At 37.6% G+C, this 72089-nt stretch overlaps 3 protein-coding genes across 3 annotated transcripts; all 3 read left to right on the top strand.

The window, feature by feature from the left end:
• Window positions 1–13523: 13523 nt before the first annotated feature.
• mmp2 (matrix metallopeptidase 2) lies at window positions 13524–26625 on the top strand. Its single transcript, NM_001104879.1, is given in 13 exon segments — window positions 13524–13775; window positions 13908–14134; window positions 15222–15370; window positions 15819–15947; window positions 16117–16290; window positions 16895–17068; window positions 17769–17942; window positions 18105–18260; window positions 18374–18500; window positions 21977–22113; window positions 22398–22557; window positions 23222–23331; window positions 25584–26625. Coding segments are annotated over 13 exon segments (1974 nt in total). The 5' UTR covers window positions 13524–13622; the 3' UTR covers window positions 25688–26625.
• Window positions 26626–28693: 2068 nt separating this feature from the next.
• On the top strand, window positions 28694–38911 carry lpcat2 (lysophosphatidylcholine acyltransferase 2). The gene is made up of 14 exons (XM_023953637.2): window positions 28694–28997; window positions 29284–29426; window positions 30918–31135; window positions 31654–31766; window positions 32021–32081; window positions 34059–34117; window positions 34272–34306; window positions 34601–34655; window positions 35169–35251; window positions 35504–35629; window positions 35707–35860; window positions 35995–36093; window positions 37273–37414; window positions 37555–38911. The coding sequence occupies exons 1-14, from the start codon at window positions 28887–28889 to the stop codon at window positions 37734–37736; spliced, it is 1581 nt and encodes a 526-aa protein (XP_023809405.1). The 5' UTR covers window positions 28694–28886; the 3' UTR covers window positions 37737–38911.
• A 7202-nt stretch (window positions 38912–46113) lies between these two features.
• On the top strand, window positions 46114–71350 carry slc6a2 (solute carrier family 6 member 2). Its single transcript, XM_004067311.5, has 15 exons — window positions 46114–46262; window positions 46643–47119; window positions 49098–49229; window positions 50572–50809; window positions 58067–58205; window positions 58476–58610; window positions 60107–60210; window positions 62089–62213; window positions 62287–62399; window positions 64977–65105; window positions 65702–65801; window positions 66705–66805; window positions 68491–68658; window positions 69430–69501; window positions 69734–71350. Exons 2-15 carry the CDS (start codon window positions 46822–46824, stop codon window positions 69755–69757), a joined length of 1878 nt encoding a protein of 625 aa, XP_004067359.1. The 5' UTR covers window positions 46114–46262; window positions 46643–46821; the 3' UTR covers window positions 69758–71350.
• Window positions 71351–72089: the final 739 nt, after the last annotated feature.

Here is a 72089-nt window from a genome sequence, read left to right as displayed (position 1 = left end):
ATAACAAAGCCTGTATGCACATCTTGCAAATTTTTTGTTCTTGGGGTTTATTAAAGTAAAGGAGCACTTTACACCATAGAAGAATTACAAAAAAGACATCACTACAGACCATCGAGACTTTGAGTGCAAACTAATATAGTTTTCCTCAATTAAGTACGGTAGTCATGAATACAGTCTGCAAACATGTTACCATGGAACTAATTGATGGCATTGCATGAATTACATTAAAATTCAATCACAAAACATTGAAGTAATATGAATAAAATATGTTAACTGATCATAAACTACCATACCTGTCAATTTAGCTTTGTATAACAATGCTGTACTTTACCTTTTTGTACTTTGCAAAAAAACTCAACTTTTATTTAAGAAAGGAAAACCAACATGTAGGAATTTAAATCATTTTATATTTGTTTATTTGTTGTAAGATAGGACAGCACTGCAGAACTCTGATCTACTGCAACACCTTTAATCTTGGCAGTAGTCACAGTTTAAATCCAATTTTTGTCTCTCTGATGTGCAAGAATATTATTAGTTTAGTGAGTTAAGGCAAGCTGTCTACAAGCCAAAGGGTAACAGGACGTAGCTCTCAAAGGACGGCATTAGAGATCCCTCAGGGCTCAGTGTCCGGCCTACTGTAGATATCGGTTTCCAGTGAGGGATGAGATTTTACAGGGTTCAAGCCCTGCTTAATCTAAGCTCCATTTTCTTCCTCTTCCCATCCGGGCGGACGCTAGGCCACGCGTGCAAAGCAAGCCGAGGAAATCGCTTTTAGGACTTGTCTTACGACCATAGAACCAGCAATTTCCTCACCACCTTTTGCAAGAGGCAAATGCTCTCTGTGTTGGCCATGTGCAACCAATAAGATAGTATAATGAAGGAGTGGGCCTTGCAGCTAAAAGGGAAGGTTGAAGAGGGCCTCTCGTGTCTGAAATTATCCTGGGGAAAGTGGTTTGCTGCTAAAATTTAGGGGTGAAAGAAAAGAAACAACAGAGCTCCCATTCACAGTTAAAATGGAATCACAGAGCACCTGAGATTGTGCACATTTGTGAGGGAAAACAGCAGGATATTTCCTTTCTTTAAACTTCAATGTTGACTTTGTATATTCCACAAGCTCTCAGGGATTGAAGAGAGGAAGGAAGGTGAGGGGCACTGTGGTAAGCTGACATGCAGAGCCTGAGTTTGTCAGCAGCTCATAAGCTTGAAGTTCAAAGAGTAATCTGATAGAAAAATCTGTTTTGGCAGCAGTTTCCTCCCGTGTGTTTACCAGCGCTGCTTCCGTAGGACTGCACCCAGTGTTTATCAATTAGAAAACTGAAGGGTGCCATCCACACGCCGCTGAAGTATGACACTATTCAGATGTTCGCTGGAGAGACAAGAGTACTGTTGATGTAAACTCTATCCAAAAAACAAGGATGTTTATCAGGCAAAAGAGAAGAACAGTAATGCAACTGATACGACAGCAGAAGACAGGATTTAGTGTTTCATTGTGAATTATCGTATAGCAGCAAAACACTAAAAAGCCTACTAATCTGATCAATGCAGGGTTTTAGCTGCTCAACAGACTCTGCTCTATGCTGGATTGGTGCAGTTTTTTATGAACTACAACCTAAACCTAAAATTTCATCTCGGTAATGTTGTAACTCAGAATTTTCATTTTTCCTTCATTAATCTACAGATTTCCTAATGTTGTAAATTCTGAAAGAGTAAAATTGCAAATGCACACACAGAAAGTGTTGTCAATATCGTACTGAATTTTTTTACCTTGTTTGTTATTTTTTAAGCCTTTGTCTAAGTTTTTTAAAAACAATAAAGTTCTGTTGTAACTGTGAAAATCTGTTTATTTTTAAATGTATTGCATAAACCTCATAGTCCCACTCCAACCATCTTTTCATTTCTTGTGAAAAGGTTCTCAGTTGTCTAGAAATTATTGTATTAAATAAAGAATAACCCCATGTTTTGTTTAATTCAGTCCAACAATAACTCAAATTGTGAAGCAATTACTTATTTGTTAACAAATCAACACAATTTGTGGAAATTATTTAGTAGAATTTTGATTAAATATAAAACTCTGTTGTTTTTTCTCTCACAACGACAGACTTTCAATGTTTGTAACTGTCACTGTAACAAAAACAGAACATGGATATTTTGAAGAAAAAAGGAAGTGGGTTAGAAACCATTGCCCTAAATCATGTTATACACCAACCTCAGGTATTTGTTTAACTAAACTGGGGACATAACACAGCACAAAGGACAAATCCTACCTATGAAATTCACATACCTTAGTCTCTATCTTCCCAAGTCCCTACATGTGTGTTTTAACACAAGAGTTAATTATGACCTTAAGCATCCTCATGAGTCATAACAAGTCTGAGTGGCAAAACCTTCATCATTGGGGAGAGCGTGAGTACTCACAGGACCAAAACAAAACATGTTTCTTTCTGCACCGTACCGTACATGCAACGAGACCTTACAAAAAAATCTCAGGTGAGCTGGAGGCTGGAGTGAATGTTTTGTCTGTCAAACTGAAGGTTTATTTTGGAAAATGTTTGAAGAAGACTCTGGTAGTGCCTCAGTCAAGGGCATTTTCACCCAACCCTGCAACTGTTCTCAGCTCTGAAGTGTTTAGTTTCATATGAAATATTTTGCTTTACATTTCCACAATTTTCACAGAAAAAAAAAAAAAAAAAAATCTGAATGTGTTTCAAAGCAACTATGGTAAAACATGTAAGCAACAGAAACATTTGTAACCATTCGGCAAACATGATTTATAATTCTGTTATGATGTGCATATGTTCCCCTTTGGGGAAAGACATAGAACTTAAAATAAGGTTGGTTCATTAAAAAGCCAAAGACATGATTCCTAACGACTGACAGTGTGCTGCATACCAACAAGCATCTCTATGCAACAATACTGACTTATAAAATCTAAATTTAACCTTTCATCTAACCTTGAGTCTGCTGCCACTAAGTGGTCAGAAAGAAAATATAAACAGCAAAAAAATAAGATTATGATTTATAAACATTTACAAATGTAGTAAGAAAAAAAGACGAAAAAACACCTCAAAATCAAATGAACAGAGCACCTTTGAATTGTTTTTTTATTTCAAAAGCATAAGCCTGGCGCCATTTAGCATGTTTCTTTCTTTGAGCTTTTCAACCACAGTCTGGATTTGGGGGTTGCAATTACACCATGAGAGGAATCAAAGAAAATCCATTCACCTTTTAACCTTTTCTCTGAATATAATTTGAAATCGGCATCCCTATTCATAATTTGAGAAATACATCATTATTTGGATAGCGTGTTGGATGAATTACTTTGACGTCTAGGGGGTGACCTGTGACAATCCCATACAACACCTCTACAGTGCTGAAGGAATTCATTTTCATTTCCCACACTGCCTGTCTTAATCACCATGTCTCAGTAGCACAAAGAAGTTCAGCCTGGTTGTTCACATGACATAAATAGTACTAAAAATTGATTTTACAGCCATCCAGGAGTGTTTGATTTTAAAAAAGGACAAAGTATTTTGACCACGTCTGTCTTGATGTGAACTGTACCGCTCCCAATCATACTTTCTGTCTGCTAAAAGTGTTCTTTCAAAGAGGAAATTGAACATTTCACAGAGAATTGGGAGAAAGTTAGCTCACTATGTGACACTAAAGTGTCTCAGAACTGTATCTTTCTGACAGATTAAAGGACATATAATAGAAAAACCATCTGTTCCATCTCAGTATCCTCTTTAATCCCCCGTTCTTAAATTGACACATTTCAAATCAGCAATAGGATTGACGGATTTAGGGGGTGGTATCCGATTTTGCAAGATCTAACATATTACTGAGATTTCAGCTCATGATACCTACAGAATGAAGTTAAAAAAGCAATATATGCTTGTGTCTGTTTTGCCAACTCTAAATCTGAAAGACAGTCTTTGCTGTTTAGGTTGTTTCAATGACAATTGCTCTGGATTTAAGAGGTGGATGAAAGTGAGAGTAGCCGTAAAAGTAGTATTATAAGCGTGAGAGCAGTGATGCTGTGGAAATCAATACAGCCTTGCATTTGCACTGCTTTGATCATGTGCGGCATGACCGGGAGATTAAGTAATACAGATTCTGCCTGACAGGCCGATGATTAACTCTAGTTTGCAATCTGTCTGTGCAGCCTTTCGTTCTGTCGAACACCTTGGGAAAGACAAGTGTTCTACACAAGTGAATGTAGGGGGCATGAGTATCACAGTGGCTACAACAGGCCTAACAGCGTGCAGAGTGTGGTTTGTGTGTGTGTGCATCACTATCTAACTGCAATGTCAATTTTACCACAGATCCCAAGGAGATACTGCAGACATTTTGTGGTATTTAGGATTTTTTCTGTCTGTCCTATTTCATTTCTTTTTTTCCCTTTTATCACATCAATGTTTAAAATGGCTTCACAAAGCAAGCAGAAGCAAGTTCTGCATTGAAGGCAGCTGAAAATGTCAATGTTGTGCACATTTATCTAAACATGACTGTTAATTATTTTTTCAGAAAATCTAATTTGTAAAATTGCAGTATATTTGGATTGTTTTTATCTTTGAAAAATCTCAAAACAATTGCCAAGTTTTTCAGATTTCATGTTTTGGTGTTGAAATTTTGTGATGTTTCTATTACAAGTTGTTTTAAGGATTTTAACATTTTAAATGACTTATTTAATTTTTACTTTGAAAAAAATAATTGCAGGTATATAATCATGCTGCACAATCAAAACATTTGTAATAATATTAAATGTATGAATTTCATGCTGGAGCAACAAAGCAGATCAAGTTGAAGATCTACGGAGGCGCGCCCCCCCCCCCCCCCCCCCCCCCCGGTGTAAAATTTGGTGTTGGTTCAACACTGCAGGAAAAAATAATGGATCAACACTAAGCATTGTCCCCATGACAATATAGTAATGCTAAGCAATTATTTTCAGGAAAAAAAAAATCAAATACATACATAATTAATAAAATCACTGATTATTATCATATATATATATATATATATATATATATATATATATATATATATATATATATATATATATATATATATATACACAAGTTTTAATGCTTGTGACGTTTATTGACTATGACCAAAATTTTATTTAGGATCCTTAAGACGCTGTGATGACATAATTTCCACTGGGATCTCTAAAGCAGAGTCTGACCTTTATAAAGCTAATTTATTTTTATTTCATAATGCATAAAAAAGAAAAAAATCCATGTAATTAAATCAATGAAAGAAATTGGAATTAAATGAAGAAAACAAACAACTATAAAAACTGTAGGTAAAATTCCAAAACCTGACCTTTAGCCATCATCTCACTGATCACTCAGGTCTTGGCACCTCCTAAGCATCATCTCACCTTCTCATCTCCTTCCAGCTCTAGCAAATATTGTTCTGCTGAACTGATTTTCCATCATGAGACACACAGTACGATTTCATATGCTATTCATTTTCTAAATGCGCTACATATGACTTTTCTGGCTTCAGCTTGTGCCCATATGCCACGTTTCGACACAAATGAAATACCAGATGAAATCCGGTCTCAGTGTGGCCCAGTTATGGAAATCACTGCCCCTGATACATTACAAAGATCTTAAATATAATATAGTGGATTACGTTCTGATATCAGCTCTCACTTATAATTGTGTGTTCAGAGAGAAAAAAGCCCACCTGCCCTCTATTCCGGTAGGATCAGCAGATTAATCTTGGTAAGACGCAGCACACACAGATGGTCAGACAGGAAAAATTAGAAAAATATGCAATATGAATACATTTGTCTTGAGTAATATCAAATATGATTCATCTATCACCCAGATAATGGCTTGATGCATTGGTGTACTTAGCAAAGAGACAAATTTAATTCCTTTATAGGCCAAATATTACCACCAAAATACCGCCGTAATAAAAATTCTTCTTCTGGGAGTATTATATAAATTAAATATAAGCCGTCTATCTGGTTTGCATAGTAATAGCAATGGCACACAGTTGTGCAATGATTCATTACTGGTTACATTGTGTCTAAAAAAGGACAAATCTACAGATGTATGAGCCTGTTGTGTGTATTTTTTTTTTCTTCTGTTTGTTTTTGCAACAAACATAAGAAACATTTGGATACTAACTGATCATTCCTATTTTATTCAGCTTTCTGTGTAAAGGCCGTCTATGGTGTGTCTGTCACATTACACTATGGACTTTGTTGTTGATTAGGATGTGGACAGAAATGTGATATGGTCATTTGGAAGAGAATAAACACAACTCCCATATGAGGAGCGGGCCCCAACCTCCTGCCAGAGGTCTTTTTCAATATCCTGAAAACACGGACAACAGTGTCCCGCGTGCTATCCGGTACTTAAAGCACAGGGGGCTTTTTGGCTGCAGAAGGAGCCTGACGACAAGCCTCAGATCACAGGTAGCAGCAATAGGAGGAGGCAGCGCTTCCGTGAGCAAAACACTGGGTCACACATTGATACGGCGCTGCTGTCACACCACTGAAGGAAGCTGTTTTCACACAGTGCAATTCAGAAAATTCAGGCTTCTGAAAGTTTTGGGTTTTTTTTTTTTCGTCCTGACTGAAGAATTGAGCAGCTGTCTGAAAAAGTTGCATTCTAGTTTGGTGTTGAGAGGCTCATACTGGATCTGCAGTTAGGAGGCCTGCGGGGCACTCTCCGGGATAAAGGTAATTCAACCCTCTGCTGCTAACAAGGTGACATGGGGTCAAACCGAAAAATGAAGAAAACAGAATTAATTGAATCACGGTCCGTCTCGCTCAAAGGTGACATCAAGCTTGTTGTTGGGAGGGAGGCAGGAAATTCACTTTTGTCTGGAATTTGTGACTGCGGATCCAAACGATAATAAAATATGACCTGTTGAGCTTTAAAGGCTTTTCATTTTATCTTCAGAAAGCTGGTTTGGGAAGGTGACAGCAGGGATTTGTTTGATCCAATTGAAATTTGACTGATGTTCAGATTTCATGGGGGCAGGGGGTTGGGTGCAAAAAGAAAGAAGTTAAATCAAGGCCAGTTGTTGAGGAATGTTGTGAGATACGTGTCAAATTAAATTTAGGCTGCTACTCTGTTCTCTGCTCCCACCAGATTTACATCGTGTTCCAGGGTACATTGCACCTCTGGATAAAGGCTGGCCACCTCTGGCAGCTCTGTGGATAATACTGCAACATTTCCTCTCAATGAGTGATGATTTTATTCACTGGATTTTAAAGCAAGTGAGGTTTGCTGAGTTATAGTTTGGCCTGGCAGAAGAAATGAGGGAAGGAACCTGTTTTCGTGCCTGTTACTGTTCCTTTTTTTTTAAAAAAAATGAAGGAACTTTGAAAAAAAAAGCATGAGCCTCCAAAAACAGTCCCTGTTGCTTTTGAAACCTCATTTACACTCTGATGATATGATAATTGCTTAACTTGATAATATTCCTTCAATCTTAACAGGACTCCAAGGATTTAAAAACTATAGAGAGCACCATTTAATTTCAACAACAAAACAAATATTAGGTCAGCTGTGCAATTGATGTGCTGCAGATATGTTGTTGCAGTGCAGGATGTTTTCATGTGAAAAAACAAAAATTCCCCCTGAGTTTAAAACAACTCCCAGAGTTACCGTTAGCAAGACTGCACATCTTTTAGTGGTAAAAAACACCAGACAAATGGCAGCGTTCCAATACTTACACTCACTGGCATTGTGCACTTTCCTCTAACAAATGCAGGTAGAGATGTTTCTAGCTTATCAAATCTATCCATTTACTGTGACGGGCAAATCCGATCCACGCTGAAAAATTCATCCCAGAGTGTCAGCCTGCAAGCAACAAGCACGAAGCATGGCGCTAGAAAATACCACAGTAAATATTTCACAATTACTAAAAGCAATCCAAGGTAGATATGTATATTTTATAGGCATGTCCTCTCACCTCGAGATATCTCATCGAGAAATTTGTAATTGATGTGAGGTACGCATCAATATTTGAATTTCTTAAAAGAACCAGGATGCACAACATTGACAAAAGAGCTGTTCAGCTGGTGGGAGTGCAAAAACTTGCAGCTCAGATGTTTCTGATTTTTATTATCAGCAATCTTTCATTTGAAACACAGCACGGACCCCCAAAAACAAACTCAATATGTAGATGAACCCTAAAATCGACGTCTCTAAGAAACAGAAGCAAAGCACAGATTTAAATCTCAGAGAAGAGATGCCAACAGAGGCGAGGAGAAAAGAAAGATGAACATTCTGCAGGAAAAGCAAACACACTGTGATCTGCTGTAGAAGGGGTCATCCTTCCTCTCTTGCTTATTTCCATCTGGTGCTGCCAGCCTCTGCCACAGAGTGGTGCCAACTCTGCTGTGTTGGAGTGAGGCTGGGCCAGCCCCGTGTCCTATAAACTCACACAAATCATTTACATGCTGTACTCATCAAAGGCAAGTCTTCTTCATCCCCGAAGAGACTTGCTGCTGATCTTAGCTTCCAATATTGCATCTCAGAGCATCCTGGCTAACCTTTGCAACTGCCAAGAATGTGATTAATTTTTTAAATACAGCTGTTGACCTATTATTGAGATGGAGCTGAGCCACACGAGATGCTCATCCCCTCTCCCCTGTTTAATGGAATGCATTATTGCATCAGTGTTTACAAGGCACGCTAAAAGAGAAACAGAACGAAGGAGAAAGTGTTAAATAAAGTAATTCGTCTGGTGTTGCTGTGGGCTTTGTGCATACACAAAATGTCAATCAAAACTTGCCTTTCTTTGATTCATGGCAGTTTGTTCTGGCAGTTGCATCTGAGAGTTGAGTGGTGACACAGTGTGGAACAATAATTACCCTGCAGTGTTAAAGTCCTCCAGTGTCTTGGTGGATTCATAAATAAAATATGTTCAAGATAATGGATTTATGTTTAATAATTCATCATCAGAATGTTTCAATCTGAGTGATATAATATGTGTCACAGCATTCTGAAACACAGTGCTTAGCCAAATTAAGTTATCTTGAAACAGATTTATTGACAGGGCTGTTGCTGCATTCATTTACTCTGCAACCATTGCTTAATTACTCCTGCAAAGCAATAAAACAAACAGTGCCAATAGACTGATTCCAAACCACTCAGTGTCAGTGTTAACTGCACACCCAGGCTAACAACAGTGCCGAACCAAACAGCGCTTAGCATCGCACGTGTCCTGTCAAACACACCTAACGTTGGACCGTGAGGAGGGCAGGGGGACTGTGATATTTGTCATTTATGACCTCGGTGCTCGCCAGCCACAGAGAGTCTGGTTTGATGACCCATCTGAGAATCTGTCAGGGTCCCCTGCAAGAGCCAAAGGAGCGCTATGAGAGGAGAGGGTGGCATGCAGGCCTGCTGTCTGTTCAGCTGGACGGGGGTCAATCAGTTGGCTTGAAGACTGAGAGCCAGCTGGAGAATCATAATACGGCTGGCCGTCGTGTCCAGAATGTCCCATTCCCGGTCACAAGAGGAGGCCCTGCTGCCATGCTGGAGAAGCCACTTGTCCTCATAATTAATGACATGAGTGTGTGTGATGTAGGACCAGAGAAAGCATATTGCAGCTTTGCAGTGACTTAAGAAGAATAAAGTAATATTCCAAACATGCAGAAGGTAACTATCAAAATAATTTGCCATCAATAAGAACAACACGTGTGATTTACTTACTGCAATGTAAACATAGAACATACAAATCAGCTGCATGCATGTAAAGCCTTTCTATGACATCATACTTAAATCAGCCACAAATAAATACAGGAGACACACTTTCAAAGAACAAGACACTCACTAAAAAAAAAAAAAAAGTATGTCGTCCGTCAAAATGTGCAAACACACAACAAAAGAAAACAATTTGCATGCAAATCGAATGTTATCATCTCTATCTCTTTATGCAACTTCTGCCAGCAAAAATTGCATTCATCTGCACAAAAGCATTCAAGTACTGTAGCTGAGATTCAACTTTTCACATCTCAGCATTTTCTATTCAAAGAGGCAGGCACATGTACATTTAATAGGTAGCCGTTCTGTTCCGCAGCTCTGCAAGAGATCATGGCGTGCGTGTCATTTAGAGGAGATGGCAGCATGTATCAGTGCATGAAATAAAGCTCCTGCTCCAAACTGACAGGCCCTGGATATTGTTGGCAAATGGATGTTAAATTTACTCTGTAACCACCAACAGCAACCCCAGCTATGAAAAATTAACTGCACTCTGGCTCAAGAAAAAGGAAATTGCTTTGCTAGATATACAACAAAATCCAGTTTGTGAGCTATCCATCTGTCATATCTCTTTGAAGAGAAAAAAAAACCTGCTTTGGTTTCTTCCTTAAAAGTCTGCCCCTTGTTTGCTCTTTAGAATTATCTGGTGTGAGAGAGGAAACAAAAAATGTCAAAGTGAGTTACAGTAAATCTAAAAATCTATGCTGCAGACTTTCAGCTCCAAGAGGTCGACTGGCTCCAAGGGCGAAGTGGTGCTAGGCCATTCTCAGCCACCAGGGGGCAATGCTGTATATGTTGGCCAATAGATAGATAGATAGATAGATAGATAGATAGATAGATAGATAGATAGATAGATAGATAGATAGATAGATAGATAGATAGATAGATAGATAGATAGATAGATAGATAGATAGATAGATAGATAGATAGATAGATAGATAGATAGATAGATAGATAGATAGATAGATAGATAGATAGATAGATAGATAGATAGATAGATAGATAGATAGATAGATAGATAGATAGATAGATATCACCTATAACCCAAGGTTATGTGCTTAAAATATTTTTCTTTTGTCTGTAAAATCTAACTGGTAAAAACTTATGTGTTTAGTCAAAAAACATGTTGGTTTTTTGTTTTTTAATTCTTCATGCTGCACTGTTATTCAATAACTTAAGTTTCAAATATTTTAATCCCAACTCTGTGAAACCTCTGCTCCAATGATGTTGTTTTGACTATATCTCATTTATGCCTAAAGACATAATAAAATGACTTGTTTCTATTTCTGATATTTATGTTATTCTTTGATAATTTTTTTAATTATTTTTATTTTTATTAGGAACACAATCAATTTACATACTTTCTGTTCTCAGTTTCCCAAGTGAATAACCAAAAGGTAGCCAAGTTTAGCTGATGTTTGATGATATAATAATTGATGTGTTGTTTTTTTTATGGTATCCCTACTTCTCCGTCGGAATATGACACAAACATTTGTTTTCAGAAAAAAACCCCAATGATTTTTGAAAATTGATGTTAGTGGTTTGGCACCCGCTGAACACTTGTAGCAATCTGCCACCAGAGGTCAACATAGCACCACAACTACTACTGTGCAGCAAACTGGCTACTTTATCTAATGTTAATGTCTGCAGCTAGGGGTCGCTGTAGCTTCTCTCTTTTTGTTCACAATGATTTTATTCAGATAAACAGAAAGGAAGCCCCTTTCAGTGTGCAATAATCCTGTCGTTGCTGCTCAATGGTGATAGCTGCATGCAATTCCTGACAGCTGCCGCCAGTTGCTACTCAATTATGTAAACATCAGTGATTCCACTGAAACAGAAAACAGTAAATTTATTATGTATTATGTTTGAAATAAGACAGTTCTACTTAAAAGAGAATGGTGTAATTGCAGCATTTAACGTGCAGGAGTATGTAAGAAAATGGATAAACTATTGCTACTCTGTGGGTCAAGGCAAGGCAAGGCAAGGCAAGTTTATTTGTATAGCACAATTCGTACACAAAGTAATTCAAGGTGCTTCACAAAACAGAAAAATGCATTAAAATCACAATACATCATAGAAATAATCAACGTAAAATTTACTTTAAAAGAAAAGAAAAAAAAAATATTGAAAATTGATTTAAAAATAAAGGAAGAAAAGGAAAGAAAAGTGCAGGTAGGACCTTTCAGTCATATACACGGCTAAACAGAAATGTTTTAAGTCTAGATTTGAACATGAACACAGAAGAGGCCTGTCTTACGACTTCAGGGAGGCTGTTCCAGATTTTAGCTGCAGAATATTGAAACGCTGATTCCCCTTGTTTAGTTCTGACTCTGGGCATCAACAGGAGGCCGGCCCCTGAGGTCCTCAGAGTACGAGATGGTTCATATGGCACTAACATGTCAGAGATGTACTTTGGTGCTCGGCCATGGAGAGACTTGTACACAAGCAGAGCTGCTTTGAAGTCTATTCTTTGAGGTACAGGGAGCCAGTGCAGAGACCTGAGCACAGGACTAATGTGATCATACTTCCTGGTTCTGGTCAGGACTCGAGCAGCAGCATTCTGGATGTACTGAAGCTGTTTTACAGCTCGTTTGGAGAGGCCGGTGAGCAGGCCGTTACAGTAGTCTAACCTACTGGAGACAAATGCATGAATAAGTATCTCCAGGTCTGGCTTTGACACTATGTTTTTGATTTTGGCAATGTTTTTCAGATGATAAAATGCCGCTGATGTTACTGACTTGATATGGCTGTTAAAGTTCAGGTCAGAGTCCATGATTACCCCTAGATTTCTGACTTGATTTGAGGGTTTTAGAGACAGAGAATGAAGGTAGCTGCTGACACTTTCTTTTTGTTTCTGTGGGCCAAAAATAATAACTTCGGTCTTGTTTGAGTTTAGCTGGAGAAAGTTGTTCTGCATCCACGCACTGATCTGTTGGAGGCAGTGGCTGAGTGAATCCACCGGCCCATATTCACCTGTTGTCAGTGACACATAGATCTGAGTATCATCTGCATAGTTGTGATAAGATATGTTATTGCTGCGTATTAACTGCCCTAGTGGCAGCATGTAAAGGTTGAACAGAAGGGGTCCCAGGATCGATCCCTGGGGCACACCACAAGTCAAGGCCATGTAGTCTGAGACACAACTCCCAATTTCAACAAAGTATTTCCTGTCTTCCAGATAAGACTTGAGCCAACTTAGGGCAGATCCAGAGATCAGTCTTGGAGTCTGTGCAAAAGGATCCCATGATCAACAGTATCAAAGGCAGCGCTCAGGTCTAGCAGGATTAAGACAGTGACTTTGCCATCATCAGTGTTCAGGCGGATGTCGTTGGTTACCTTGATACAAGGTGGGTCAACAATAAGAACGTGACACATGAGAATAATATGAGTCACATAACAGCGGTAAAACTGTTGGGTGCATGTGTTAGTAAGTGTAACTCTTACACATTATTTTTAATATTATTATTTACGAATAATATTGATATGGATATGCTTCTGTTTTGAAAGTGAAAACGAAAAGTAAATATTTTTCCGATTACAGAATGTCAGCCAAAGTAAGAAAAAGCGTCAAGGTACTTTTATTTATTTATCTATTTGGGCTTTTCTTTGCTCAAACTGTCCGATTTGAGTCTGATCAGAAAAAAGAAGTTGTTCTTCTTAGAGCCCTTGGCCAGCGCGGAGGAGACTGCGCAGTCAGAAGGAGGAGGAGGAAAGGAGAAAATTGCTGGAGTAAGCAGAACTCCTGAAGTTCGGAGCCCGTTAAGAAAAAGGAGAAAAAAAAAAGGAGAAGTCCTGCAGAGGAGCAGAGGCGAGCTGACTGACTGAGGGAACTACTGCAACTCAGGCGGCAGCTTTCAGTACAAGCTGAGCTAAGCGTTAAACCGAGTAAAAATGACAACCCCGATAGTTAAAAGTTGTCGTGGAATAGTTTTAAAAGTATTTGTGCTTCTTTTCATCGTCTTTCAGCTCTCAAATGCGCGTCCTTCTCCAATAATAAGATTTCCCGGTGACGACACCCCCAAAACAGACAAAGAAGTTGCTCTGGTGAGTTTGTTTGTTTTCCCTCAAACGTGATGCATTGTGGTATTACTTCTGCAAAACTGAATTGCCGTATGATTACGTTTAAATATTTGTAGTACCTGGATGCATGACCATTGTTCTTCCTTCATTTTGTAGGACTATCTGAATAAGTTCTATGGATGTCCACAAGACAGCTGCAACCTCATGGTGCTCAAAGACACCCTGAAGACAATGCAGAAGTTCTTCACTCTGCCTGAAACTGGAGAGATAGATGCTCAAACTGTGGCAATCATGAAAAAGCCCCGCTGTGGAGTTCCAGATGTTGCAAATTACAACTTCTTCCACAATAAACCCAAATGGCAGAAGAAGGACATCACCTACAGGTCAGAATCCTGAAACACTAACTCCTCTGCTCACGGTGTATGGAAAAAATGACTAAACATTTTTTTTTCTTTCATGTCATGCCCATAAACCAAGGTATTCAGGATGGTGTAAATTGCCCCCCCCCCCCTCTTCTAAACACCCCCACCCCCCTTTTTGTAACTTCCAGTTCACCCCGCCCCCATCCATAAAGGGTAAAGGGGTTTCCAGTTTATGTCCTTCTCCCCACAACATTCCTACACAGTATGTGTTAGGCCCCCCCTGCTTTTGTTCTTTTAAAATACAATATAAACACCATTTATTTTTAAAAGCGGGTTTGTGTGTCCTGACTGTTTCAGCCAGTCTGCCTTTGTGCTTAAAGGAGAGACTGTCAAGGACAATTACAGTTTTGACTGCTTTTCAGGACAGGACTTTGAAGGCAGACAAGATAGATTATGGGCTTGCGGTTTTATTGCCCATCTGTGTTTTCAAGATTTTAGGAAATATGCATACAGATTAAGCTTGCTTTTTGTCACTTTTGTGATCCATTTTAAAAGCATTCCATGAGGTTTTCTAATTACGACTTAGCTATTTTTGGCCAAAATTGAAAAAAACTGTGTCGTTTTTTAGAACATAGTTTCTGCAGAGCAGCAGTAATTCATTAGAAATTTGCCTCTTAGTTGTGGATGCAACTGCGGAGCAACCCTGCCCCAACTTCCCATTACCCATCTGTTTACACTCTCTCCCTCTAATTTATAGCCCCTCACAACCCTAACCTAACATTACCGGTGCAAGAAAAATGGCGAGCAATCCAGCCATGAAGTTTTGGTCCAGACGTGGAAAACAAAGACCTACGTGGCTCTATTTTTCTCCAAGTGGATGCATCAGAATGGAGCAGAGCAGCAATTTTCAATCTGCTCCTGATTCACACGGATTTGAATAAAGAAATACACAACAATGCAATTTTTAGACTAATTTTCTTAACATGTGTGAATATTCTACAAGAACATATTAAAAACACGACTTTTCTTGGTCTTTAAAGAAGTTAGTTTGGCTCTTTCGTTTTAAACTTTCCCTTCTGGTTTTGGTCTGTTCTTTTCACCTTTGCAGAATCCTGGGATACAGTCCTGACCTGGATGAAGAAGTCATAAATGACGCTTTCTACAGAGCCTTTAAAGTGTGGAGCGACGTCACGCCACTCTCTTTCACCCGCATCATGGACGGAGAAGCAGACATCATGATCAATTTTGGTCGCAATGGTATGCCATGCCTGTGCAAATGGGCTGAAACAACAAAAAAATGGGAACAAAATTTGGCCTTATTTATAGAAACAAGTGCTGAATGTGCTCAAGAATGTCCAATGTACAAATGTAACCACTTGGAATTGTTGGCTGCTTAAAAAAGATAATATTTTTAGTCAAAAAATGACCAACCAGAAGGTGAGCTGGTAAAACATCAGCCGCCAAAAGATTTAGAATGATGAAAAAAGATGATTAATGTAAATATTTCTGTTATTTAGGTCATTTCAGCTAAAAAGAAAAAAAGATAATTGCTTGCAGCACTGTTTTTCTGCCACTTTTTTGTCAACTACAATAAAGTATCCAGGAATTACAAAACAAAGATCATTCAAGCATCACAAAATCAGAAAAGGATTTTCATACTATTGCAAAATGTATTTTTATTTTTATGCTTGCATCATATCAATAGAGCATGGAGACGGTTACCCTTTTGATGGAAAGGATGGCCTGTTGGCTCATGCCTTTGCCCCAGGGGGAGGAATCGGGGGTGACTCCCACTTTGATGATGATGAGCAGTGGACTCTGGGAGAGGGCCAAGGTAAAATGAAAATGTTTCCCCGATAAAATCCAAATATGGTGCCATAACTTCACCTTTAGTTGTACAAAACTGCAACCATCTGGAGGCTGAGTAGAGAAATTGAATCCAGGCTTTAAAAAACTATTTGGCAAAACAGTTCATGGTGAATGATTAGCTTTCTCTTTTCAAGTGGTCAAGGCCAAGTTTGGAAACGCTGATGGGGAGTTCTGTAAATTCCCCTTCCTCTTCATGGGAACCGAGTACAAAAGCTGCACGGCTCAGGGCCGCGACGACGGCTTTTTGTGGTGCTCCACTACCTACAACTTTGATGAAGATGGAAAATACGGCTTCTGTCCCCATGAGTGTAAGCTCTTACTTTGTTTCCAATTTCTCAAACCAATCTATTTCATTGTCTGCTAACATATGGCTTCCTGTTGACATTTCAGATTTAAATTAGTTAACATTTTGTGTTTTTTATTTTGAAGAATTGTTCATTAATGTCTCCTATCAGATGATGGTGGTATTTAAAGCGGTGGTTTTGGTGTTGGATGGGAAGAAAGTAGACTGGTCATGCCAGGACACTAGTTTTCATTGTGGGTGGATTACAGGAGATCTGCTTTCCAAGTTGCTGCCCCACTTTACAACATGGAGGACTGTGAAGCATTATGTTTGAGTTACATTGCAGCAAGCAGCTCTAAAATTATCCTGATGTTACTTAAACTAACTGCCAAAGATACAATGTAGTAATTTTTTTTTTTAAATAATCTGAACACGAGAGAGGCCTGTTGTTTCAGAATATGCTTACTTTGTTGATCAATTTGGTAATTTTTTTTTTTGCTTTCTGAACTATTCTGTCTTCCACAGGTTGTCGTGTTGCATTGGTGTCCTTTGGAATCTTTAAAAATATAATGCATGCTATAGTATTAAGTTCTTATGAAAGCTTAAATGTGTATAACTTTCCTTCACAGTGTTGTTCACCCTGGGAGGGAATGGAGATGGGGCTCCGTGTAAATTCCCCTTCACCTTTCAGGGGAAACAGTATGACAGCTGCACCACTGAGGGCAGAGATGATGGTTACCGCTGGTGCGCCACAACTGAGGACTACGACCGGGACACATCCTATGGCTTCTGCCCTGAAACTGGTACTAAATGTCATCTGTGTGTTTGTGTGCTATCATAACACTCCATCCTCCAACGGTCGTGGAGGCTAAAGCTTGGGTGGTCTTTGCTTTGGTAAATGTTTGCACATTGTTGCAATTTTTTTCAGTTAACACATATAAAAATAATACTATGTTACGATGGTCCTGTGCCCATTGCTGCTGTGCAGGGAATTCTCCTGCTGTTTTTCCTTTTTTTGGGGGGTTTGCTTGTGGTCAGCTGAGTAGCTGTGAAAGTATTTTAATGTGGAGCGTTGGAGCTTATTTTCCATTCTGTCAGTGGGGCTGGTTTTGGGGGTTGAGGTAAAAACAGAAGGGAATAAGATAGACAGAGTTGCATTATCAATGAGGATTTCTTCAAACAGGAATGTGTCTTAACAAAACTTTGAGGAGTATCTTTGAAAAGGAGCACATGAAGGAACTGTGTTGCCAGATTTGTGGGGGAAACATTTTTTTTTTCATTGCAGAAACCCCCACTTTTTGGCAAATGTTTGGTTATGTGCTCAGTGGATTATTTATTGATGTTATTTGTGCAGTGCCAGCTGCTTTCATGGTTCTGTTCTCATTTTTCAGCACAATGCAAATGGAGTTGCACTGGATTAACATTTTTGTTTAATGAATTTGTTAATGATCTGCCAAACTTCAAAACTGATGCTCAGATTCAGTACATTTGTTTGCGTTCTAGCAATGTCAACAGTGGGAGGAAATGGGGAGGGATCCCCCTGTGTCTTTCCGTTCACCTTTCTGGGAGACACTTATGAGTCCTGCACTACCTCTGGGCGCAGCGATGGCAAGATGTGGTGTGCCACCACCAAAAGCTATGATGATGACAGGAAGTGGGGTTTCTGTCCTGACCAAGGTATGGCGGCTCTAATCAGAAGGATCTTATTCTGTATGTTATTTACATATGATTTTTTTTTTTTACTCATGCTAAAGTTGCTTTGGTTGCTTGTTTGTGGAAACTTGCTTAACCTTTAACATGCAAAAAATGACTCATACTAACTTATGAAAACATGTTTAGGTTACAGTTTGTTCCTGGTGGCAGCTCATGAATTTGGTCATGCCCTTGGTTTGGAGCACTCTCAGGACCCTGGTGCATTGATGGCTCCAGTTTACACTTTTACCAAAGACTTCAGACTTCCTCAGGATGATATTCAAGGCATTCAAGAACTTTATGGTGAGAGTCAATGTAGTATCAATAGAAATAGCTTTTTAAAAATTATTTGGCTCCAAAAACAATTAGTGTTTAATATTTTTTTTAATATACCCTTCTGATCACTCTTATAACAGGTGTGCCAACAGACAAGCCTTTGCCCCCAACCCAAGGTCCTGTCACTCCAATGGACATCTGTAAAGAGTCAATTGTCTTTGATGCTGTTGCACAAATCAGAGGAGAGACCTTTTTCTTCAAAGACAGGTAAATGTTTCACAACGGCCTTCATGTTTGGAACAGAAAATGCTGATTTTGTTTTGAAGAAGCATGTGTGTTCCAGATCAAAGGACAAAAAGATGACATGCATATCTGTGAAATATTCTGAGCTTCTGAGATTGTTGGATCCATCAGATTAAAATATAATGGCAGGTTGTGGAGTTTGAAATGTGAGGCAAAGGCTGGTTCAAATCCCTGGAGCTGTGCTGGATGAAGCTTAGATGAATTTTCTATCTGAGCCACGGGAACACAAACATCCAAATTGGATAGTGTACTTTAGTTTTATTACTTTATGCAGCCAAAATATGGTGGCCTAAATCTGTTTGGTTTCATAATAACCATTACAGACACATATTAGTTTGACAAATTGCCATTTGTCTGCTCTTGTCAGTTAAATCCATGTGGTGGTTAAAGGGTTAAAAAGTCTTGTCTAACAGTGTTTCACCTTAAGTACCGGCAGTCATTGCACATCGACCCATCGTCCTATCTTCTTTCTCAGTTCCAATAATACCATGATAGCTCTCTGTTGAAATCTTTTGGTTGTATGCAGATCCAGTATCATTGATGTGAAAGTCATTCTAATTCAGACTTCTTGTATTGACATGAACTGAGGACCCCTCCCTTCAACCCCAAAAGAAAGAAGATTTACCGGTAATAGGTTTGTGTATGGGCTTGTTTTCGCTCAATGAATTCCTCAATAGTTGCTCAATAGTTGCAGCAAAGTTTTGGTACGAGCAACGTTTTATAGCTTCACTGAAAGATGTGTGCTCTCCTAAGGTGATCCTATCAGTTGACTCTTCACATTGTAAGAGGGCTGTCCCTCTTTCTGCTGACCCAGTGCATGTCTGTTATGGAGCAAAATCCAACATGATGCAGTCAGTGAGTAATAGATGCAACAGTGAGTCAAGTACGAAAGTGTAGGTCTACCGCTGGGCTTTAGAAAAAGCCTATTATAGAGTCTGTGTAAAAGAAGCGTAATACTTATTAGATTCATCACTGGTATCCCTGGTACATAAGGCCATATGCTTATGCACCGACAAATAGCTGATGCCGAAGTTTATCTGGAAATATGTTTATCAAGATGGAAAGAATACAAATTTTACCAAAGAGTTACAGTTTGGCACAATGAATAAATGGCTTTGAGTAAATTAAAGCATTCAAATACTACAAACACATTATTCTGTCAAGGATTCTACAATGACTGCAGTAAAAATATGTAAAAAATATATACGGTATCTTTATTTTCTATTGTTCTATAGATTCTCTATTGGATTAAGGTTTGAATACATTCCAAAACCTTGTAATGTTTTTTTTTGCAAGGTTTTGTGCTCAAAGATGCAAGTTCTCTATGCTCTCACCGATGGAAAGACGTTTTTGCCCTAACTCTCACCACACTTGACTCAATTTATAATTTCCTTAATACAGATCAGTTGTCCTGTCCCCTTTGCAGAAAAGCAACCTCAAAGCATGATGTTTCTAACCCCATGCTTAACAATGTGTTGTTTTTGGGATGCAACTCAGCATAAATCCCCTTCCATACACAGTGATAAGAGTTTATACCAAAAAGGTCCAATTTGGTCTCCCTCATGACATTCTCCCACACCACGTATGGTTAATCTAAATGGTATCTGGCAAACTTTAGACGGGCCTGAACATGTACTGGTGTTATTTAGGGAGACCTTTGAAGCACTGCAGTTGAAGCACACAACATCGTTGTGTGTTACTAATAGTAACATTTGTTACTGTGGTCCCAGCTCTCTTCTGGTCATTGACCAGTGTTGTCGTGTAGTTCTGGGCTGTTTTCTCATTGTTCTCAAGATCTTTTACGCCCCACCAAGTTAGATCTTGCATTGAGCCCCAGGTGGAGGTAGATGGTCAGTGATCTTGCATATATTCAATGTTTCAATAACTGCTCCAACAGTTGATCTCTTCTCACCAAGTTGCTTGTATTGTTGATCGGTTCATCCCAGTCTTGATCAAGCTACAGTCTTGTTCCTGGTGTTCTCTTTGACTCTTTGGCTTTGGTCATGGTGGAGATGTTGCAACCTGACTGTTTGAGGGTGTGAGCATGTGTCTTTTATACAGACAATCAGTTCAAACAGGTGACATTATTATATGTAATGTTTGACAGTAATAAGAGCTTGCTGAAGCAGAATTAGCATGTCCGTGAGGGACAGAAGTTCTGCTTTTTTTTTTAGATGAATTCTTATTTTCTGAAGATTATCTCCTTACATTCTGTTTCACAGTTGAACTGCATCTATGATGAACCTTACAAACCTTTGGTTTATATGTCCACAAAAATCAATATACAAGGACATGACAGAAACAATAAAAAAAGATAAATTATCTAAAGTATCACAAGTGGTTGAAAAACACTTTCCTAAATATTTTTCTCTGTCTCAGCCCTTTGGCACACCATGTGTTCTTTTGTTTTTATCTGATATGAGGAGAGTGAAAAGAAAAGAAGAGGAAATTATAATATAAAGGACTTTAATAATACTTGAAAAGCATCTGGATATTGTTTGTGCATGACAGACGCTGCCTATTTTCATCAGATCAAATGTACTGGGTAGATTGAACCGTATTCTGCAAAATGTAGTATCAATCCATACAGTATCTTTAGACAGAAAAAAATATATGCCAGTTTGTCTGTTTTGGGTAATAACATTAAAGTACACTGCTCTAAAAATAAATGTAAGCATCCATAAGTAACATTTACATGTAATTTTACGTGAATATACCTCATCAAGTTTCTTACTGTGTGCATGTGTATAGAAGTGATCCAGACAGCTTGTGCTCTAAAGTGCTTAAAGAATGACACCAGTTGAAAATTATGGTTTTTATTTGTGTGCAACTACAGAGTAGCTATTGTGAAACTGCTATATTTAACACAGGAATCAACATGGCTATTATATGTTGTCATGAGACTGAAAATAATCTCTCCAGACTGATCCCTAAACAAACATTTAAAACATTTAACTTCCTGGATTCTCAGTTGGCAGGTCTGCATCAAAATTTTAATCCTGACAAATGAAATATTTGGTTCTTTTTGTGTGTTTGGACGTTTGCTAGGTATGTTCTGGTTTGCTCTATATTGTTATGGCACTTATGTTTGCTACCAGCAGATATTTTTCTTGTTAAAAAATAGGTCAGTGGAAAAGATTTGGGGACTTTGCTGCTGTTGTTGCGCAGCTGTTTATTGGAAATCCCGGCAAGATGGGTCATATTCCGCTGGCGTCTGCAACCTTAGTCCTAACGAGAACCAGATGCTTATGAATCAGGACATTGTGGCGGGCTGAAGCAGAAAAGCACCAGCACTAACCTCTACAACACAGATATTTACACACACACGTTACCCCCGCCTTCCCTCCAACCCTCTCTACTCCTTTTTCCATCGGTCTGTGATTTCATCTGCAGCCCTTCTGCTCTGTTCCTTACGCATTCTCATTCTCTCCCCCTGTCAGGTTCCTGTTCAGGTCAGTCAATTTCCGAAGCAAACCCAAAGGCCCTTTGCTAGTGGCCACCTACTGGCCAGATCTGCCTGCCAAGATAGATGCTGCCTATGAAAACCCAGCGGAGGAAAAAACTGTCTTTTTCGCAGGTATGTATTAAATACCAAAAAAAAAAAAACTGAAGGAGATGCTAACCTGGTAATTTGGAAAAACTAATGTCTCAATTTTGAAACACTACACTCTTTCAGTGAGACTGAAAGATTTGTCTTTACTAGTTTAGCAAATGTTTACCATTCGGTCAGCCCTTTTTTTCTCTCTGAAATGTTGAAAGCAGAAGAAATGTCGGTAATATGTGTTTTTCATCTGTAGAAAATATTCCACCATGGTAGTTAGTGGTTTGTAATCAATTTACGCTTGGTCTCCTCTCTCCTAGGAAATCAGTTTTGGGTTTACAGAGCTGATGAGCTGCAGAGTGGCTATCCTAGAAGACTCTCCAACCTTGACCTCCCCGATGACGTGCAGCGAATTGACGCTGCTTTTAACTTCCGAAGGAACAGGAAGACTTACCTATTTTCTGGAGACAAATTCTGGAGGTGAGCTTTAAAACCTTCGAACGTAAGGGTGGATCATTTCAGGTCCTGAGGACAACCGTCTACATGTTTCTACATGATTCAAACCCTAACCACAGCTGTAGCTGAATCAGCTGCATCGAACCAATCAGAAGCTGCCATGACAAAACGCTACTTGGAAAACAAGCAGCATAGTGAATCTTGCTATGCATCTTTTATTTTGAAACTGTTTTCTGACACAGGCTTCCTTTGGCTGTTGATAGTATCAAATCTGGATTAATTTGAGGATGGATGAAACTTTAACTGTACTGTAGAACGCAACTGCTTTTTCATGTTGATGATTCAAAGTCTTTTAGATTATTATGCTACGTTAAAACCACGCATGTGACGCATATTCAAGAATGTGTGTTTAGATGTGTATATGAAAGACTTGGTGTCATATAATTCTGTACAGGGAATTAATTTCTTCAGTTATTAATTTCTTCTCCATGACCAATTTCAAACGGTTAAAAGGGACGTCACGTCCGAGTCCTTGATTGGTGAAAGTTCAACCTGCCACACACGTTTCTGAAGCCCAAAAGCACATTTACGTGCGTTTACACAGCCTTTTCACTGAGGACGGTGTGAACATAGCTTTAGGCTTATGGTGTGTTGCTCTATTATTTATGTCATTTTTATATGCTGACAGATATGATGAAGATAGAAAGACCATGGACCCTGGCTTTCCCAAACTTATTGCTGATTCCTGGAATGGCATCCCAGATGACCTTGACTCTGCCTTCAGTCTTAATGGCATTGGTAACAAACCATTTTAAATGTGTATTTTTTTCCTAGAAATATGTCGATCTTGACAGTTTGTTTACATTAAGAGTTGTAGATTTAAACAAAAATACAAGCAAACTTTATATTCTAAAAGGGATTTTTACTGTATCCTTATGCTCCTAGAAATCATTCAACACAAATTTCCACTCATAAATGACCAATTTTGAACAATGAAGGTTAAAAGATTGTTGTCACATTGTCAAAACACATTGACAACAGCATTGCATTGACTTTATTTTATGCATACTATCGTAAATCTATTTAAGTATGTATTTGCATCTGCATAAACAGAATTTAGTCTTAGCAACCATTCTTATCTAGGAACCTTAAAACATCATGTCCAAATGTCATAGCAATCCTAATGGAAGCAGAGGTGGAACTTTTTCCAAAGTTATTTATGTTGTAGAGAACTGAAAAGAAATCTCTCTGACCTTTTTTATGTTGTGTTGATTGTTGTGGTTTGTGTTATACATGCTAGTTTACTGATGGCAGAGCTTTTTTTTTCTCCCCTTTTTTAAAGGAAAAGTCAGTGCGCCCTGTCTGGAACTTTTTTCTCTGACAGATAAAGTCTGATATGTAGGGGAGCACTGTTGCCGCCTTGCCAGAGGCTAAATGTTCCGAAGAGCTGACTCCACAGATATGTGCAGATGTTAAACAGCAAAGGGAAAAGGTTCTGGAGCCAATTGTGATGGAAGACAGAACAGTTAGTGAGAGAACAGCTGCTTCTTGTTACTGAGTCAATTATTCAATTGGTTTTGAGCAGATAAGCAGCAGTTTTTTTTTTTCCTTTTGGATGTTCTGGAATAGGACACTGCAGCTTAAATGCATGAAAGGATAAGTAGAAAATATAGTATTATTATCCTTTAATATTTATTTTGGAAACATAAACAAATCCATATAGAAAAATGCAATAAACATGTTATAGAGATATCATACTAATAATTGAACACAGCCAATATTCCATATTAATTACAACTTTCGGCAAAAAAGCCATAAATATCCTGAATAAAATTTATGTAAAATAAAGACAATTTAAGATCCGTTTGAGGATTATTTCAATGGACTGGGCTTTAAACTTTTCCCAAAGTTTCATTTCCATAATGTAGTCTAAATTATTGACTGTACAAACCTGTAAAAAGTGATGATTATAAAGGGTGTGAATGGCACAAAGACTTTACTCTGTTCTGTTGAAAGCCCCCTTGTGTCCCCCCGCTGCCAATCAATAGACAGCATCCCTAAAAATGAGCAGATTTAAGCTTTAGTAAAATCAAAATAGCTAAATAGCCCACACACAGTCTTCATGATTAGGAAATAAATCAATATACATTATAAAGATAATCGAAACCATTGATACCAAGGGTATCTTTTGTGTAAACATCTGACTCCAATACTAAACCCCAAAAATTGAAATCAAAAGTACAATCATCTCCTTTAAACGCCTTAGATGAGATAGCAAATTATTTCTAAGTAGCGCTTAAAAAATAAAACCCGTTTTTCAAAGCTGGGTCAGCTGTGTGTCCAGAGGCTGGATGGGCTTTTGACTTGGGTTTTTTCCATTAATGCCTTCTTAATGTTCACACAGTGCTGTAAGCACAAATTACTCATTCCTCACACATGAATGTAGAGCAAGTTTGAGACCTTCCACAAAGGTGTCTCTGTACCAAACTCCATTTGCATATTTTGGGGAATGTGAGGCTCCACTTTGCCTCAGCAGACCCTGATTGTACATTTAAGTTCCCAACACTTTTATGATTTTTTTCAGAAGCTTTTCTGTGACTTTTACACACAAACTTTGGACCGTTATTTTGCAGGGTTTTCAAAATGCTAAAACAAATTGAACAATGAAATTAATTTATTATCTCCAAAGGCTATTATGCATATCCCGTGGCTCAAAACAAGGTGAAGACATTTTTTTTCACCCCGTGAATAGAAACAAACTTTTATTTTGTAAACATAGCCTAAATATACTTGAAATTAAACATTCAGGATTATAAATGCCAAAAAGTGGGTTCAAACATAAGAATTCGAAGAATATCCAGACAGAGTGAAACCATGCCTATTTGACACCTGTTATGATATTTGACTTGTTTCATAAAGCATTAGTATAAAGGGTCCAGGTAAATTAATCAATTGAACAGTTTTTGACAGACTCATTTGGAATATTCTGCCACAATTTTACACATTACATTATTACATTTAACATGTTTTTATTTTTCTGATTATTACAGATTACAGCTATTTCTTCAAAGGAAACCACTATTTCAAACTGGAAGACAACACCCTAAAGATTGTCAAGCTGGGTGAAATAAAGACAGACTGGCTTGGATGTTAAGTATTAACATGAAGTCCTCACTGTTGCATCACGCACGAGTTGAGGTTGGCACAGTGCACACTTTTCTAAGCAAGCTTCTCTGGGACACATGTTCCTCTGCTCTGTATAACCAATATTTTCAACAAATGGCAACTCAAGACTATATTCATTAGCTTAACATATGCAACAGGATATTTGTCGTGTTTCTTTTGGGTTTTTTTACGCTTATGTTTTACATTGATGTCGATTTTTGAATATGTTCTCCCCCTTTTTTCATTATTTTCTGTAAATACTTGTTAGAAAGTCAGACATCAGGCATGTCCACACTGCATTAACCACAGCACTGTAATGTGGTGCAGGGTTTTGCCCATTCATGCTCATATCTTACCTAATGAATATGAAGACTTTACGTTCTCTAAAGATTTTTAAAATTTCTTTTTTAATGTTTTTATGTATGTCTTTTTTATTTCCTTTTCTCATTGTTGAGCAAACATTTACAATAATGAATTTGCACAATGTGACCGAAAGTGGTGCTTTTAGAGAATGCTTTATGCATGTAGTCCTACATATAGATATTGTGTTTTAGATTTTGTGTAACTGTGTCTGACAGGACTATGTGCTACCGAAAGGGATTTCAGAAAGTTGCAATCACAGGCACACATTATTCTACGTTTGGTTGGCACTTTGCATTGAAGTCCACAAGAAAATTGCACAATGGAAAGTTCATTTACTGCCATGGCATCTCCATGATGTATTAACTAATGGTACAGTTTAATGGCACAGGTTGCCTCAAAAAGACTCTAAAGGTTTAGTACATTATGGATTTATGACGAAAATACTGGGGTAAAGTTGTTTACTTAATGTTTTCTATGTTTTCTTTCTTGGAATATACTCATGTTTTTTGTTGTTTTATCTCTTGTGCACTTTGTTACTGTAATCAATAAAGATAATCAATATAATCAACTTTACATCATTTGTCAAAGCAGACAGAGAGGAACTTTTATCAAAATTGTTTTTAGTTATTGACAGGATAAACAATTATTTAACTTGTGAAAATTTGAAGTTCTTGATCTGATATAAAACATTGTATCAAATTGTTCATCAATGAAGGAAACAAGTTCTGAAGGTTTTAAGGCTGCAATTTAACAAAGAGAAAAAAGTATGATACAATAATCAGGACATCTACATAAAATAGAATAGAATGGAATATCTTTATTTATATAGCACTTTTCCCAAAATGAATCACAAAGTGCCTTACAAAAGGAGCTTAAATTTAAATCAAAACATAGAGAGGTCATAAAATACAATAATAATAATAATAAAACAGTAAAATGTAGTAAAGCAAGGACTAAAATCAACTAAAAGCTCTCCTGAATAAAAAAATATTGACCTAAGATTTCAAACACTCGACGGAGTCAATCTGACGCAACGAGGGAGTTCCACAGATGAGGAGCAACGGCTTGAAGTGAGAGATCTCCTCTAGTCTTAAAGCAAGTTTCCCTCAACAGATTTTGGTTGGAAGACCTCAAGGATCGACCGAAGGGTATGCGGTGAAAAGGTCAGATATATACATCGGAGCTTGACCATGCAAGACTAAAAACTAAAAGTAGAATTTAAAAATCAATTCGAAATTTGACAGGTAACCAATGTAAAGCAGACAACAGAGTAGTGTGTGTTTGTTCCTATTACAAGCCTTGATGCAGAGTTTTGGACAAGGTGAAGATGGTTTAGGGAACATTTGTTAAAACAGGTAAAAAGAGGGTTGCAGTCATGCACTTTACACACAAAAAATACCCACATAATGTATAAAAATAAACAAAGTAAATAAAAATATAAAGCACAAGAAACGAAGATGATAATGATTCCCTTTGCATGATCAATAGTTTTCTCTCAATAGTTTTTTGTTGCTCCAAACTTTTATTTTTTTTAATTTTTTTAGTTTTCATGTTGATGTTCATCAGTAACAAATCTGCAAAAAAAAATCTTCAAATAAAAGACAGTTTTTGAGCATTTATTTATTAGGACAGGGAGATTAAAAGTGGTCAGTATTAGTTTATTTCAAACATATGAAACAACAATATAAATCAATACCTTGACTAATAACAATAATAATTCATGAAGTTCATCAAACCTTTTCTGTTATGGAAAAAAAATATATAACTCTCCATTTGACAAAACTTAATAAAAAAATTGAGTAGAAAAGTAGAATTATGTTAATATTTTTATTATATGCTTTTATTGTAATTTCTATTGATTTTTGTTCATTTTTTTAAAATCCTAAAGTATTTTACTCCAGTTGACTTGACTTCAAGTGGATAGCTTAATGAAATGTAAAATACCATAAAACAGACAAAAATGAATGTCGATGCTCATTTACCTCATCTATAAGATTCACAGCAAACAAAACTCAGTAACTGATACTTTAGAAAGATGTTCACACTTTTTTAAGAAATGTGTAAGGTTTTAAACATTTAGAATATATTTATTTTCCTTAAAAACAAATACAATGTAAACTTTGTGTCGCAAGCACTCTGGAAAAAAAAAAAAAAAAAAAGAATAGGCCAAACAAACAAGTCTAATTTGCCTCCCAAATGGGGTTACAGAGTATTTCCTATCCGTGGATGTCCAAATCAAAATTTGTTGTAAAATTGCTCCACCTGTTGGACATTAATAGGAACTTGCAAAAACACCTGACATCTTTTGTGACGTCACATTTCCTTGTAATGTTAAAGTATATCTGACAGAAAACCAGCACCTTACACGTGTGGCTCAGTTGTGACCAAAAAAACAAAAACAAAAAAGGTTTGTCATGTTTTTATTCTTTTTTTTTTACATTTATTATTATTTTAATTAATTGTACATAAAAATGTCAGTTGAATTTTATTCTGTTGAGTTTATTTTTCTTTTTAAGTGCAGTCATGTTTTTAAATGTTTTGTAGGATTTTTTTTTTTTTCGGGGGGGGGGGGGGGGGGGGGGGCAAAAAACATATTTACAGACAATATAATGGACTGGACTTCTAAGCCTCTGTGGGGGCGGAGCTTTTAGCGTGTGCGGGTCGCTCTCGCCGTTCGTTGTGTTGCGTGCTTCGCTTCTACTGCGGGTTCACGGAGCGAACAAGCCGTCTGTCTGAGGAAGTGAGATGACAACATCATATGACCACGTCTCCGAAAGCGTTCGAGTCTTCCTGGTGAGTGAGGAGCGATCAGTCAGCCAGCAGCGATGCCGCCGCAGCGAGTCTCCGCTTTGCCGAGGCAGCAATCCCTGCTCCAGCCTGCAGTCATCAACCCGTTTGTCCAAGACACCAGACTGTCCAGAGCTGCTGTCCTAAAAGTGAGTACTGCGCTGTTTGAGCTGGGTGGGTAGAGGCAGACTGCGGGCCTTGTAGGTTACATGTGTGAGATCACAGTCGCTGTTAAATAGCAGCCGGGCCTATATAATCTGCAGCAATCGGCTTGCAGCTCAAACACAATGACACCTCTGTGAGCATTCTAGATCCTGTTTATTTCTAAGAGGGGCTGTTGATTATGATGGGATCATGTGCTTATAACTCTGGTGTATGTATGCCCCCCCCCCCCCCCCCCACACACACACACACACGCACTCTCCTCCCACGCAGTGTGTCTTTTTAGGAACCTTCCTGGTCCCTCTTCGAGCCATCCTCATCTCCCTTGTCCTGATGGTGACCTGGCCAATTTCCTTTATGATAACCTTCAGGCATCCTCTGAAAGGAGCTGTGGAGCCAATGACAGGCTGGAGACGGTAACTATGGAGACAAGCCACATCCCACACACATATACAAACCTTTTGATGAGAGGATCCCACAACTCATTAGGGGTACTGGACAAAACACTAAAAGACCCAATCTTGTCCTTTTTTTTGGTGTTCTTAACATTTTCTCGTTTTTTTCTCACGATGGAGGACATGTAGAGAAAATTAAGCTTAAAATTGCATTTCTGATTATTTCTTCATTCAATTTATTGTGTATTGGGGCAGATGGGAAAAAATGTTGTTAAGCTTGAATAAGCTTGTAGGTGTGACGTCAAAGCTACTACGGCAAGCCACAAGGTCCCTGCTCCATTCTTTGTTTTCCTCGTCTGAGCTGGCATCTGGCTCAAAACTATATGGCTGGAAAGCTACAATACTGCTCGCTGTTTTTGTTGTACCTGTAATAGTTAATTTTAGTTGTGAAATGCAAGAGTACCTTTCAAAATTCTACTTATGAAAACACGTAATCTTACCAAGAAAAAAAAAGTCTAGTTTTCCTTAAAACAAGATATTAGTTGGCTGACACTCCAACTGGACATTAGCATAAACCGTCAATGCAAACAAAAAAACCAACACTGCAAGCAAATGAACAAATGCTCACTAACTTGTTTTACAAACCTTTTTGTATTAGAGCATCAAGTTCATTTGCATGAACAGAGTAGCTGCAGAACACGGTTGTGTCATCTCTAACACTTTTTTGACAGAGGAACAACAGAAAATGAGAGGAAGCAAAAAAAAGACTGCAAAACCAACTGGCTTTGCAAATTGATGCAAAAAATATCTACAAAATCTGTGACTTCAAAGATTTCCGTAGTCGTTGTTCAAAAGATCACATCTACCCCATCAGCCACCGACTAAAAGGGAATGAGTCAGCAGGAAATGAGGCGGAAGTGAAAACACGAGTCATCATTCTAGACACGTTAAAACATACAACCCCGTTTTTTTTTTTATAACCTCAAATGTAGTGTAATATCTGTTATGTTCTTTGTACTTGCATGTTTTAGGGTTAAAAATACAGAAAAATACTTATGTTGTTAATGAAAATGGTAAAAACGGACGGTTTCAGTATTCAAACTTGTCAGCCTTCACCCGAAACAGAACAAAGCTTCTCTCAGCTCTCAGGCTCAGGAACATGCTACAGTTTCACAAATGACATGCAAATACCCCGCTACAGATATAAAGGGTATATATAAAGTGGCTTCTGTTCGTAATATACTTTATTTTTCAAATTAGGGGGTACCAGTGTTTTAATGATCACTTTAAATCATTTTCTTTACATGTTTAATTCTTGTTTTGTCTGGTTTTTCCCTGATATATAATAGCATTTTTTTATTCATCTGACAATTGATGCAACCCTTTTTTATTTCTAAACTACTAACATTTATTTAATTAAAAACACTCCTCAATTTTAATAAAAATTCAAAGAGACATTCAAAAGAAACTGCAACTTTACTAAGTTCTTTTTTTTTCCCTTTTTGACTCCAGACTAATGTGTCGAAGGGTCATGCCTGCTTTGGGGAGGGCCTATTACTTCTGCATGGGCTTCAGAGTGATAATCAAGGGCAAACAGGTCAGCAGCAGTGAGGCCCCTATCCTGGCCGTGGCCCCCCACTCAACCTTTTTTGATGGGATTGTGTGCGTAGTCGCCGGCCTGCCCTCCACCGTCTCGCGTGTCGAGAACCTTGCTACACCCATCTTTGGCAGTAAGATCCTTTTTATTTGTGTCGCTGGGGTTTGAGGCAGGAAATCTTTTTCTTTTTTTTGGGTGGGAGGGTTAAAATCTGAGGAAACTTTACTTGCTGTAAAAACTTCCTCTCTGTGTTGCTGTTAAATCAAACTGAACTACATAGAACTAAAGTTTTTGCCCCTTTGAGGTTTCATTAATTAAAGATAAACCTGATTTTCATGTGGATTCACAAACATTTGACTAAACATTTTGAAGATAACCGTTGTACAAATAACTACTTAAAATGATCTGTTTAGCTCTGCATTTACACAGACCCCGATTATCAATATTCTTTATATCTGTTTAAATGACACATTTTGTCTTGGACATTCTCTTTGTATCATATCTAAACACACTTTTCACATTTGTTTAGGTTGAAATAAATTCACTGTTTAAGGCAATCCACATGTAGAGGTCATGTATGAGAAAAATGACCAAAAAAGTAGGATTTTTTTTCTTTTGCTCTGTGTTGCTGATCACTTGCTTCCCCTGCAGGGTTTCTGCGTTGTATGCAGCCAGTGTTAGTGTCCAGGAAGGATCCAAACTCCAGAAAGAACACAATTCACGAGATTGAAACCAGAGCCAAGTCAGAAGGCCGCTGGCCACAGGTTTGTCACAAAACTCGCCGCTCAAACTGAGAAGCCCCTAAGTTCCGCAACACAGGATGTTGGTTTGGCCACAGTTTCTTCTGTCAGTAGTGAAAACTCTCACCACCCTTTTTTTTTTTAAAGTGTCACAGAAAGAGATAAATATTATACTGTTCACTTGACATTTTTCCACAACACACCATAGTCTATATTATTTATTTTAAAATATTAAAAACCACATGATTAAAAAATAAGCAAACATATTTTTCCTCCAGGTTTTGATATTTCCAGAGGGAACTTGCACAAACCGGGCATGTCTCATCACTTTTAAGCAAGGTAAGTCAAACATTATGTTTGCAAATCATTCAGGGCTAAGCACTTAATTCAAGATAAACAGCAATGGAAAAAGCAAATGTTCCCTGTTTCTTTGCTCTAACAGCAAAATGAAAATGAAGAGTAGTGATAAAAACAGTTCAATGAGTAAAATTAGTACCGTGTTTTCACGGCCATAGGGCGCACCGGGTTGTACGGCGGGCTCAGTTAATGATCATTTTTCCGTATTTGACCCATATAAAAGGTGCACCGGGTGTTAAGGCGCGGGCACGTTAACACAACATACCGGTAAAATATGCATGCTGGGGTTGAACCCTTCCTGTGATGACGTTTCTGACTGCGGGGGAGATCTTCTCCAGGGCCGACAGCGGATCTTCCCTCGGGGTTCACTTCCCCATTCGGACCCTCAGAGCCTCCAGAGAGGGTTAATAATAGAACCAGTCTCTGTTTTTTGGAGGAAAACCTTTTTTTTTATTTACTGTTCTCCGTAACTTAGTAACACAAACTGAATGCGTGCTCACACACTCACTTAGCTGAGTGCCTGCCTCCTCCTTTTGCAAACAGGGGAGCGCGGCATGCAGGAACTCAGCACACACACATACACACTCATTGTGGAAAAAAGCTGCGGGAGAAAAACTGAGTTGGTTCTCATGCCGTCTTCTACCACTCCTCTGCCGATGTCCCACAACCACACATTAGGCGCAGTTTGTAGAAAATTTAAGACTTTTAAGTGCGTCTTATTGTCGTAAAAAATACGGGTACACCTGCTTTGAATCAGCAGAGCACCAGCTATACCCTCAAAAATTCAGCAGCACCTGCACCCCTGTAAAATACCAAGCTGATACCTCTGGGTTGATTCTCTGAAGCTGTTTTATTTCATGTTTCGTATTCATTTTTCATTTAACCTTTATTTATCCAGGCAAGACCGATTAAGAAAAAAAAAGTATTTTTTAACTGTGGCCTTGCAAAAGCAAGACCTTTTCAGAAAGAGAAATAAAAATGAGTTAATGGAGACACAGGAACAATCAGGATAAAACAGCAATAACACAGAAGCTTCTACTTAACATTGTAAATTTGTCACGGTTTTAGTTTCTGTGCTTTTGTGTTCTAGTTGTCTTTTGTTTCTGTCTTGTTGAGTTTCCTGTTTTATTTTGAAAGTCTTCCTGTTATGTTTTTGTTTCGAGTTCTACTTTTGGTCTCCATCTGCCCTCATTGTTTGCACCTGTGTTTCGTCTGTTCTGAATGTATTTAAGTCCTGTCCTTCCCTTCCTCCTGTGTTGCTCCATAGTCTTAGGTCTCCCCGTTTCTGTGTATTTTGAGTTTCGTGTTTGCCTGCCTGCTGCACTGGTATTTTGTTTGGTTTAGTTTAGTTATTAAAGATTCTGTTTCCTGGAACCTCCTGCCTCCTCCTCACTGTGCCTGGTTGCTGTCCTCATTCCCACTTGTAACACAATTTGTCAAATTCATTTTTTTAATCAATATTCGGGATAGTAAACGAATAGCTTGGTCCCTCTACACGCGCGCACACACACACACACACAGTGTTGGAGAATGTAGTCTTCAATAAATCTGCAATACTGCATGTCCTTTTAAAAGTAAAACAAAGTAAAAAACAAAATGCTGGAAATCTTAAAGAAAAACAGTCCTGTTCTGGGGAGAAGATTCCTTTTTTGGCCAATCTGCAAGCGACCACAATATCCACTGTTTACAGCCTAATAGCATGTTTATTTTTAATATCATAAATACTTAAATAAAAGTTGGGAAAAGTCTAAAATGGGCTTGAATTTTTTTGAAATGCCCTTAAATCTCAAGATTCAAGTCAAGATTCATATATTGTTAGTGGGTTTGAAAACTTTTACATCCCTTTCAAAAAACTATTTTGAAAAAGCTTTATTTACATCTAGTTTTTGTTTAATTTTGGTCTATTACATTTTCTAATTTTCATGCATCTTCTTTGTATGAATTTAATTTGACATGTAGGGGCTTTTATCCCAGGCGTCCCTGTGCAGCCTGTGCTCATTCGCTACCCCAATAAAATGGTAAGAATTTCTGACTAAAATGCAACATCACCTGAATGTACTTTCAATTACACACAAAGCTTTGAAACAGACGCCACTGTGTACCTGCATAATTCTCACTGAAATACAAGTTATTATTAATGTCTTCAAGCTTTGCAATCTGTCTCTCTTGTAGGACACTGTGACATGGACTTGGCAAGGTTACAGCTCGTAAGTCTCAAATTAAGTATCTTTTCTTTTTAAATAAAGGTTTGTGTGAATTATTATACTTGCAAAAGGCAGCTGTAGGCCCTATAATATTAGTTAAAAAAAATCATCATTTAATAAAGAAAATTATCTCGTGTCTATGTAACTGAAAAAAACGTGTTTCGATTATTTTTCCACAAGGATTCGAAGAATCATTACTCGGAGTAGTGTAACTACGGTATTCAAAACAAATGTTATTAGCATTGTTTTTTGTATATTGAAAACTTACAATTCTGCTGTTTTTTTTTTAATCTGCAGGATGACTTTGCTGCTTCTTACTCTGTGCCAACTCTACACAACTGTAGAGATAGAGGTAAAACTATCTGCATAGATATATAGGGGGAAGATAATCTAGATTCTGCTCTACAAAAAAATAAGCCTGAAATGGGACGTACACAATAACCAGTATTTACTCCTCCAAACTTTTGAAAACAGCAATAAGTGAAGACAAAGAAGAGTTAAAGCTCTGCTGTGTCTGTCGGTAGATCCACTCCAAGTTGTAATAAATAGATGATGAATATAAGTTAAAAGGATACTTGAAACCAAAAAACCAATACAATTCTTTTTGGTAGAAATCTGACTTTTTACCACGGTAATTAATGGAAAAATTTTCCGGTTTGTATCCATCTTCTAGTGGTCATTTTAGGAACTGCAGCATGTAGCTTTTAGTTTGTTTCGAAAATAGAAAAAAACCTGATTAAAACACACTATAGTCAGAAAATTGATCTTAATTTGTAGTAATTAAATATAACAAAACTGTCTTTGTCTGTACAGAAGCATTGAAACTGATTTGCTGCCGTCTTCACCGTTTGTTTCTGTTTTTCAGTTCCTGCCGCCGCACGTCCCCACAGAAGAGGAGAAGAAAAGCCCGGCTCTGTATGCCAACAGAGTGAGGGAAACCATGGCTCAGTGAGTGTTCTTCACTATGATCCGTGGCAGGCACTTTGCATCGTTGAAAGCTTCTATAGAAAACATTTCACATGCGGCCTTCAAGGAAGCAACTAAAATAAGAGTCTGAGCAGAAAGGGAAGCATAACTATCTGCAAGGAACAGATGAAGTAATGGAGAGCTTTCATGTTTCTCCTGAGCTGATGAGAGATACTTCAATGCCAACTTTCTGAAGTGTTCCAGCTGACCTCAAAGCAACTGTTGTGCTCTCAGGGCTTTGAGAGTTCCAGTGACCGACCACACGTATGAAGACTGTCGCCTGATGATCTCGGCTGGTGAACTCACACTCCCAATGGAGGCCGGCCTAGTGGAGTTCACCAAAATCAGTCGCAAACTCAAGTAAGAAGGTCTACTTTAACCACTTACAGGCATAAGAATTACATTCGATTAAAAGTCCTTTTATCCCGTTCAACCAGTCTAAAGTGGGACAATGTGAAGAAGGAGCTGGAGAACTTTGCATCTATGGCCAGGTCTTGTAAGGGAGGACGTATAACTCTTGATGAGTTTGCCAGATTCCTAAAGCTTCCTGTTACCCAAGCCTTGGAGGAGCTGTTTGCACTATTTGACAGGGTGAGAACAAATATTTTTTTTACATTTGGTGACAAGATTAGTAGAAAAATAACTATTTCACAATGTAGCTCAAAGATCAGCTGCATTTCAGACAAATGTTTGGAAATAACGTATTGTCCCTTTGACTCATCCAGGATGGAGATGGAACCATTGATTTCAGGGAATACGTCATCGGTGTGACCATTTTGTGTCGACCAGCTAACACTGAAGATCTTCTAAGAATGGCTTTTAAGGTAAAATAAACCGATATTATTAACCTTAAACCTACATTAGAAATTAGGCCTGCACAATATACCGCAAATTTATCGTTATCGCAATATCCAGCTCTGCAATATGCATATCGCAAAAGACGGCGAATATCGCAATAAATCGCAAACCAGAAATGTGTTAAAACAATCTTCTAGCAGCTTGAAGCATTTAACGAATCAAATAAATCCCTTTATGCTTTGACCAATCAGATGGACGCCTTCCCATTGTTGACCAATCAGATGGAGGCCTATTATGTTAACCCTGGTCCTGAAGAGCCTCAACCCTGCCTGTTTTCCAGCTCTCCTTAACCAGCTTGCTGTTGATTGGCTGACTCAAGTGATTTCACATCCTGATTGACTGAACACACCTGATTTTGGTTATCATTATCGAGCAGTATAGGGAGAATTGGAAAACAGACAGGGTTGAGGCTCTTGAGGACCAGGGTTAGCCACCCTGACGTTTGTCCCCCATGTCGATGAGGGTCATTTGGAGTATAATTTTTAAACTGTTGCAATGAAATGGGAATGATGTTTTTGTTTATTTTTCTATTTGTTTATGTACCGCAAATTTATCGTTATCGCAATATTGATCACTAATATCGCATATCGCAAGCTTTCCTCATATCGTGCAGCCCTATTAGAAATATTTTTTTTCTTGTTATTTCAAAGTGTATTACAGAGTGGATGAAGTTCTTTCTCTCTGGATCCATCATACTCAACACTATTGTGCTTCCAATTTGTGCCAGATTTCAGTCGTTCAACACTAAGAAAATGATGGAAAAAAGTGGACATTAACATATATAATATGAAGATTTAATATATAAAAAAATGTGAAGATTTTACTAAATGTAAAAGAGATTCACGTCCCAGCTTTATACTTATTGCAGGAGGGAGATAAGCAGCGTTCAAAGGCATGGTTCATGTCACGTTAACAGAGTGTGTCTGCTGGCTGGACATCGGGTCAGATGTTGGATTCAGACAAACAACTTATGCTGGCGGAGTGGAACTAAAGGGTTATTTTTGTTCAACTAATTTATCAGATGTTGATCTATGATGTTGGATCATATCTCGCACCCCCGCTCCATCCTTTACAATTGAATTTTTCCCCTCAGCCTGCCAACGTTTCAAAGAAACCTAAAAATGGCGTTGTCCCTTCTTTTGTAGCTGTTTGACACCGACGAGGATGAGAAAATCACGCTTGTTGAGTTCACTTCTCTGCTGCGCTCGGCTCTGGGTGTGTCAGATCTCAACGTGAACATGCTCTTTGAGGAAATTGATGCAGATGGCTCTGGTTTCATCACCTTCAGTAAGTTGGTTCTACATTTATGGCTCGTTAACATCACACTGCATTCTGCAACCTTTTAAGTTAAGTGCAGCATATTGGGATCAGATGAGGACACCACTTCTGTTTTTTTTCCCCCTGCTTCTTCACCCGTGCTTTCTTAGATGAGTTTCAAGCCTTTGCCAGGACTCATCCAGAGTATGCCAAGCTTTTCACCACCTACCTTGAGATTCAGAGGTACCAAGCGATCCAGGAGGCAGGTCCAGGGGATTTTGAGTGGACTGGTGAGACAACTTCAGAAGAAACAAGTGAAGAGAGCAGCACCTCAGACAAGAAGGAGGACTGAAACTGAAGACAATCATGGCATTTTCTTAGGAAAACATGGAAAAAAAACATTTTTTTTAACTTCTGATTTATGTTTAAGTGCCTTAGAAAGTATGATAAATAAGAGCTTACCCCTTGCATAGTTTTTTTCCCCAACCCAAGTCCTCAGGACACACTGTCCTGCATGTTTTCTATCCTATCCCGCTTAAAGACCCACTCCAGTCACATTTTTAGTGATTTTTAAAGCGTTCCTAGTGGTCTTTTAAGTATGATTATGCAGTTTTTTAGGACAGTTTCTGTAGAGCAGGAGTAGGTCATTAGAAATTCACCTCTGGGGTGTGAGCAGTACCATTGGCGCAGACTTATTTTCTTTAAACATGTCCTCCATCATCAGAAAAATGCCACAAGAACACATTAAACACACACTTTTCAAAGGAGTGGGTCTTTCCCTCTGCAAAGGTTGATGATGAGCAGAGTCAAGGGAAACGCTGAACTTAAATAATTTTAGAATGTAATCTTCATAGAAAAAAGTAATCATTTTTAATGAGAGTTTAAATAGTACAAATATTAGCTTCAGACTCTTGACTTGAGTTTAACAATGCTGTTTTTGTGACTTTGTGGACTCATCTACTTGACTGAAATGACCACATCCTTGTTTACTTTTATATATCCATTTTTTTTAAGAAATTGCCAAACCAACACATTTTTACATAAAAACAATCTCTGTGCTTCTGTTTTGCAATTAGTGTTCAGCAAGATGTCTCCAGAGCAGCGACCCACAGACACACTGTGTTGGAGAAATGTTTAAAACAAGCATAGATGCTGCGCATTACACTTTTTTTTTGCGCTTAGGGACACAGGCCTTGTAAAAACGGCTGTATAATTAGCCACAAGTTTGCTTTGCATGTGTATCCATTTGCATTTCTACAAAAGGTTGTTGTTGCTGAGACAGCATCGCTGCTTCTTTGCAGCTTTAGGTTTACTAAAGCAAATCAACCATTGAAAATAGGGCAATTTGTGAGCAAAAAGGCAACAGTGCTTCTCTACAGGAGCATGTCCCGGTGAGATATACTTTGAGATTAACAAGCGGCATTGTTATTTATTTAGCAGGGTGTATGGCAATTAGCTGGCCTTTTTTTCTTTTCTTGTTAATACTGCAATGTCTGCTTTTTAAAATAAATCAAGAATGCAACACTCTGTACTGCTTTGTGTGTTTTTCTTTTCACTTGGGAAACTTGTAATGACTTTTTATACCTTTTTTTATTATTGAGAAACAAGTGAAAGGAGTGTTCTGGAACTGGAGCTGGAGATAATTTCCAAAATGGCCACAAGGTGCCAGCAGTTACATGGCAATGTGGTGGTGCATGTGTTAGACTGCTCTTTGTGTCATGACTTTTTTTGCCACCTTTATGTAGTTATTTTAAAATTTCATTTAAAGTCCTTTTTGTTCAAATTTAAGGTAATAATCTGAATTTAAATAAGTTACCCCTGCATGCACGCTTTGCAACAACTCAGTCAACTAAAGCGGAGTGATTAATGTATGCATTTTTGTAGAAACATCAAAGAAACATGTAGTTTTGTTCATATGCAAAAATAAAATAAATGGTTTTCATTGATTCACACAGAGAATATTTATTTTTGTTTACAGAAATGAACACTTTCCTTCATAGGAAGGTTTCTGTCAGTTTAGGAGTGACAAACAGTACATTCTTGCTTCATTGCTGATTCTTGCATATCTGAAGTGGACAAAGGGCTATTTTATGAGCAAACATAAACGGCTTTACACACATCATAGATCACTGATGTCTCCACTGCAACACTTAGAAATTGCAGTCAGTGGTATGTGCTCAAAGGCGGCAGAAATGAAGGATGGGAAAAGGATGTCCTCATTAAAAGCCCCTTGTTAGACTAACTGTGATTACCAGCTGTGATATCCACGTTCAATTTGTTCTAACCTTTTCAGTCTTACAGAGGCTCATTTCATTTTGATCAAAATTGATGAGATGGCATCAAATCAATTAAATCACATCGTTGCCTTGCTTACAACAGTTTGACTCCTCTCGCCGCAGTGCCGCTCTCCTCTTTCTCCTGCTTTCCTCTGGTCGTATATTGCTGTATCCATTTCAGCCCTGCCTGCAGGGTAATCCTGTCGCAGTAGATTGTGGGGGATATGTGTTAGTAATTTGATTTGGTTTCCTCAGGACCTGAGTGAATGAGAAACCCCTGTTTGGGAACACAAGCTGGACACAGACTTCATAGGGATGAGAGGCTCTCTGTGCAGCTGAAGGAAAAGGTCAAACGCAACAGGCCTCATCGTAAACCTGAAGCAGCACAACTGTGTGCTGATTTCTGCCAAAAACTCTGTGTTCTAAGCAAAAATGATAACTTGTCTTAATATACACCACTAAGTAGCTTGCCAACAAGTTTATTTGACACTTTACAAACTCAATATTGGAAAAATAACTTACATACATCCTATATTTTCCCAACTTTTTTTTCCCCAACTGCAAAGTATTTTTTAGAACATTTTTTGTTTATGTTTCCAAGACTAAATATTAAATATTTTGTACTTTGGCATCATTAGTGAGAGGATGTTTAAAGAAAATCACACAAGATGATGAAATAAAGGTTATTTCAGCCTTAAGACACCGTTGAATTATTTTTTTTAGTTGTATCAACAGGATAACTGGGTGTGTCTGGATGCTCTTTTGGCCCTACTTCGCCCTGCCTGATGAACATGGACGTAGGGTGTCAAAAGGTCAACAGAAAATGCACAATCATCAACTCAGAGATTTGAGGAGAGCAGTAATTTGCTGGGCAGAATTTCCGATCAAAAGTAAAAGAAGAGGTATTCATCCTGACACCTCGTAAATTCTTAAGGCTGTAGACTTAAAAGCTCCTCAAAGCCATATAAGAAGTGATAACCAGAGAGGTTTCACACACTGATTTACTGTCACTTTTCATGCATTTCCTTTCTTTTTACTGAGTAAATCTCAGGTTTTGGCAGCATGCGTTTAAAAGGAGTCCAATCCTTTTATACAAAGTCCAGCTGCAGTGTTCAGATAATGAATTTATGGCTCGTGATGTTCATTTCTCAGAGTCTAGCTTGGTGTGAAGTTGTACACATCTGTGTTGTGCTTTCAGTACTCACACAACCATCGTCACAACATACACACACACACACACGTGTTGCACCACCCTTAATTTTCTGCAGGATTGAGCCTGGCAGCCGGTCTCCTTCAGCTCTTCAGGGAGTTCCTCCAAATCTCATTGTTGGGTTTCCTCACCCCACCAACTGACATCTTGTTGATTTTCTCTCTTCCGTCATTCTTTCTGGAAAAAGATTGTTTCTCATTTCCCATGTGACAGTTGATTGGAACAGCGAGGGTCCTGGAGAGGGCAAAGTTTGAGACCAATGAAACATAGGTCATTCAACAGTGGTATCTGCTGCTGCCCACATTTGTTTTCTTGCATAATTGGTTTGGCTGTTTCTCCTGTCTCTGTTTTTTTTTTTTTTAACGGGTAAATGGTAACATGCTTTCTTGTGTAATATTTGGGGGTCATCCTGACGTTGTATTATTACTTAAACAGGCCTTTGTAGACATCCACCAATGCTGAGGAATGACTTATTAACACATTAGTAAAGCTTGTTCATGTTTTATAAATTGTTTGTTAAAGCGTTACCATCATTTTTCATATGAGGTAATTACAATCTTGAAAACTCAAAACAAAGGGCAATTTCATTTAAAAAATGAGAAAGCAAGAAGTGAAAAATTTATCTATTTCTCCTCATGTATAAAAATGGGGTTTTGTTGTGTGCCTAAAGGTTGCAAATTTGGATCACATTCTATAGATTAGACTGTATCTATTGTGGGAAACACATCCTAGCATCTAAACATGGACATTTTCATGTTTTGGACTGAAACTTTCAGTGCATGGACCATGGTCAGCTCTCCCATCCACATATCCATGCTGATGCTGTTTTAGACAGTTTTCAATGTACATACTGTTTAGGTTCCCTGAATCCTCCACTTCCTGATCTCAGCTTCCTGAACAGCATGCATGAAGCGGCCGTCAAACACGTATGAAAGAAGAACTATGATAGAATTTATACTTTTTGTCATGTGCTCTTGCAATATTTCAGGGATTTTCATACTGATCTTTTTTTTGCTTCCTAAATTGTTCATGTTTATGCTTAGCTTTAATACACTCCTTGCTGTTTTGTGAAAAAAGGATCAATCATAAGTAAAGGGATTAGATTAAATTCTCTGATTTGTTTTCCAAAAAGACTTAACATCAAGGCAAGAATTCATGTTGGCTGCCTTTTCATATGGTTTTTCTGTTCCAAATGAGCTCATAATACTTCCCTGAAACTTATACCCACAGTTCCCTCAGGAGCTGTATACAGTAGAGAAAAATGTCTCTGTCACCATCCAACTGACATTCCCTGACATTCTGTTGCTATACATGCTCTCAGCATGTATAGAAACAGATCCACCACTGTTGAGACACTCACATCTTTGCAGATGGAAAAATGACCAGCAAGAGAAGCTTAATGATCCTAAAGTTCTCAGGAGATTAAAATCAGTGTGATTTAATGAGGTGTACCACAAAACAAACTCAACTCAGTGCTAATACTATGACCTGATTACCACACTAAATCCTAGGAATGGCAAAATAATGATTGAATCAATGACTGCTTGAAGCTTTTTTCAGTTAAAGTCATTCCAGTGCTGGTGTGGATGGAAAACTTTGCAACAACTTTATTTTTTTTCTCCCCAAATTTCCTAACAATTTTGATAACTCTCATTCTTGGCAGGTAATAAATGAGTGATTCCAGCAATTCAGTGTTTTGAGCCCCCCCCCAATACATTACATCAAAGACTAGGTGGAAATATGGGGGGAACACTTGATGGTCAATTTAACTGTTGCATTTCAGTGGTGCTAAATTAGGATTAGAATTGTGGTATTTGAAGCAGAAAAATACTTGTTGTTGCATTTACAGCCTTTTACTTGTGTTTTATTATTGCTTTTATGAAGAAAAACCTAAAGAAAAACATGTCTTGTGAAACAAGCATCTACTTTTTTCAGTTTGTTGGCAACTGTGGGGAATCTGGTGAATTATTTCTACACTGACTTCATCAGCAACTTCTGTCCAATAAAGTAAGAACAAGGCAACACTAGGAATGTAGTTTTTGGAATACAGAATGGTGAAATATATGTCATGGGAAAATGTCATTATCAGACCTATTTAAATAGTTACTAAATCGATTATATTTTTTCTGAAGAGACCTAGTTTTACAGCTTTTAGTATCTGCCTCAGTTAGTAAAAGCAGCCAGAATCTTAAAGAAAAACTACCAGGTCTAAATTGGCACTAAAACTAGGCCAGCCGCATCACCCCAGAAGTGAGCCAAGTGTCCTTCCAAATGTTCTTCTTCCTTTAATGAAGTTACAACGAGAACACTCCAGAGCTAAAATCCACTATTGTACAGATTCGTACAAACAGACAAAAAGACCGAAGGTAACCGAATCTGCGCCGTGACCCCAGAAAAGGCTCGGGTTAAATCATAATGTAGCTGCTGAGAGGTTGTGTCATCTTTCATTAAATTCTCACAGTAAAGGTCAGAGAAGGAGATCTCAAATTTTTGGAGCCAAACACAAGGCCTCAAGAACCGCTAACGCTCAGATGGAGGGATCCAAAGAGATCAGTGTAAAAGAAAAGGATGATATCATACTACCCTAAGCAAAGCTTCAATATGCTCAATATTCTGCGCCAAGATACAGTTTGTAGATTCACAGTACATCAGCTGGAATATCAATTAATTTTCCTGTGTAGATCATTTATGTCTTACAATGTGAAGAAGTTCACTTGTTGAAGGAAGTTTAGAAACATAACTCAAATCTTGTCCAAAATATAGCCTAAATATAGACTTGACAACTGCCATTAAAGCACATCAGCCAAAAAAAAACATAGTTTTTCCTCTGCTGCAAAAACACAACATGGAACAATGTAAAAGGATAAGACAAATTCAAGAGAAAAAAACAGTAATAACATATTGTCCTTTCTTGTTATCCAGTCATTTGCTTAGCCCTCACTGCAGTTATTCAATCTCAAAAAAACAAAACACCCAAAAGCAGCCCTATTAGGGCTTTATAAAACAAGCAGTGGAGAGTAAAGAGAACATTCATTGACTTTAATGGGATGAACTGATCAGCCATATCTAATAGAAATCATTGCCCCTGGCAAAAGCTGCTGTGGAATTGAATTAGACATGGAACACAAAGCTTTTACAGCTTCTTAGAAAACTGTAATTCAATCTGTTTAGTGCAGAGAAGAAGCAGATAGGTCCAAACTGAAACTCTAAAAAAAGTTTTGTTTTAAGGTAAATTTGAGGTATCATGCTCTGTCCCTCCAAAATATTAGGCTCTGTCTAAACTCAAATGAATGAGACATTTCCCGGATCTTCACATTTTCTCCAGAGGTCACAAAAAAATACCTTTTTTACTTATTTGATTACATTTTGAAACACAGTGAGAGCAGGTTTATCCTTCAAACCCTTTAACTTGCTTGCAGCTAAAGATGGACGTTTTTGGTCAAGCCTGGATTGGATGTGTGAAGGCCCTGAATCCTGCACACTAAAAATGGTTTTTCCTAAACAAACAAGTTGTGGTCGCAGGAAGTTATGTCTTCAAACATAATATTAACTAATCAATAAGAACGATCACTCTAAACAAAGGATGTGCTTCCCAGCCGTGGTGAAACCAGAGTTGGATCACAGAGTAGTACTGAGCAGCGGGCATTTTGGCGCATTGCAAATGAAGCACTTGATTGACAGATTCTCCCAAGGCCACTTCCAGTGGAAGGGGTATGGATTTCCAATACCCCTTCTGTTTGGCAAAAGTGGTTACCATAGAAACTTTGACTCAGACTGACTTGGACCAATCACTGCTTACAGACATCGTCTGAGTCCACCATGGCGGCGTACGTATCGTAAAAAAAGGGCAACTGGATTGACTTCATTTGTTTGGAGCAAAAAGTTTGTTATGGGGGACATCACACTCACTCGATCCACTTATCTTATATTCATACAATCAATATTATTTATATATATATATATATATATATATATATATATATATATATATATATATATATATATACACACACACACATATTGACCTTTTTTTCCCCTCAGATACTACTTTACATGTCAATTTGATTCACATGTAAAGTAAAAAAAATATATATATATATTCCAACTCTACACGACAACCACACGCTGCAGTGTGGATTCATAAAAAAAGGGTTCCTGTAGGTGGTTTTGTGTTTCCTAGTTGAACGAAACAACCTCTGTTCGTTTTTAAATCAGGTGTTCTGGGAAGTGACCTTCCTACCTGTTTGGGCTTTGGAGGTCTTCTGTATGAATGATTTTTTTTTTTTTTATATTATATATATATATATATATATATATATATATATATATATATATATATATATATATATATATATATATATATCTTATATGTATTATAAGATTGACTATAGTTATATAAAATTTGTGGAGAGCATTTAAAAAACCACGTAGAAAAGTCAAAACAAAGACGTGACTAAACAAATACTTGTTGAACTTTAGCCAATCAATCAATCAATCAATCAATCAATCAATCAATCAATCAATCAATCAATTAATCATTGTATTTGTAGAGCATCTTTTGTCAACATGCTGTAGAACACACGGTGCTTCAAATGAAAGACATATCTAACAAGCTAAAACAAAAAAATGCCTAAAACAATATAGATTTAAACTCACAAAGAATCAAAAGATTAACGTAAAATGGAAGGAAACGCTGCGGCTAATGCTTAAGTAGGCAGTGTGGACATATAAAGATAGAAAAGATAAAAATATAGAAATGATAAATCAAAAAAGCCACAAATACTCAAAAGCCGAAAAAAATAAGTAATGTAACTGCTTAGTCAAACAAAATGTCTTTAATTTACATTTCAAAATTAAATGTTTTTTATTTTATTTCATTTTTTGTTCTTTTTATGTTCTTGTAAAAGCTTAAAATAAATGGTCTACATATTCATTTTCTGCTTCTCTGATTATGCTTATTACAAATTTCGGGGGGGGGGGGGGGGGGGGCTAAAAATTGAAATGTTTTTTTTTTTTTTTCGATAAATGTGTTTTGAGAAACTTATTGGAACCTATAATTTCTATGAAAATCTTTTTTAATGTCTCTTTTGGCATGCATTGAGGCCATGCAAAATACTTGCCCAGGGTACAGAAAAGCCTTCATCCGGCCCTGGTTATGGTTATGGAAACTTTGCTTCTTCAAAAGGGAAGTCAACCTGGAGAGATAGTGTTCAAGTATAAAATACCACGTGGAAGAGAGAGATAGGAAACTGACTTATAAGCGGGCATTTTTTTAATCGTGTCTGCTTGAGAAGGCGAGTCTCAAAGTTCTTTCAGAATGGGCAGTCTTTCCTCAGATGCGTCGGGACAGCTGCAGAATCGGGTCACGGAGAGGTGTCCTTAATTTTACCAAGTACGCTTCTGTCGCACAGCTAAAAATGGCTTTAAGGCAGCCTAATAACTTTTACAAACAACCATTTATCTTTCCGTAAACCCTCATGATTGATGTTTTATCTTACCAGATTGTTTGATAATTTGGCGCACAATGACAATGCACTGCGCGCGTGTGGTGACGTAGAAAGAAAGTTGCTCTCACTTGAGACTTATTATTGCTTAAAAAATATGTTTGACTTCACGAATGCTTTTATTGATGACATACCAAGACTTGGTATGTTTGTTGTAGTGAGAGAATTTATCCCCATTTTGCAGTCCAAACCTGCCAATTCAGAAGTGCTTGAACTTTACGCACACATTAAACCTATCCAAACTCCGCTTCTTTTCCTTTCTCTCCAGCTGATGTGCGCGGACGGGTCACCTCTTCTCACGGCGGAGAACGCTCCTTTGCCAGGTTTTGCCAGCGGGATAGCGATCCCCGATCCAGCGCCAGGACTCAAACCATCTGCTGCGCAAGAACCTGCAGGGGGCCGTGAGATCAGCGCGCCGGCGTGGGCTTTGTACGCATCCCAGACACGATGAATATCCAGGTTCTACCAGAACACAAGCTCTCGTCGGTCGCCCCGCTGAAGCAGTGCAATGTGGAGAAAAAAGAAGTAGAACTGATACTGGTGAAGGACCAGAATGGTGTCCAGTACACCAATTCCACAATCATCCCTACCGCTGCTCGGTGCGCGGGTCCCCACGGAACCTCTACCGACATCGAGAGAGAAACTTGGGGCAAGAAAATAGACTTTCTGTTGTCAGTCATTGGCTTCGCGGTGGATCTGGCCAACGTTTGGAGATTTCCTTACTTGTGCTACAAAAATGGAGGAGGTAAGCAGCCTTTTTGTTGAAAAGTATGTCATCAAACATTCTGCGCGTTAACCTCTAGTAGAACAGAAATAGAATGAGTCATGTAGCCCCACATGAAATGTAATTCTGTTGGCAGAAAACACCTGTTGCATGTTAGTACTAATTCTCCCGTTAAACCTTTGTTCAACTTTAAAATATTTATCATAATTAGCATTTCATAATAATTCATATCCCAGATTTAAGATTGTTGTATATTATTTTGCATGTTTACTTAATTTCACATTTTAATCCCAATTGGGAAATAGCTGTTAATGAATTCAAAATATGTAAAATAATCATGTTAGAAAGAGCAATGCCAGTATTTCACTAACCTACATCTCAGTTTCTGTCAGGTCTTTCTGCATAAACATCTTAGATGCAGATTTGAAACATGGCACTTTACTTGCAAAAATAATTTTATCAAGTTATTTTTTTTACACTGTGAATTTTACTTCCATAATTTATCTCCTAAAATCTGCAGACTGCAATGACTGCAGTCCAATTAAGGCCACCAAAAAGCAGATTACTTATATGGTGTGAAGGAAGGATGGGGCAGGCATGGGGTGGTAGTAGGCGGCTGCAGCGGCTGCCGTTGCAGGGTCCAGACCCAAGGGCAGAGATGGCATCCTGAGGGCATCCTCAGTTGTGGCATAAGGCCTGAAACCCCGCAAGTACTCTTCTGGCACATGCAGGACCAGGAGGCACTGCATTGGGCAACTGTCTGGGCAGGTTGAAGTGACAGAAGGAGACGAGGCACAAAGACACTTTGTGGAGACACAAAGTGTCTTTGTGGAGACACTTATCAAGAAAATAATGTAAGATGTTGTTGCTCATTCCAGTAAGCTTGATGTCCATAGGAATTATTGAACATAGCATCAAAAAGAGCATTTAATCTCATTTGAATTTGTGACAAATTTACAATGCCGCAGAACACAGCAGAAAGGCATTTGACTGGCTTATGGGGCTGTAACCAGGAATCCTGCATTATTTTGGTGAAATGTACTAAATGGAATGTGGAATTCTAGTTTCTACATCTATTAGTTTCTGGTTTTAGTTTCTAGCTTTCTACTAGTCTATTAGTTTCTACTAGTCTATTGAAAGAAACTGCAAGAAGAAAGCCTGTATTTCTGAATATATCCTTCAAAAACAAAGTAACTTTTTTACATTTATCGTTTTTTTTAGTGGCTCAAAATAAAATATGCTTTTCTTACAATTTATGATGAAAAACAGATCCTTTTTTTAACATAAATGTTGACTGAGACATCTTTGTCTAATTAAAAAAGAGTGCATAGTACTCCATCTCTATAATTATGCTTGAAAATATGAATCATCATGTCAAAAAATATAACCAGAGCGGCCACATAGTTAGTTTTGTGGCTGTTTTAGTTTATGTTTTAGTTTCATATTTACTCATTGGACTGATTTGATCAATCTTATCCCTAATTAAAATCATTTACTTTTTGTAAGAACAAAAACATGAGTTTGTGTACCAGAACAGAAAATAGTTTGTTTCAGATATTCATTACAGCATATTTCTTTCAGGAAAAAGTGTCCTGTTCCTTATTTATCCGTCTTTCCATTTACAGGACAAAAAAAATCACTATGTGGACAACCTGTCAATCATGCTGGCTTCCAGCAAAATCTATTCATTACTGTCAAAATTATGTCATTTGTGATGAACAGTGTCAGAGCAATTCAATTCCAACAGATCATTTCCTTGTTGGTGGATGTTCTTCTGACTCAGCGTGAAAATAGCTTGGAGCCTCCTGGCCAAAACTCTATAGTTTGTTGTTTTGTCTGTTTATGCCTAGCCCCCTGTCACTCCTCTTTCCATTTTTTTTCATATAAGGGTGTTTTGTCTAGCACTTCTTGTATTAACAAGTGCAGGTCTGAAATGAAGATGGAGGTGATAGGAAATCATTGGTAAACAATTGGAATGCTTTTATTTCTGTCCTTCTAGGTGCCTTTTTGATCCCCTATATTCTTTTCTTGGTAATTGCGGGGATGCCATTGTTCTATATGGAACTTGCCTTGGGCCAGTACAACAGAGAAGGGGCGGCAACAGTTTGGAAAATATGTCCTGTCTTTAAAGGTGATCTTTAGCACACACACAATTGCACTTGCTTCACTGCGCACGCATGAACTTGCATGGTTGTTGACCTTCTAACCTCTTAAACTATGCTACTTACTGATCCGTCATGCTTTTTGTTGGCCTCACAAGTGTGATGACCTTTGATTTCATCCCTTTGTTCTTTTCCTTTCACCTCAAAGGTTCTCAGGAGCCACTTCTAACTGGAACCTGTCACAGTCACTATCAGTCTGACTTTTTTTTTTTTCCAAATCTTTCCGATTGCTGTTCCGACCTCTGACCTGTGTGGGAGGTTTTTTTTGTGCCAATGCAGATTTTAAATGACAGAAATGAAGGGAATTCTGACCAATGTGCAAGCGTTTTGAAAAGGAGCCCCCAAATGATTTGCATGCCAATAAGAAACTTTGTGAAAACAAATACAATCATCCGTTAATCTTTTTTTTATTATTACATAAACCTTAAATACTTGTAGTTTCGTATCTCACACCTGCAGACTCGCTTAGCTTAGAACAAGATCTAACTAAACACATTTTCAAAAGCCGTCAGTGAAGTTCTTGCAGCTCCAGCACCAGCCTTTGCTTTTGTTGGCGTTGGTGTTAAGGCGGGTTTGTTTTTGTCCAGTGCAGAACGAGAAGAGTGAAGGGTTTATGAGCGTCTCTGTTTCATGTAAGACATCACATTCCAGTGGAGATAGAATAACACATCCCTATGCTTACGCCCCACATACAGGTCACAATGATGGATATAAAGCATTAATGCCTTATGGATGTGCATGCAAACAATTTTTCAAAGGTTATTCAAGCTCGGAGATGCACTATTTACCAAAGTGCAAATAAAAAATGCTTTATGATTAGTTAAGAAGTAAATCATAATGTAAATGTGTGTAATTTTTTATGCACTCTGTAAACACTTGGAGGTCCTATGATGGGCAACTTCTTTCTCTACTTGAGTAACTTCTTATCTGCCGGCTTCAATTGGATGCTATAGTCATGAGCACAAATCATTTCATGGAGAAAAACGTTAGGATTTAGAAAATCAGGGTTAACATAAGTAAGACATTGGAAAAATCTTGTGATCCCTTTTGTCAACTCTAATTTATAAAACTCTACAACTTAATATCCACATGTAACATGTTTTTCTTGCAAGACAGAAAATAAGAAAATATTTCTAAAAACAAGGGTATTTTTACTTTCTTAACATTCAGTTTTACAGTGTACAAAGTGGAGAAAGTGCAGAAAGAAAGGAAATAAACAAAGTTCATTGAGAAGTTTATTTATTCATGTTTTTAATAAAACTGTGCCATTTATTACTTTTTGATATTAATAATTATCCTTGTGTTTCTTAGGTGTGGGCTACGCTGTGATTGTCATAGCCCTTTATGTTGGCTTCTACTACAACGTGATCATTGCCTGGTCGCTCTACTACCTGTACTCCTCCATGACTGCTGAGCTGCCGTGGCTCAAATGTGGCCACAGCTGGAACAGCATAAACTGCACCGATCCCCAGCACATCAACGCCTCTTTTTTTGACAAAAACACATCTTATGCCAATAACAAATTCACCCCAGCATCAGAGTACTACGAGTAAGTAATATCCAAAACATATTGCCCAGTATTGTTATCACTTTTAAAGCAATATAGATGATTATCATCCACAACTCGACCAGGGTTTTTTTTAGCAGAACAAACTTTATTTAAATACTTAAAGAGTCCCAATTTAAAACAAAAGGTGAAGTAATCTTTGGAAAAATCCTGAAATATTTGTAATGCAATCCAAATGCAATAAAGCTAAACTAAGTTTTCTTAAAAATAATCAGGATGTTTTGTATTACAATATAATGCTAATGATATATTTTAGATGGCCTTCTTTCAACATTCAGATCACAGAATTGCTATGATTTCAAAACCTCAGTGTGTAAAAAGAGTTTGTAGATCTCAGTTATTTTTATCTTAAAAATGTTAAAAGATGAACTGATTGAGCGAGTGTGTGTTCGATCCACTTGGTTTTGTTATGCTGTGAAGGGTTCATGAACCCCTTTTAGTGAATTTGCTCTAAATGTGTAGAAGGCAGCTGGTGAGTCAAACATTCTAAATTAGTCCAGCTAAAAGTGTTTGGACTACAAAAAGGTGTGTACACAAAAAGTTCAAATGATGTCTTTGAAGTGCATAAAAAGAGCCCCATCTGTTTATACTTCAAAGACAGCCAATTCTTCCTCAGCTTCTGTGAAGACTGACTGTGCAACCCAGAGGAAGTCTGTGAAATGATTTGGACAATACACGGGACACATGCTAAGCATGACGCACAGAATCCATCCAGCATGCCTCCAGGCCAATAACAGAGGCTGCGAAAGCCCACACTCATTCTGCTAAGTAGCACAATCAAGTCACATGCCTTTGTGTGTTTTTATTTCAACTGTATCTTTGCTTGCAGGAAGGCTTCGCAAAACATTAGGCTTAATTCATCAATGCAAACATCTATTTTTTTAACCCCGGAAGACTGCAAAACACACACACACACACCCACAGATGAAACCCAGCCTGACAACAATAGGGCACTTTTAGGCAGATCTTTCATGGGGTTTGGAACTGTGGGAGACAATAAATCCTCCCACTTTCAGCTAGCTTTGAGAACAGGAGCAGTGCCAAGGCACGGCTAGAGGGAGGCCAACTGAGTCAACACATCAGTTGCTTCACCTCTAGCATTCTTTCTACGTGCAGACATCCTTTCAAGCTCAGTTTGTAGCAAAGGTGTCATGTCCAGCCAAACTGGCAAGAAACAACACACTTAGAAACTGAAACTCTCATTCAGAATCTCTTCACAGCTGGCTTGGACCTCTTTGATAAGCTGAGCATCTAAAGTATATTTTTTTAAAATCCCACTCCAATCGTTTTCCGATCTATTTTAGAAGTCTTCCCAATTATCTTTTAGTTATGATTATGTATTTTTTAGGCACATTAAAGTCTAGTCTAGGTCATAGTTTCTGCAGATCAGCAGCAGTTCATCAAAAATTGGCCTACGTCTTGTGATCGGGACCGCTTGCGCAGAGTAAGCCCACCCCATTTTCCATCATCTGTTCGTTTACACTTTCTCTCACTAGCTTACTGCCCCTCACCACCCCAACCTAACATTAGAGGTGCAACAAAAATTGTCGAGTTACATTGGAGCTATCCAGCTGTGCAGTTTTGAGCCAGATGCCAGCTCAACCGAGAAAAAAAACAGGCGTACATGAATTTATTTGTCTACAAGTGGATGCATCAGATACGAGCAGGGAGCTTGTGGCCCGTCACTGCTACAAGCTTTTTCCAACAGCATTTTGCTCCTGATTCACAAAGATTTTTTTAGAAATGCAATTAAAAATCTTAATTTTCTTTATATACATGTCCCCCGTTATGGACAACAAGGAACATGTTAAAAACAGAAAAAAAGCGTGTTTTTGATCGTTAAACGGATCATCAAAAAGATTTCAAGTTATCAGGAATCAAGTAAACACAATGATTAAGAAAAAGCTATATATTTTTTGCTTGTAATTTAGAATTTATCCATTGGCATAAATTATCAAAGTCAAACTGGTCTATTCATTATTTTCTTTATACATACATTTATCCATTGTTTTTAATTTACCCACAGGTGTTTTTAATGTTTGCTTCTAAATTTTCTGAAATAGATAAATAATAGATAAATAAATTTGTTAACTTAATCCTGGTTTATAGCTTTGCATTGAGTTGACGTATGAAGCTTTATGGGACCAAACATCCTTAGCTGGACACGCCTCAAAATTCTTCCTGGTCCACTTTGTACTTCCTGGCATTCGTTTTCTGCCTTTTTTTAGTAGCCCATGAAATGATTACCCGTTGATGCTGTATCAGGAAATAAAAGAGAGGTCACTTCACAGTTGACATTTTCGTTTTTTGTAGTGCTGGTGAGGTTGTCAGCTGTAATGTGGCATGGGCCAGTTAGATCTTACTTCTACAGCTTTTATTGCTCTCATTTTTGGAGATAAATAAATTGAACAAAACTTAGATCTATGTGGGAATTCCAGTGGTTAACTATGTCAGAAAGATGGAGTGTGTCTTAAAATGATTTAAAAGCCATCTAGATAAAGAAAAGTTTGACCCTCTTCTCACTGCAGTGGTTAAGACACAAACACGTCAACTTTTAAAGGAAGATTTGGCTTTGTCAAGTTTCTTTAAAATTAAGCCAAGATGTTTCGCTTTTTAAAGCCTTTTTTTTCCTTTTCAAAAATCCTGCATTTCCTTGTGAAATTGATTCATGATTCTGAGCACCAACACATAGAGCAGAATTACTTGAAAAGAAAGACGATCAAACAGTTAAAAGGATGTTTTCCCTTTAGTTTGTTAGATAACTTCATAGACATGTAAAATAATTGGGCACGAAATCATGTTTGGTTAATCAAATAAATCGTGCTGATGAGGGGTGAAAATGCTCAGCCGTTTTATATTCACATCCTTCATAATCATGTTTGCATGGCCCATTTCTCCTGTTGTTACCATGTTAAGTCTAGACTGCATGCAACAGTGTACCAGTCCACGACCACGTACCGGAAACAGTGAGTGATAAGACTAAACGTGGTTAGAGCAACAGAGCCAAAGGGGCTTAGATTGAAGTTACAGCTTGCATTGACAGGAAGTGCATAATCAAAGCTATCAGATGAGTTAGAAGGCAAGTTAGAAGGGACTTTCTGATAGAACATTAACCACAGATCTGCAGATCACTTCAGCCTTTGATTGTTGCTCATCATTAACACTGATGTTTCACGCTGTATGTACTATGCTTTGCATTTATTATCAGACAAGGATAAATATGGATGCTGAAAAGTTTTGTAGATCCTTAATTCCCAAAGGTGTCTCTGTCTGAACACACATCCTTTTGCAAATTCCATAAATTTTCCTCTTGTTATGTGAGCCAACGCTCGACCTGAATCCATCTCTTCATTTATCCGACAATTGTATGCCAGCTTAATTCAGTCCAGCATGAGAGAAAATCTTTGGACAAATGTGACAAAACAAAGAGGAAATTGATGTTTTCTAAATACACGCTGTTATCTAAATAATAACAAACTCGTCTCCAATAATTTTGAACTCACACGCAACATCTAAGAGTCTGGTGTTATTTGTCTTGAAGCTGATTTCACGCTTTCATATCAAGGATCCCCATGGGAACATAGGTCACCTTTCATTTTAGTTTAACATCAGGAACTATAATAAAACTAGTCAAGTACATTGTAAGCGCTTTGAACATCTGGGAAAGCACAGAAAAATCCAATACATTAATATTATTGTTATTAAATTAGAATCTCCATTATAGATTTAGTCAAAGTAATGGTAAATGTAGCAATTTCAGGTTTAAAGATGCCCTCTAAATGGAATCTACTTTTTATGTGACTGTATTTTGACCCTAGTAATAAAAGTAAACCTAATGACAAGGATCGTTACAGTAACGCAAACAATTTGGGATTTTCTATCCTTCTTTAAGGTGATATATAAACTTCAGGGAAACATTTTCTTTATCTGTTTTCTCATTCAAAGGTGATTAAAGAACGATATTTGCTGCCGGAGGCTATCCCGCGGCTCCGGCAGCCCGTGACACTGAAAGGGAAAAAAACGGAAGAAGATGAAAAAAAGATGATTAAAGACCGAAAATGTTCAAAACCTCTCAACTTACTATAGAATAATAATTTAGACATGGCTTGTGTTGGGAAAAGATGAGATGTAATGTTTTAGCTCGTAAGCTCTGAGCAAATCTTTGAAAGATCCACCTGTAAAAACATCTTTAAAGTTGTGAAACTGTTGAAAAAAAATGGATCAAATGAATCATAAGGCTTAAAAGTGTGTCTAAAACGAGAGCCTGAGCTGGATTGGAAAAAGAATGGGGATGATTTCTTCCAATTAAATCTATAAATTAAATTAAAAGTCTGAACTTCAAAAACCCACAAAGCAATCATGTCGTTAAATCCAAGGTCAACATTTTCCCCTTTACTCAAGCGAGAAAGCAGTAACAGGTGGCTTCCAAAATGTGGCCTGCTAGGACACGACTGAAAGAAAATGACAGCAGATGTTTTCTCAGAACAGACATGCGACATGAAACACGTATACAAAGATCTCAGCCGGAAAGCAAAATGTTCTATTCTGGATTAAGTGCATATTTAGGTGAAAATCTGCAGTAAACATCAGAAAAACAGGAACAATTTACTGGTATATCCTTTTGAGATATTTGGGTACAAAACAAAAAAATTAACTTCATCCCAATTTGTACATGGCAAACTGAAGTTATAATGACAGATCATGACTCTAGTGCAAACATCAAAATAAAATGAATGGAAAAGAACAAAGTTTCAACATCCTGCAACATTTAGATATGGAAGGAGGAGACATCATTTATCCTGGGTACCTGCATTAAATCATTAACTTCCCTCTGTACTTTTCACATGAACTTGTCATTTTTCTAAAAAGGGAAAATGATAGATTTGCTAATTTCATAGCTAAATATATACGCTCAAGGTGGATAAATAGCCCAAAAAAGTAAAAGAATTAGATAATTTAAGCATTTGCACATTTGTTTCTATTTACTGTCGATAAGATAAACTACCGGTACATGTGTTTGTAAAAGGTTTAAAGACATCTGTTGAAAGTAAGGAATGCTTTTTTTCTGTGGTATGTGAGATAAGAGAACAACAGGTTGGAAACATTTGTTGATGATGTGGCTCTGTTATCAGCCCCATTCCTCCTTTTACTTCCTAATTTCCCAAACCTAGAAGTGGGATGTTTCCTGATTTATTCATTTTTAAGCTCTTAGTGCTGTTACATGATGAGAGGGGCGCTTCAGAAAGGCTGCATTACACAATCAAGTTTTGAGGTCAAATGGCAAGAAATTTGTTAACATCTTTTTCCCCCCAAATATTTTAAGTGGAATTCAAGTTTTTTTTATTTTTTTTTTTATTTTATTTTTTATTACAGTTATGTATGTGAGAAAATAGCTTGTTTTTAGTTTGTAATCTTCAGATTGTTAGATTTGCTTTGGCATTGTCAAGGACAGTGCAGTGGAACCTCCAGAACTTTACAAACACAGGAAACAAAAACATTTGAGGACAAGCCTATCCAAACAGAACCAAAAGAAAACAGAACCCTAGAAACTCCAAAACATGACAAACATAAAAAAATATGATTTTCTTCCCTATCTCAGTTTTTTATAAACAAACAAAAAAAAAAACTTAACAAGTTTGCCTACCCGACATGAACATATTTATTCATCTCAGCATGTGCATGCTTTTCACAGGCAGAAAAAAGGTTTTCAACTCTGGTTTGGGAACTTTTAACCATAGTTTTTGTTGGAAAGCAACAAGTGTGATGGCAGGGGCGCAACTACCTAATTTCATAGGGGGATGTGGCCACGTAAAAAGCCCCCCCCCTACTCACACACAGACACACAGACACAAATCCACATAATAAAACGTCCCATCCACCCCTCCTAAAGCTATCTAAACACCCACACAACACCTTAATTGTTTAAATGTATACATCTCATTATCCCAAAAGCAGAAGTTTAAACCAGAGTGAGCATCTAGTTTTTTTTGACTTCAGTAGTTTAACTATTCCTACCTGAAGTCATCTCTGCTCTCTTTACTATCAGATCCATCACCAACCTCACGTCTGTCTCCTTCACCTCTTGCCTGTGTTCTTCTCCACTAAATCATAAGGCCAAGCAAGAATTATTTAATGCCTTAAATAAATCCAACCTCTTGTTAATACTAATGCATGTTTTTTTAAATGAAAAATAATATTTAAAAATGACTGACTTGGTATGAACTGGCTTTCCCCTGAACGTCCACAACGGCCACATAGCTCCTCCCCTTTTAGGAAGACATGCTGGGTCCTTTGGTGGAAAGGTGCTTAGGCATCACATCCAACAAGCAGGAGATTTCCTCACAGTGCCTACCCACCAATTTTAACCATCCTCCCCACACTATACACACATACACACACACACACATGCACACATAAATGCATCACACCAGGACAGCGCTGGCCCCTCTTCTGTCCCCTACCCTGTCCCTTGTGGGGGGCCCTAGATGCTTTGTAGAGGTGGCTGTACCCCCTTCTTTGCACATAAGAAGGGGGGATCATTGACATCTTTAGCTATTCCATGATCACTTTACATCCGAGCTTGGGGTGTCCCTGTAGTGCTGATTCTGGTCGTCACCTTCATGTTCTGGGCCTCTTTATCTTTTCCAACATCAAGGGAGCCTGGTGAGTCCATGTTTACCCCTGTGAGGGTCTCTCACTAATGCCCTCCTCCTGGGCAAGAAGTATTGGGCTCTGCCTTTACTTTCTGTTCAAATCCCCTCTGGCGAGGGGACGGTTCTCTGGCTGAGCCGGATGTTTGAGTTCTACGTTCTTTGGCACTGTTAATTATTCTTGTTCATCGCAGGGTTGATCATCCTTCCACTTCTTCACTCCCTTTTTTTTTTCCTGTACACATGCCTTCCAACTCTACTATCCCACTCTCCTTCTCTCTTCCGTCCGGTCCAAAAAAAAAATACATATTAATCTAATTAAAAAAGAAATTTAGCCTCGAACACAAAATGAGTTTATCCAAATATGCATCCAGTGTGTTCAAAGCTATGCCTTCTGTCATTACCATAACATCTGTCCAACTCAAGATGCCCTCAGCTTTATCTGTTTGTTAAGCTGCTTGACAGGACAGTTTAAAAATAAGAAAGAATTTCAGTGAAACAAGGCTTTGTGATGTCAAGATTTATCAGTATTTAATACCATAGAACGGTATACAGTTAAGATATTTTCTTTATGTGTGTCTCTATGCAGACGAGGTGTGTTGCATCTCCATGAAAGCAAAGGTATCGAGGACCTGGGTCTGCCTCGCTTGGAGCTAACGTTGTGCTTGGTTGTGGTGGTCTTCATTCTCTATTTCAGCCTATGGAAAGGTGTCAAGTCTTCAGGGAAGGTACAAGCACCAACAACAGGACAAAAGCTTGTTGGTTTTATCTAAGCTGGTGCATCTTATAAATTAAATTAAGTAAAATATTCTGAATCCAGCTCAGGATTTATTGCTACACATAAAGTTAATTTGAGGTTAATTTAAGCATTTTGGTTCCTCACTCTTGTAATATTCTTAACTAGTTATATCACGATATGAGAGTTGTCTTTTCTTTATAAAAAAAGGGGGTCATTAAGTTTGTTTTACATTGCCTGTTTGCTCTTTGCTTGTCCTCAGGTGGTGTACATCACAGCTACAATGCCATACGTCGTCCTGTTTGTGTTGCTCATTCGAGGCATAACTTTACCAGGGGCCTTAAATGGCATCAAGGCCTATCTTAACTTCAGTTTATCCGAACTCAACAATCTGCAGGTCAGAGTTTAAAACCATGCTTCTTAAAATGGGATGTAAGACATTTTTTATACAGTAAATTGAATTAAATTTTGTCATATTTGTTTATCTCTGGGTTTGTTTCTCTGTGTTAACACCTCAACCTTTCTGGTCTTTAATTCTCCAAATGCTTGTGAATTACTTTGTGATAAAGCTTATGCTAGAGGGGTCAACTTCATTATTGATTATCATTTCTCCATCATTTCATTATTTACCACTTCTCTGGATTTCTGGTTATGGATGCAACAGTTTTAGCAAGGTAGCCAGATTCGGGACCAGAAACCACTCTCAGACCCATATTTGGAGGTGGTCTCGGTTAGTTTCCAATCGGACTGAGCTTCTGTTTGCTCTGAGATTACTCTGTATGAATACAATCTGGCCCCGGAGTGGAAAAACTGAACCAAAATGGCCACCGTAGCCGACGTAAACAGATTAGAAATGAAGGAATAGACGAGGCGCGCACAAATGTAACGCAACGATTGTAGTTTTATCAAACAGGAAAAATATTCCAACTGTTTATTTGTTAGAACAATTCATTTAACACAGCTGAAAATGCTTCTTACATGCTTTTCTGTGTCTCGATACGCAGCATGCGGGCAATGCTGCTGTAACGTTACAATAAAAGCTACCTTGTAGTTCCTTTACAGAATTTTCTTAGAAACACTGCCATAACTCCACAACGATAAGACACAACAACTCATTGAAATGTGGTTGGTTGAATGCAGGCTAGATAAAACCATTTTTAACGTGACACACATTGCGGCTCACTGTTTTCCCGACACTCTAAATGTCATAAACACTTAGCAGCGTACTTTCATACCTTACGTCTCCTCATGGCTGCAGTAACTAGCATCCTCTGAGTTAAAGCACACTCTTTGCCAGTAACCGCCTTGCAGCATGGCTCCACCGTACCAAAGAAACAAGTAAAAATTGTTGTTCCAGATGTTCAAAAGTGGTAATCGAAATGTAAAGTTTTATTAAGTTAATTGTCCCAATAAGAATTGTAAAGCACAGCACGTCCATCTTTCTCTTGTTGTTTTGACACGCCTTCCTAGTTCCTGGCCAGTGACTGAAGGAATCTTTAGCCACATGCTTTTGTTCACAAGCGCTGGTCTGTAACAGAATGGTCAGCTTGATGCCAGTCTGAATACAGACCAAGGTTCGGGACTTGATCCGGAACAGATTAAACAGACTCAATCCAGAACAAATAATTTTTCCAGTCTGAATAGACCCTCAGATAATTCTAACCCATGGAAATTCTCCTTTTTGCTGGTGGAGTGGCAAATTCATGGGGAATGCCAGAAATAAACATATGCAGAGAATGTAATGTATATATGATCTCTTACCTTGAAAAAATTTTTCCAAAAAATTAAACTGATGCATTTTTCCTGTATGAGAGGTATTTTAATTTTATCTCAAACATTATTTAATATTATAACAGTTTTTCTTTGTTTTTTAATCTGCTTTTCCACCTGTAGGTATGGATTGATGCTGCCACACAAATATTCTATTCATTGGGAGCTGGATTTGGTGTGCTCATCGCGTTTTCCAGCTACAATAAGTTTGACAACAACTGCTACAGGTAATGCTTTACTTAACACTAAATAGCTAAAAATACGGTCCAAGCCCATTTAGCCCAAGCTAAATTTGTCAGTTTCTGAGCAGCCTTCCTTTCCGTATGGTAACTAAGCCAGCAGTTGTGATGCTAATCTGCCCGGCTTACTGTGATGTCAGACTTTAAGAGGGCAGATAAAACACAGAGCAGGACAGGTAGTCAGATAATAGCCAAAGGCTGGACATATGTTTGCTATTTTTCCACAGAGCTGTTCTTCCTCAGAAATAAAACAGGCACAAACTACTGGGAAAACAGCAGGCATTACACATTTAGCTAAAGTTACACAAGGTACAAATGACTCCTTTTTCCCCCCAAAGTATTCCTAACAGTACTCATAACTTTTCAATGTAGCAGTTGTCACATTTAGGGGCTCCCTAGAGATGTAATATAAATCAATGTGTCTACAACAAAATTGTGCATGCATTCTCTTTTGTCTTGTTTCAGTGTGTGCTCACTTTTTAATCCCATGCTGGGCCTCTCTTTCCTTTCTCGTATCAAGTTTATTTTGACTAGACAGCAAGCAGGTGGGATTTGGATTATGCGCTTTGTGGCAAATGAGCAAAGTTGAACTTGTGGAAAAACAGCTGCCTCAGAGCCAACATTGTTAGAAAAGCAAGTGATGACAACTGACTTGTTTTTATTAATATAGTAATATAGGAAGGCTGGAAAAAGTGTCAAGTGAATAGGTAGGTCCTTTCTGAGAAAAACAGACAAAAAAATGTAAAGCTAAATAGAAAACATGTGCAATGTTTTTTCAAGTTATTTCTTGGCATCAACAAAAGAATGAAGTCACAGTCCACCCTGAACTTGTTTATGAAAATATAAAGCTGTTTGTTTACAGCATTTTTCAAAGGTGAGGCAGACTAATTAGCAGATTTATTTCACGTTAGAAAACCTAACGAAAGCAGAGAGGCAAAAAAAAAAAAAAAAAAACTCATTTGTAAATGTTCAGACATGATCAAAATCAGACAAAGTGACTATAATTTTAAGTCCTACAGTTGGGCAATAATTCTTAACTCCATTTTTCTTTGATGATAATGAGGCTATTTTTTCCCCATTTAGTGTACTTGTGTAGTGACCTGAATGACCACACCAGAGAGCAAGGTTGGATGAAAACATCTCAAAAAAATTCTTGGTCTGTACACAATACAAGAAGAAGAAAATGAAGGGAGGAAGTCAAATGGAAGGAAATTGTTCATTGAAAGTGTTTCTGCTTTCTAAACCCAGGAGGTGGCTGAGGTCGAGTTGGCCTTATTCATTCTGTCAGCAGCTGCTGAACAGCTCTCTAATTACCGATCAAACTACTGACCAGGAATGGTGAACAAAAGCTTGAGTATAATCAACAGCCTTCACCTAAATAACAATCCCTGAAACAAATGAAGAATGTCACTTCAGACATGGGATTACTTTTATCTTTCTTTGAAAAACAATTACCAAATGACATTACTTTGCAGATGTTACAGTTGGATGGAAAACCTATTCAAATCCTTGGAAAAAAAAAACCTGCTGATGATCTCATACAGAAGATCGCAGATCGGGAAAAAAATGTTTTTTTTTTTGCTTATCCTTTAGCAAATACAAAGATTTAATACAACTTGTGACTTTTATGGAACAAGCCTTACAAAGTCCAGTGGATACACTGCTTAATAAGAAAACATGCAAGACTGCCATGTATAATTGCAATGTACATGCATCTCTGATGAAAAACTAGTTATAGCATTAAACATTTCCTGTACTCTATATTGATTGGGATTCTTTCAGAAAGCCATAAGCAGTGATACAGTGTGTTTATCTTCAATTAAATGAGACATTCAAAATAAACCTCTTTGTGTTGTCTTGGTCTAGGGATGCCATCTTGACCAGCGCTGTGAATTGCATCACAAGTTTCGTCTCAGGGTTTGCCATCTTTTCCGTGCTGGGATACATGGCTCAAAAATATAACATGGATATAAAAGCTGTGGCAACAGATGGTGAGCTTTAGTAGTCCACACAGAGACAACAGTGTACATACAGAGTGGTCAAACCATGTTTTTCTCCATGTAGGACCGGGCTTGGTGTTTATCATTTACCCTGAGGCAATTTCTACACTTCCTGGCTCAACATTTTGGGCCATTGTGTTCTTCATTATGTTGCTGACTTTGGGCATCGACAGCTCGGTGAGTAAATAATAACACACAAAGTAAAATAGTATTCACATTTAACACAAATAGGTCATATGAAAGACCAAATGGTCAAACAATACTCAATCTTGAGCAGTAGTGAGTTCATTTAATATTTAAGTAGCAGGTCACAGAAATGAGGTAGATTTCTTCATACCAGATCATAAAAGCTATGCTTTCTTGCAATGATTTACTTACATTTTTTTTTTTTGTTATTCAGGATGAATTGATCACAAGTATGTGACACATTTGCTTTGCACCAAAATGTGTAACCCTTTTAAATGTTACTTATTTAGTGTTGATAGTCTGCTAACTATGTTGAGTAAACGTACATTTTTCGTAATGTATTTCTCGCAGCAACATGTTTGCTTATACTTTCCCTCTTGGAGTGAATTAATCCAAAGCTTTTTCAGAAATTAGTCTCTGGTCAGTCTGTCTGAATTGTACATATGATGCAGATAATATCAGCTTTCAGATTTCAATTGAATGGTTCATGAGCGCGCTCCCCCTTCCTCTCCCTCATAATTAAGTCTCACTGTGACACATCTGTGTTCATGTCGAAGGGGGCTAGCATATAGCATCATTTTTGTTTACTAGGAAAGGCCTTGATGAAAGTCTGAGGAAAAAGTTTAACTTTAATGAGCCATAGCTTTCCAATTTCTGACTGCCAGCTTAGAAAAACAGTGCTACCTTTACTGCACACAAACAGGAAACAGAAGACGCTACTGTTTCCTGAAATACCTCGTAATACTTTGGCAACAGAGTCATGACATACATGAAAAATGGTTATATTTGCTTGTACTATGTGTACTGCAACACAATATTGAACAATGAAGCTTTGTTTTATATTAACTCCTAAAGTAAATTTGCCAGATGTTGACAGTGAATACCGTCGCACCGGAATATAAGCCACAGTAGCCCAAAAAAACAGTATAATAAAGAAAAGAAAAAAACTAAATAAGTCGCACTGGAGTATAAGTCGCACTCTGGGAGAAAATGTGCAAAGCATCTGAACAAATCCGCCAAACCCAGCATAGCTCTGTGTTGACACCAGGCCCTAAGGGCGGAAATTTCCTTTTTTCTTCGTATTAAAAAGTGCCTTTTTTTAAATTAACATTAGTAAATTTCTCTTAAAGATACAAGAAGAAATGTGTCTACAAAACCCCCAGTATTCTATCTATTTTCCTCTAACATGGAGGTTCTGAGCTGCCGCTTATGTCTTTGCAGCTACGCTCGGACTTAAATTTTAGAGATTTGCCTTCTTTAAAATCGATATCAATTATTTGTATTAAAATATTTACAATCACAACAAAATCCCATGTTTAGAGGATAAGATGCAAAAGAGAATTTAGCTGTGAATCCCAACATAGAGCATAAGTCACATTGGGTACAACCGTCAGGAACTGCAGGTGTAAGATCCAAAATGCAGGAAATTGGGCTTGGTGGCAGAAAGGTAAACATTTCATAAATAAACTTAAACAGGACAAAATCCGTGGAGAAACAAAAACAGAAGACCTGGGAATGTAGAACTATAAAATAATACACATGCAATATCCACATACCCAGCTAATTTTTAGCCAATAATCTCAAGAGCAAAGGTTCACTTAAAAAAAATAAAATTGCCATTAATTCTGTAATAATTTCTATATTTATCTACCATAGCAAGACAAAAGATAATTTGTTATTAACATTGATATTTTTTCAATTTATAATTAAGAATTTTCCCATTTGAAATTCATTCTTTGTTTGAATTTAGATGCAAGTGAAGCACTAAAAAAACAGCTGAAACTCCAACAATTTGCCTTGTAGACCAGCGGTCCCCAACCCCCGGGCCGCGGACCACTACCGGTCCGTGGGTCATTTGGTACCGGGCCGCACAGAAAGAATAAATAACTTACATTACTTTCGTTTTATTTATTTCTGAATCTGAAAGATGTTTTATTTTGAAAATTTCTCAATTCCCTGTTCCATCCGTCTATGTCACTCTTGACGCAGGCTAAGGCGCTCTTCTTGGTCACGTGATACCGCTAAAATAAAACCCAGGAGTTACCAAAATGAGTAAAAAACAAACCTTTTTGAAAAGTTTCTTTGCCAAGGGGAAAACGCCCAGCCAGGAGACAGAAGAGGAGCCTTCCACTTCCCAAAAAACGAAGGCTACATTTAATAGACAGTACTTCTTTATTGCACCACGAGTGCGGGAAGGGGAGAGGATGATGAGAGCTGCGCGATGTACTATGTCATGCGTATCATAATAAAAGCTTAGGGATCTGCTCGCATGTCTCTGTTCCTCCTTCATCATAACGTTGTTATAATAATCATTCGCCTCATCTTAAAGACTGGTCCGTGAAAACTTTTCCTGATGTCTTACGGGTCCGTGGCGTGAAAAAGGTTGGGGACCACTGTTGTAGACAATTTGCACGGTGCTTGAATCTATATGGGAAGAGAAATTTGTGAGAAATGTTTCTGCTTTTGCTTTATGTGAGCAAGTCAATAAACAGCATGTGGCCATGACAAACTGAATATTTTTAGCTTATAGACTTGTATTTTACTGTAGTGTTTGCTTGTGTCCAACAGATGGGTGGCATGGAGGCAGTGATCACAGGCCTCTCAGATGACTTTAAGTTTCTCAAGAGGAACAGAAAGCTGTTTACTTTTGCCACAGCTTTTGGAACATTCCTCATGGCTCTCATCTGCGTCACCAATGTCAGTATTATTTTTTATAATACCCCAAATTACCTTTTTCTTAAACTGTTTATGAAAAATGCATGTAAAGGTTTACAGTATAAAAGTATGAGTTTATTACTTTGTCACAGAAAAGTTGCAGAACTCTCAAAAAAAGCACTGGACGAACTATAATGCCACTGTCTGATCATAATTTAGAATTTAATTAAAGCGGTGCACAGGAAGCCAGCAATTCATTTCCTCTGTGGTCTCTATTCATTTGCATGAGCCCAACTGCAAGAAAAAAGAAAAAAACACATTACCGATTAGGCATGCTGAGTGTGGAGGTAAAAGGTTTATGAGAGATTATGTTAGTGATTCACATGCTTTCCCCCTCCTTTAATCAAATAAAAGAAATTATTTAGAAAAGGAAGGGATTCAGTTTGTATTCAAGTACTGTACTGAAAGATCTCAATCTTTAGAGAACATGTAGAATACTTGTTTGTAAAAAAGTTAATTTTAACCAATTGTACAAATGTATTTTCAAGTTCTAAAAACGTAAAAATATTTTCTACCATTTAGGGTAAAGAACAGATCATAAACTCAAACCCTAAATGTATTTTTTTTACTGTCCATAGGGTGGAATCTATGTTCTGACTTTGTTGGATAAGTATGCAGCTGGAACTTCTATATTGTTTGCTGTGCTGATTGAGGCCATTGGAGTGTCGTGGTTCTATGGTAAGATTGCAATCATTAAAGATATATTACAAGCCTGCAATATTGCCTAAACAGAGACACCCATAATAACTAGGGGATCATTTCCAAACTCCATTGCTATAACATGGAAAGATAAGATGGGAAAAATAATAATTTCATGTATCACTGTGTCTTTTAGGATTGTCATGTTTTTTTAGGTGATCAAGCAATGAATCCAGGATTGAAATTTGCTAATCAGAATAAAATTACTTATTAGTATACGATGCTACAATACTCTTCCTATAGTTTTTGATTTTTATCATGGATTCTTCATGGATAGTCTTATTGTTGCCAGATACACTGATAAACAAAGGGATCATTCGTTTTACTTTGTTTCTATTTTAATTTGTTTGAATAAAAGAATTGTGTTCAATTTGCTGGACCTGTTTTATTAAGTTTGAAACCAAATCAATGTTTTCAATTGTTACATCATACTTTTAAATAAATGTTTCCTCTCCAACTTAAATCAATATTTAAAATTCTACTTTTCATTTCCTAATTTACACATTTTGTTTTGAAGTAACACTATTTTTATTTAAGTACAACCTTTGCCACATCGGCTTACAGTGAGCCAGAAAATCTGATTTCTGCATTAATACATCACAAATGCATCATTGTGTTTCTCACACATTAGTATTTTTGAACATGTTTCTGTGTGATTGTATTGTCTTTATATACAAAATGTGACTATCACTGAAAGACTTTTAGCCTTATATGGTCAAACTGCTGCATCTCAGGTAGTGGCCAAGATCACCTGGATCTTTTCTACTTATATATCAAAATTTGTCAAACAAAGAACAAGCTGTAGGGTAAAATGAAGCAAGTATTGATCACATATAATCCCACACTACCCAGAAAACACTGATCTTTTCAATCTTTTGGCAGGTGTGGACCGCTTTAGTGAAGATATTGAGCAAATGATGGGCTTTAAGCCAGGATTGTACTGGAGGCTCTGCTGGAAATTTGTCAGCCCAGTTTTTCTTCTGGTAAGAGAAGTTTCAAACAAAATAAAAATAAAGACATGCATGTTTCAGTTAGAGGCAGGTATGCCCATGAATGGCATGCTCCTCACATACAGAGAAAAAACATCTGCTTAAGTGAATTAAAGTAATCCAATAAAATCAAGCGCAGTGGAAAAAGCACTCACTCACCACTAAAGGCCAGATTCTGTCATCAAAAGGCATGACAGCAGTTTGTACTCAGACAAATGTTGGGAAGATAGAGGAAGCACATGGTTGGATCACTGTTATCCAGGAGAGGGTGTGGACGGTCATGTGCTTCCTTTAAAACAGAAATCTATCTGCACTTTCGCCAGGAGGGCACTAGAAATTTGGAGAATGAAGGATTTCTTTTACACATGGAGAAATTACCATTATTACCAAATATGTTTTATAATGGAGCATGGTTTAATTACCCATTTGTATTATACCTGCATTTAAGCATCAATGACAAAATTCTAGAAACTAAACTTGATTAAGATGTTGAATTCTGTTGGCATAACTGAAATTGACAAAAAAAAAGAAAAAGCAGATATTGCTATTCTTACTTGATCTCCTACCAGATCTATAACTTTTGTCACTCAATGCATATCCAGCTTCCTTTTTTTTATCAACAAGTTCAGATAAAGAGGCTGTGTCATGGATTGTGTCTATATTATGCCTTAGTCACATCTGCCCTTATGGGTGAATACAGGTGATAAAGGAGCTAACATGTACATGCAGGTGGTCCGCAACGAAATATCAAAGTCGTAGATCACTCGGTGAGGCTATAGAATGTTAATGTTCATGCACATTTTTTCTACCGATATACTGTGGGCGACAGGCCATAGTGAACACTTATGCAACACATAAGGATTAGTACAGGTGATGGAGGTGAGACGCAGGCACATTGTATGGATGTTTCAGTTTTTAACCTTGTGCCCCGAAACCTGTTCACTGTGCAAAGAGCTCATTAGTGCTGTTCAGATGGTAAAAGCGCACTCCTTGCATGGAGTGTGACTGAAAAGAATTTGTAAAACACGCCTGCGTCTCACCTCCTTCACTCTTCTTGTTGGAAAAGTGTTCACCGTCGGTAGAAAAAAATGTGCATGAGCATTTTTTGCCCAGTGGTCAGCAATTTTAAATTTTTGAACGGGTCACCTGCGTGCCCTGTGCAGAGTTGCCCATTTTCCCCCCGTAAGGGCAATTGTGACTGAGGCGGAGACCATACAAGCATCAAGAGAACTGCAATGCAGCTGCTCCTGTCTACAACCCAAAAAACCGTACAGATCAAGCCCTCGAAATGGGGTGGCTAAGGCCTTAGTAATATGAGGACACAGAAGAGCGGTAAGAGAAGGAAGATTATCTAAAAGGATCTCCCTCTGTTGATCGGGTTAACTATCAAAAGTAGCACGTTAGAGTTAATTTAGAAAAAGATGTCAGATATGTGGCTAGCCAAAAAATTCATTTGAAATTGGCTATAGCAAAAGACCTGATAAACTTTAACATTTTGACAGGAATAAAAAATACTAGATTTAGAAACATATGCTGGGGTTTTTAAATGCTGGCACATTTCAAGAACACTAATAAGATTTACTTTTGTTGATAGAAAGACACATTGTCCTGACCTAGAAATGTAAGACGTTTTACATTTAAGCAGCTTTTTTCTTTTCTCCTTTTCCCTTCCTCAACAGTTCGTGGTAATAGCCAGTACTGTGACTTCATCTGGGCTAAAGTACGGTGATTATGTCTTCCCTAATGGGGCCAACCTTTTGGGCTGGGGCGTGGCCATGTCTTCAATGCTGTTTGTTCCATTTTATGCCATCTATAAGTTTTTCAGTGTGCGAGGAACTTTCACAGAGGTATTTATGCAAGTATTTGTGTTATCTTAAGAAACCAACAATGTTTGATACATTAAAATTAGGGATGAGTTGAAATAATTTTTTCCAGCAAATACGATAACTGATATTTCCACTGCAATTGTAGCCGAAAGCCGATACTTGGTAATATCGATATACAGTAACACAAAGTTTAGATTTCCTTTTCTTTATTAGAAATGACCTGAAAACAGACAATTACTGACTATGACTGTAAACGTATGCATACTAAACTATTAGGAACAAGTCATAGTAGTCGGTTTAGGGGTTGTCATCTGGGCTTAGTTTTTAAAGTTAGAAGAGCTTTGTCAATTCAATTAGGAACAAGTGTACATTTGAAAATTAAAGTGTATCTAAAAACAGTCAGAATAATAACGGTAGTTTTTTAAACATCAGAACGATATCAGCTATCTCAATTTTTGCAAATGTCGGCCGATACCAATACTGGCACTGATATATTGCCCATCCCTAATTAAAATTGTCTTTTTTATTTACATTATCTTAAAATGTCACGGTAAAACTTGCACCAACACTTAGTCATTTTTACAAAGAAAATCTGTTTTTATCTGCAGGTTACTGGTGGCTACGTTTAGAATTTTAATGAAACGTGCCATATGTCTTTCATTTACCCCTTTTTTTAAAAAAAAAGGCAAATATGAAAAGTGCCCAAGAGTTGTTCAGTGTTGAATACTGTTAACCCTCTTTATGTGGAAGGTTAAGCCCATTTTTCTGTTGTTGACTTGCATTTTTTTCCAGAGAATAGCCTACTGCATCACTCCAGAACATGAGCATCACAAGGTAGCAGAAGGAAATGTACGGCAGTTCAAAGTAAGGAAAACAACTTAAGGTTCTCTGAAATTACTTCATGCAAAATTACTGGATGTAGTGTGAAATTGAAAACACCAAAGCACATATAAACGTTTTAGTTTTGTACTTTTTTGTAATGTCATAAAAAAAATATTATGTATGACGACATTTGCAGCAGGTGATACTGCCCAAGATATGCAGCACAAGAAATAAATAACTCACCAACAGAATGATTGTTGTGTTTTTTTTCCAGCTCAAGCACTGGTTGGCCATTTGAAAATAGAAGCCCAGATCGCCGTGATCCATCATCTGGATTCTCTTTTGTGCCACCAGTGATTGGACAGAGAAGGAGAGCTGCAGCGTCCTGTTGCTATTAGCAGCATTTTCCCTCAACAGTGGCATCAAGCACTTTGATTTGTTTAAATTCTGAAATTATTCTACTTCTTTAGCTCAAGCAGGAAACCCTATGGGCATCAACGTTTTTATTTTTTTTATGACATGCTGAGATTGTGCAGCTATAACCTCTTGGAAGAAATATAAACTACAGTTAGCACCTGAAAATATCGCATCTTCTCCCGAAATATTTCTCTGTAGGGACCAAGATATTCACTTTTTAAAAAATGGAATATTAGTCAAATAAAAAAGAATTGGTCTGTTCTGTTAGCACAATTGTTTCCATTTGCTAGTGCCTTATTAAGTGATACAGTCGATATTTCCCACAGTTCACGCAAAGAAAAGGAATAAACTGTGTTGACTCAGGAACCCTGAAAAAAAATCATGAGAATTCTGCTCTTTGACATTACTGTCAAGTTTAAGTGATTTGGCAAAAAAAAACAACATATGAGATGTTTTCATGTCACTTTTTGTGCCTTATTCCATTTTCTGGAAAACAGAAAAGGGAATATTGCATAGATCTTATCAAAACTCTAAAGCACTGTGGCAACCTTTTGTGAACTTTAAAAGCGGGGCTCACTGCCAAGCTGTAGCTTTAAGGAAACCTTACACAGAACCTGATCAGTGCCCAGCTGCTGACTTTAAGCAGGGAGGGAGGAACTAAACCAAAAAAATGGCATTACTGTTACAGATAATTTTATAATTAATGTGTGATTTTTCCTTTTAAATTTTGTGTCTGTTGAATCCTTTATGGAATCCATGTGGCTTTTTCTTAGAAGACATAAAAAGAGAAAAGAAAGCGAGTTTGTGGGTATGTGTGTGTACGTATGACTAATGAACGTTTACTGTTGGTGTTTAGTAAATAGATTACTGAAAACTGAAATGGACTGATTTTAGTGTACTGTATGATAACCATATAATAACAACTTTTATATTTTCACTTCAAACACAAAATTGTTTTATATCACCATAAAAGTGCCAATGTTTTTCTTTGTTTCCAATTTTTCCTTTTATTTAAAGGTTTCAAATAACACTGAATCACAAACAGAAAACCCCTGCTAAAAAGAAAAAAGCCACACAGGAAAAAAAGAAAAAATATATTTGTTCAATATATAAGAAGACATAAAAATATATAAATATATTCTTTTGGTATAAATATATTCTTTTGTTTTATCTAATGTGGTATTTATCAAGCTGTTTATAGCAAATCGTGAATCGAAAGTATTTTAAATGTATCTGTCCAGAACTATAACAAGTTGTCTGATGTATAGCTCAAATGATCGACTTAAAAAGAGAATATTCCTCAGTGTAACCCTGGGCTATTTTGTCTTGTATGAATGTGAACAAAATACATCCTGGTTGTCATGAACCATGTTTACAGATATAATGAATACAATAAAAATGTCCTGTTGAACGTGAGTGACAGCTGTCTATGACGTCTAAGGTATAAATAAAATAAAGAATTTCTTCTACACAAGCCTGGAGACCTTTGCTTTTTGTTATGTTAAAAAATGGATAGTTTTAAAGGTAAAGGATGGCCATTTAATATTTTTTTATGACTTGACGCCCCCATTACAAGTGGACAGCATACATGACTCTGGCTATTCCCAAAGTTTGCATCATATGTATTAAATGATAGCAGTGTGAAAAAAAAGCTAGCATCTAAGAGTGTTAAAAAATTATTATACATCCATAGTCACACTAATAATGAGTTTAGAACATTGTGAGTTCAAAACACTTTGAACTCATTTCTGACAATTTGGTTTTCAAAAAAATATTTGTTTAAATGGAAAACGGTAGTAGTATTACTAATCTGTTTTCATAGAACATTGCAAACAAAATTGTTTTGTCATGATTACATACCTTTTTTTGTGAATGACTGGCAACATTTCTATTTCAACGCAGTTTATAAAAATACTAAATTAGGCAATTTTGGATGTTTAAGTTCTACTAAATATTTACATATATAGATGAACGTGTACGATCTCAGAACAGCTAACTTTATTAATCCGTTCCTGTGTACATTTTTTTCATGAATTCGGTTAAAAAAGGGGGGGGGGAATAGAAAAAGAAACCCAATAATTTTCTAAGGCTCTGGTCCTGTTGAAACAAAAAAATCCAAATAATCAGTCTAAACTAAGAAAATACAAATATTGTTCTGCAGAACTTTAGCTAATGTTTGTGTAGGTAGATTTAATATGTTTACCCTGAACTTT

This window comes from Oryzias latipes, chromosome 3, assembly GCF_053564925.1.
Source record: "Oryzias latipes strain Hd-rR chromosome 3, Olatipes_Hd-rR_3.1".
In the NCBI taxonomy this organism is placed as follows: domain Eukaryota; kingdom Metazoa; phylum Chordata; class Actinopteri; order Beloniformes; family Adrianichthyidae; genus Oryzias; species Oryzias latipes.
This window is presented reverse-complemented; position numbering and strand designations above follow the sequence as displayed.

Bases quoted from the DNA above. Each gene is read 5' to 3' on its own strand.
- lpcat2 (XM_023953637.2), top strand. From the start codon at position 28,887: ATGCCGCCGCAGCGAGTCTCCGCTTTGCCGAGGCAGCAATCCCTGCTC. The intron at 34,307-34,600 runs GTAAGTCTCAAA...TTTAATCTGCAG, and splicing joins ACTTGGCAAGGTTACAGCTC to GATGACTTTGCTGCTTCTTA. The intron at 34,656-35,168 runs GTAAAACTATCT...TCTGTTTTTCAG, and splicing joins ACACAACTGTAGAGATAGAG to TTCCTGCCGCCGCACGTCCC.
- slc6a2 (XM_004067311.5), top strand. From the start codon at position 46,822: ATGAATATCCAGGTTCTACCAGAACACAAGCTCTCGTCGGTCGCCCCG. The intron at 62,400-64,976 runs GTGAGTAAATAA...TGTGTCCAACAG, and splicing joins CTTTGGGCATCGACAGCTCG to ATGGGTGGCATGGAGGCAGT. The intron at 65,802-66,704 runs GTAAGATTGCAA...ATCTTTTGGCAG, and splicing joins TGGAGTGTCGTGGTTCTATG to GTGTGGACCGCTTTAGTGAA.